General features: G+C 33.5%; 1 protein-coding gene and 1 pseudogene across 1 annotated transcript; both read right to left on the bottom strand.

The window, feature by feature from the left end:
* Nucleotides 1-47,478: 47,478 nt before the first annotated feature.
* Nucleotides 47,479-49,194, bottom strand: LOC107887679 (polygalacturonase-like; annotated as a pseudogene).
* Nucleotides 49,195-63,992: 14,798 nt separating this feature from the next.
* LOC107952356 (polygalacturonase-like) lies at nt 63,993-65,649 on the bottom strand. Its single transcript, XM_041086554.1, has 4 exons — nt 65,467-65,649; nt 65,075-65,354; nt 64,497-64,804; nt 63,993-64,359 (listed from the first exon to the last, which is right to left on the bottom strand). Exons 1-4 carry the CDS (start codon nt 65,617-65,619, stop codon nt 64,099-64,101), a joined length of 1,002 nt encoding a protein of 333 aa, XP_040942488.1. The 5' UTR covers nt 65,620-65,649; the 3' UTR covers nt 63,993-64,098.
* Between the last annotated feature and the right edge of the window lie 6,440 nt (nt 65,650-72,089).

Below are 72,089 nucleotides of genomic sequence, written 5' to 3'. Positions count from 1 at the left end.
TTATTCAATTTATTTACTCTTTAAGAATAGATGAACCGTTTTCATAACTATAGCAACTCACAATATCAACTATTTCATACACTTACACTTATTATACTACTTTGCAAAATATCCCCTTTTTAGGAGTTCTCATGCAATCTTCCTTCACAAAAAGTGTTTATAACACTACCAAGACTCATTTTTTTCCACAAAAACTCAGCAAACAACTCATATAATTTCATGGAAAGACCCTAGACTCTTAATCATTTTGCAAAATAGTCCCCTCTTATGAAAGCTCATGCTTTAGGTGTTCCAAAAATGTAAAAATCTTCAAGAAAAAGCATTAAAATCACTTACTTTCAAGGGAGTTTATTTGCTGAAAGTTCAAAGCTTCAAAACCCTTTTCTTTTCTGGTATTTTCGGTCAAAGAAGAAGGAAGAAAATGAAAAAGTTGAAGCTAAGTCCTTAGGGTACCATTTTATCACCTAATATGACATCACCTTCCCAAATACATTGACCATTTGAAATTTCTTGTCCCATGGTCGGCCAAGCCATATTCAGGGGTCTAATTTCACTTTAAAGGCACCCAATTTTAATACTTTAGCTATTAGGCACATTTGGGTACTAAAATATAACTTTTACCTTTTACGTGATTTAGTCCTTTTTCGAAATTGGACTAGAAATCGATAAAATTAATATAACAAAATTTTCATGCACCTTTATAAACATGTTATATCACATAAAATAATATCAAAATAATTTTCTCCGGCCTCAGAATAGTGGTTCTGAAACCACTGTTCTGACTAGGCCCAAAATCAAGCTGTTACAGAGAGGCTCCGAACGAATGGGTTAGACATGTTCAAAGGCGTTGTTGGAACAAATCCAACGGTGGTTGAGTATTGGATGGAGTCAGTGGAAAGAATTGTGATGGATTTAGACTATACTTTGGAACAAAACTTGAAGAGCACTATGTCTCGCTAAGAGAAGAGGCATATCATCGGTGGTAGTTTGCCGTAAGAAGTATGCAAGTTGACCACATAAATTGAAAATACTTTCAAGAGGCCTTCCAGAAAAAGTTTGTGAGCACCATGTATGCGGAGGTTCGTAGGCTCAAATTTATCGAGCTAAAACAAGGAGACAAGTCCGAGGTAGAATATAAGGCTGAATTCCTGAGGCTTAGTGGATATGCTCAAGCTATGATCACCATGAAGCAGGATAAATGCTTGAGGATCGAAAATGGGATGCATTTTGACCGCAAGATTCAAGCTTCTCCACACTAAAAACGAGTGTTTTAAACCCTAGTGGAGAAAGCCAAAATAGTGGAAGAGATTAAACTAGTGAATCACGAAAAACGACAAAAAAGTAAGGTCCTAGTTAAAAGAGATTTGGGTTCCACTAGTTCAAACTTTCATCCCGTAAAATGATTTAGAGAGGGTAGACCACAGAGAAGGGGCACACTGACTAACTCTAGGGGAAAGGTTACCACTATAAATATTGTGGAAACTGCCACTTGGGAGATTGTTGGAAGAAAATGGGTGCTTATTTGAAATACAGATTAATGGAGCATTTGATGTAAGATTGTTCTTGTTCGAGTAATCAAGCACAAACTTCGACCCAAAATTATGAAGCGGGCTAGCTACCTCTAAAGGGCCTTTGGCAAAATGGGGCTACAAATACAAGAGCAACAGGCATGATTAGAACTTATTTTGCCTTAATTGAAATAGGGATGAGTCTGATGTCTTTACAAGTATTTTTTCCATTAATTCAAACTCATACTTTGCCTTAATTGAAATAGGATCCACCCATTCATATGTTGCATGTAATATGTCTGATAAATTAAGTGTTGTGGTAGAGGAAACCATTATTGATGTAACCATAGTAAGCTCCTTAGGATTGTCAGTTATTATAAATAAAGTCTATTGGAGATGTCCATTAGAGATTTAAGGGGTAGTGTCTCCAGTAGACCTTATGGAGTTACCTTATTGGACGTTTTGTTTTTTATATTGCATGACACGTAAATAGAATTCAAGGATGCCACTATATAGTTAAGTATAAACCCCCAGTTTTTATTAAAAATACATACTATTATAACTTTTCCAGTGCTAAAAGAGATAAGCTTGCTAAAGCTCAGTGAATACACATGTACACAACACAAGAAAACACATTAATAATTCACAAACTATATAACTCACGTATAGACAGATCGCATAAAATAGTTCGCACATAAACAGTTCTACACGTAGGTGGTTTGCATACAATCTGTTCGCATGTCACTAATTCACATATAATCTACCCTGTTTAGTTTAGTGATATATTAGCAGTTCGTGAAATTGAAACATAATTAAATAATATATTCATTGGATAAAGGTTCTGCTAAAACACGCCCTAAGACTCATAGAGTCATTCAACTCGCCATATAATTGTAGCACACTCTCTGAAAAACACCCCCTTATGATCCCCGGTGAATGAAGCATTACTTGGCATTCCCTTATTTCTCTATCAAATCATTGGGGCATAATGCCCTATCACATTCACGATCCTATGGCAAGCCAACTATATCTAATGGTTCCAAAAATTCATAATGCCAACATATCATAGAAATACACATTTACAGATCACGTCATTTTGGGCTTACAATTTTTAATAGAGCTCACAATACCACAACACATCATAGAGTAGCTTGCAAAACAGAAAATTAACCATAAAACAACAGCATAGTAGACTTAGGGTTCGCACACCACATATATATACATTTATATATAATAGATAGAACAAAAATTTTTAATGCAAAGGTAAGTAAATATATATTTTATATTAAAACCCACACATGTATACATATAATACGAAACCCTTTTAATGTAAAGTTATGTACATATATTATTTATAATAACCTTTGCGCATGTATTCATTATATATAACAATTCCCTTTTACATCAATGTATATATACTACATAAATTAAAAGCCACAAACCTATATATAATATATAACAGTACACACAAATTATATTATATAACAAAATTTAGACGCCTATATATATCATATATTTAACCTAACCTTGGAAGTATGTATACATTTTACTCAAGGTTCGCATAGCATGTGAAAACACAGGGACATAGATTCATGCTAAGAGTTCGCACAATGCATATATGAGGTTTGCACAATGCATGGAAGAGGTTCGTAGATGCACATGTTTAATTCACGATAGAAGATAGGTTCGCACGTCTTACTTGCTTTCGATAGAGTGCGACCTCGTTTTCAGATGCAGTATATAGTGTACTCACCTTGTTCACCACAATGTCGATTATATGACCTTTTCCTTCCCTTTGTCTCTACTAGTCAATGCTCCTCTGGTATTTTCAGCTCCAAATGAAAAATACACATAACATATTGTCTAAAACAATTTAATTCATTCTCTATTCAACAATAGCATACTACTTACGTTATCTCTTGCAGATTTTTATTATTCTAATACTTACCCCATTTCCTAACTTTTAACCCTCTTAATGTACATATATTTAGAGATTTAGACAGTTAATTAAACGTTAATCTCACCTAAATCTTTCCTTCAATAATAAGTTACTGTTCATCTTATTCCTCAAGAACAAAACCGTTTTAAACAACATTTCTTAGCTTCGCCAGCTTCAATCCACCATTTTCATGAAGCCAAATCATAAAAAAACAAATATTATATATTTTCTAACTAAACTGTTAATACTTTAGTCAAAAGCATTTCATGCATATTTGGTATGAAAATAGATTGTTTACCTTCGGTCTTGCTATCCTTCGTGACTTTCGAGTGGTCCGCTCAATAAACGAACCAAAGTTTAGGAAGAAAAAATTGGTGTTTTACTTGAGAATTTAAGAAAGAAAATGGTGCTTGGTTGCTTAGAAATGTAATGCGCAATAAAATTTTGAAGGAAAATTAACTACCAAATGCAACAGCTTTTGAAATGAAGAAAGTGTAAAACGAAAGAAAATAATAAAAAAGGAAATTAAAACATGAGAAGAAAATGAGCAGTGACAACTTATATAGGCAAACTCATTTATAAACTTGGTTTATTTATCCTATAGATCCCTCCTAATTCTACCCTTGTTTTAATAAATCCCCCACTAACCATTAGTCCTAATTTACCTATTCACGTGCTCTACTTTGCTATTATTCTATTTAGTCCTAATTACTAACGTGATTTCTATTTACTTTATTTTTAATCTATAATTTAATGTCAATACCATTGGTCTAATTTCTAGGATGTGACAATCTAAGGTTAGGTAAAAATGGGTAGGTATGGTTAGAATTAATACATACCTACAAGGCCGAAAAGTATAAAATAAAGTGCTGTAAAGATGGGGAAAGGTATGGATGCAAACACTGCTCCAAATTTTCCTACACAAAATATCATATATGTTAAGATTAAATCACAATTTGGATCTAATTTAGTAACTTTTTTACATTGGAGTCTGAACATTTTTTTGCCAAAGTCAGGGTTTTGGGCTTAGTAAATTGTTCTCCCATTGAGACTTGGATTAGGTAATCGTTCCCACTTTGGGGCTTTAACGGTTTTTTGTCCAAGTTAGTCCTTGAACTTGACAATTGTTCACACATTGGGGCCTAAACTTAAGGGTTTTTAAGAACTAACTTGAACCAAAAAAATTTCAACCCCCATTGTGAGAACAACTACAAAATTTAAGGTTTAATTTAGATAAAAAAAATCCAAGCCCCAAAGTAGAATCAATTGTCAAATTTAAGGTTAAGGGTTCCACAGTATGATTGTTCAAATATATATATAAAAAGATCGAGCGTATCAATGTTGGACTTATACCAAATATAGAGAAAAACAACATGAAGCCAACAGTTATCTTATCAACTCGGCGACTTCCAACTCAGGTTAATCCTAGGAGTCTGACGTTTTCCCTGAAACATAACTATGATAGCGCCAATGAGGGATTGGTCCTTATTGTAAAGCCAACGAGGCCTTAATTTGGAGTTTCATAATGTTTGAGTTTAATCTAGGAAGGATTTTCTTCGGTTATACGATGGTTTTTGGGTAACTTATTCTCGACTTTTCGTCAAGAAGGGCTTGTTTGATTGATGGTTATGTTAAACTATCGTACCTACTAGATAATGCCACGATTAATATGTAAGCCGAAGGAGGAGTCACTAATTCGTTGCAAGGATAGGTCGTTTAGTATATAGGCTACTAGGTTAAACCATCGTTTTTTGATTCAACCAGTTTGATGTATTCCATAGCCGAACATTTTATAAAACTTTGACAGCTTTTAATATTGACATAATAGTAATTTTTGCTCTCATTGTTTATACATTGTGTCAATTTAATCTTTATTCTAAAAAATTCAACTCCCTAACATTTATATAGTCCAATTTTGTATTTTTACACTTTTTCTTTTATTTATAGCATTCAAGGTTAAATTTAAAACAATAAAAAAAGATAAAATTATTATATTAAATTTTTAGAGTTTTGATTTTAATATATTTTGGATCAAATTTAATTGATAAATTTATTTTTTTAGCTTTTAAGGTGAAAGAGTCATAAAAAAAACAAAACTAAAAAGAATATCAAATTCTACAAGGTGTAAAAGTTAAAGGTTATTTTTAGAATCAAAACTAAATTGATACAATGTATAAATATTGATTATTAAAATTTTTATTATGCCAATTTTATAAATAAAAAATAATAATTAAATAGTATCTGGTTGAGCAGTATTCTAAAAATAATTATATCGTAAGCCTAAATGCATAAAATGTTGTCACATTGCAATATTTTTTTGTTGAAGTGTATTTTTAAAAATAATTAAGTTTATGAAAAATATTATTAATAATATAGAATGTAAAGAAAAAAAAATTTGTTTGCAATATAAATATAATTGTAAGAGTTACAACGTCATCAAAAAAATTTATACCTATGCTATTGATTAAGGGGTTGGGGTAGGTTTTGCTAGGATAGGGGCGGAACATGCAGATGGATTTCGGCAAGCTGTACTAGCTGCAAAATGTCTCGTTAGTTCATATGGGCAGTATCATATAATTCAAACAGCAAATTTAGCCTAACAAGCAAACATGGAGATTAAAAAATCCCAAAATTTAAAATAGACTAAAAAATCTAATTACAACCCTCTAAAAAATTATTTTTAAATTGTCTAAAATTATCTAAGCCCCATTCCAATTCTCTAGGCTGGAAATGTCCCACATTCCCTTCTTGGGATTTTATAAGCTCGGCCCACATACTGTAAAAACAAAGTTTGTGTGATGGATCATTGAACTGCTGCCCTACTCGTTATTCCATGCACTACTTATCGTAAAGGGAGAAGAAAGCAAATAGATGAGCTCAGGAAAGCTCAGTGAATACACATGTACACAACACAAGAAGACAGACATCAATAATTTATGTACTAAACAATACTAAAATTTTGAGTAATAAATAAATTGATAATAAGCTAAGTTTTCTTCTAAAGCTAAACAAATGTTCACAAATATTTGTTTTCAAAACTTCGATAGGTTACTAGGCCATTTTTGTGGCTAATGTAATATTTCAAATTCAAGTCTAATGTCTAGGCTGGGTTGAGGATGTTACATTTGGTGGCATCAGTGCCTAGTTTTTCTAAATTTGCATCGTGAAATTTTGATATATGTTTGCATGCGTGCATTGGAAAGGGGTATGTTGGGAAAAACCACGCCACAAGATTTTTGAAAATTTTATTTTTCTGTAGGAAATTAAATCCAAGATTACTATAAAAAATTTGGATAAATTGTAAACTTTAGATTGTGAACATTTAGAAGGATAAATAATGCTTCAACTTGTGTTTGAAAACTATAGATATACATTAGATTTAAAACTTTCGAAAGATCACTATGAACACCCAATGCTTATGTGGTAAGGGTTGGCCATGTAGGGCTGCACCTATAGAGTTACCCATTGTCCAGGGAGAAAACCCAATACCAGAGAAAGATTATATTGAGAACGAAAATGGTGACAACACGATGACCCAGGTGATGTTGAGGATTTTACAAAGGGTTGTTAGAGCCCAAACTGGATCAGGGAGCTGGGGATCCGCTGCAAAAAGGCTCCGAACGAATGGGTTAGAAATGTTCAAAGGCGTTGCTGGAACAAATCCAATGGTGGTTGAGTATTGGATGGAGTCGGTGGAGAGAATTGTGAAGGATTTAGACTGTACTTCGGAGCAGAAGTTGAAGAGCACTATGTCCTCGGAAAGAGAAGAGGCATATTGTTGGTGGTAATTTTCCGTAAAAGGTATGCAAGTTGACAGCATAAATTGAAAATACTTTCAGGAGGCCTTCCAGAAAAAGTATTTGGGCACTAGGTATGCGGAGGCTCGTAGGCTCAAATTTATAGAGCTAAAACAAGGAGACAAGTCTGTGGTAGAATATGAGGTTGAATTCTTAAGGCTCAGCGGATATGCTCAAGTTATGATCACTGTCGAGACCATTTTTAAATCAAGTTTTGGAAATTGAGAATCGACTTTAAGAAAAACGAAAACGGGAGTCGCCACCAATCTTTTTATGTGTGATTGGATCACCTTATAAAATGTTTTGTTTTAAAATATTAATTTTGGTCTACGAAAGTTGAGAAAGCAGATTTGGGAGTCGGTTACATACGAGGAAGGGTTAGCACCCTTGTAACGCCCAAAAATTGGTACCTAATTGATTATCAAGTGTCTTTAATGTCGGAAATTTGAAAGTTTTAAGATACAAACCTCTTTTAATTAGAATGTCTCAATTTTGAAAATTAAGGCTCACTTATTTCAAACGATTCAAAACTTCACATCTAGTAAGTTAGGACGCAACATTTTAAAACTTTCAAAACTAAGCTCATGTTTCGAAATTTTCTATATCGAAACAACAAAACGACATATTCAGTAAGTTAGGACACTATGTTTTGAAATCTCAAAATAATTGTTTAAGTTTTGAAAACTCAAAATCACTTACAAGGGTGCTTGGCTATTCGAATTCAACGAGAAATGTTGCAACCCAGTAAGTTAGGGCACTACCTTTCTCGAAGTTTCCAAACATCAAGCATTGCCTTTTATTTTTTTTAAAAAAAACCTTGGAATATTATTTTAAATGACGTTTTAGGATGACATATTAATGCATCATGAAGCATAGATGTACAAAATATTCTAACATTTCCATACAAAAATAATATCATTAAGACAAAACTAAATAACATGAACATACGTTTAATGAAAAAAATCATACTAGGGTAAATATAAGATAATAAACAAATAAAAATATGAGTAAACTAAAAGAAAAACATAATACATGCAAAAATTATACAACAATATATATCATAAAATAGCATATAAAAGAAATAATTAAACATAGCATATAAAAAAATGAAACTATGCACAAATATGATAAATGACATACACTAAAAAAATGAATAAATAGAACATTTACAAATTATAAAAATATAATGCAATAGTTCAAAATACATGAAATGATAATATAATATATATACATGCATAGAAAATATATATTTGAAAATAAACTATATAAAAAGGTTAAATATTATAATATATAAAATACATAATCAAATGTATAAAAGATAGGAATAAATATACATATTTGAAAAATGAAGAAATTAAAATAAAAAAAGGGTTGAAAAACTAAGATAGACGAAAAATAAAATAAGAACAAACCATAGAGAGTAAGAACGTAAGAGGGAGAGAAATTTAAGTGAATGCTCTCAAGAATTCTTATTGCTTCCCAAAACTCAAGTGATTTAAAATGAAAGGAGAGGCCTCTATTTATAGTTGAGCCTCCCCAAATCCAACGGTACAGATCAATTACATCAACGGTTGAGATTAAAGGATATCTACAAATTAAATCTCCAAGATTACAAGATCATATCTTCAAGATTGCATATCATATCTAAGATTGCATATCATATATAAGATTGTATCATATCTAAGATTGCATATCCTTAAAGATTATATTTGCATATGAGTCAAGCTCATAGATGGACCTTCAATCTTTTCAAGTAATGGGCCATTTCGATTGGGCCAAATTATATGTTTGTAATTTTGTACTGGACTTGGACTTTATTTTTTTTAAATTATTTCTGGGCCCGGGCAAAATTGAGTGTCTACAGCTGCCCCTCTTTGCTCATTGTTGTGTAACAGAAATAGAGCAAAGACTATAAAAGGGCCAATTTTTCCCGGGCTTGCCGAGTCTTGAGTTCTTGATCCTTGATCTTCTTTAAATGGCCTCTTGATGGCTTTAATCTGCTTCACTGCAACTTAGGAAGGAAATATCTGCTATCTTTGATCTGCTCCCCGTCTAATACAAAGACGCCAAATCTGTTATCTTCGATCTGTTTTCTGACAATACAGAGATGCCAAATCATCTTAGATTTGCTTCATCGTAAGCACGCGAAAACCAAATCAACTATGTCTTCGATTTGCTCCTTGTAAGCACAAGGATACCAAACCATCTTGGATCCGCTTCAGTCTAATCATCTGAAGGTTAGATTTGCTATGTGTCTGCCCTCCGTCGAATATGGAGACGCCAAACTTCGATTTGTCCTCTGACAATACAGAGATGCCAAATCATCTTAGATTTGCTTCATCGTAAGCACGTGAAAGCCAAATCAGCTATGTCTTCGATTTGTTCCTTGTAAGCACAAGGATGCCAAATCACCTTGGATCTGCTTCAGTATAAACATATGAAGGCCAGATCTGCTATGTGTCTGGTCTCCGTCGAATATGGAGACGCCAAACTTCGATTTGTTCTCTGACAATACAGAGATGCCAAATCATCTTAGATTTGCTTCTTCGTAAGCACGTGAAAGCCAAATCAGCTATGTCTTTGATTTGTTCCTTGTAAGCACAATGATGCCAAATCACCTTGGATCTGCTTCAGTATAAACATATGAAGGCCAGATCTGCTATGTTTCTGCTCTCCAACGAATATGGAGACGCCAAACTTTGATTTGTTCTCTGACAATACAGAGATGCCAAAGCATCTTAGATTTGCTTTAGCGTAAACCGTGAAAGCCAAATCAGCTATGTCTTCGATTTGTTCCTTGTAAGCACAAGGATGCCAAATCTACTATCTTCAACTTGTTCCCTATAAACACAGGGATGCCATGCTAAAATCTTCGATCTGCTTCGCTGTAAGCACAGGAATGTCAGATCTGCTATCTTCGATTTGTTCCCTATAAACACAGGGATGCCAAATCTGCTATCTTCAACTTGTTCCCTATAAACACAGGGATGCCATGCTGAAATCTTCGATCTGCTTCGCTGTAAGCACAGGAATGTCAGATCTGCTATCTTCGATTTGTTCCCTATAAACACAGGGATGCCAAATCTACTATCTTTAACTTGTTCCCTATAAACACAGGGATGCCATGCTGAACAACTTGTTCCCTATAAACACAGGGATGCCATGCTGAAATCTTCGATCTGCTTCGCTGTAAGCACAGGAGTGTCAGATCTGCTATCTTTGATTTGTTCCCTATAAACACAGGGATGCCAAATCTGCTATCTTCGATCTACATTGCCCCATAAAAGACATAACCTGTAGAATGCATATGAGTTCATGTCTAATAATTAGGATGCTATGATCGAAGTGAGTCAAATTCTCCTAATGCAAAATGTTATGAATATGACCCCTATTTCGGACGTCATCACTTATTCCCTCATCGAAGTTTTATCTTGATGAATCAACTTAGTCCTATTGTACCATTCTCCAAATGTTGTGACCCACTGGAGATGTTTATGGAATGATCCTTTCTTAAGATCAATATTGCTTAAAACGTCCAACCACCTTTTGGACTGAAGAAGAAATTTCCTCGAGTACATCCGACCCTCAAATATGGAAATTCTTTAAACAATTGTCTTGTTTCAGTTTCTTGTATTATCTAGAAATTTCCAGAGTAATATGTAAAACTTTGTTTGTAAAGATATTTAGTTCATCTATCATTAATTTAATGCAACATACTTTAAGGATAATGGAAGATGAATTTAATCTTGAGAATAATTAGATTTGAATAGATTTGTCAAAAATACAAAGGAAATTAATCTGAAAGCCTATCTTTGAGAAGAAAAAGAATCTAAAGATAGCAAATAGGACAAAAGTTAGATGCCCTAGATATCGCCGCTTGAGCGTTTATATGCCAGCTCCATGAAGACTTTCTTGAATTCAACATGTGTTTAAAAGATCCAAAGTACTTTGTTGATGCCCCGATATGCAACGCGCTTCACTCTTCATTGAATCAGATATAGCAAGATTATCGTGTGCTCTTTAAAATTTGAGCTGCCCTTTCGGGTTTTCAACTCAAAACCCTTTTGGTCTCAAGGCGCCCTTTGCGGGTTTTCACCTTGGCCTCTCCATGTTTCTTTTTTCATTTTTCTCTTTTTTCTTTTTATTTTTTTTTCTCTTTTACTTCTTTTTTTCCTTTTTTTTTTGAAATAGAAGTCCCAAAGTGCCCTTTGCGGGTTTTCACCTTGGCTTCCCTTCTCCTTCAGACAAAGTACTCATTGACCGAGTCCGAATTCACTGGATCAGATAAATTCTGTCTATTCATTTCTTGTCAAAATCAGTGCACCTATAGAGAAAACCCTCTTCGCAACATATGGCCCTTCCCAATTCAGCATCCTTTTGCATGGGAAGGATCTCTTTCAGCACAAGGTTTCCTTTATGAAATTCTTTTGGACGAACCTTCTTTGTCATAAGTCTGTGTCATCCATTCTTGGTACATTTGCTTAGGATGAATACTTTCAAGTTAAGTTTACTAGAGGTATTCAATCAAAGCTTTGAGGAAAAATCTTGATTCATAAACCCATGAGAAAGAGATTAGCCCAGCAGCAGTCCCGGCTGTTATTTGTCAAACCCTACAAAAAGATGGTTCAATAATTCTCAGTAGACAAAAAGGAAGTTGCTGACTTTATCCTTCAACCTGGAAAGCTGAAGTACAGAGATTACTCCCGGAGCATACATCCCTCCATGACTCGATAATGTTTCTGAAACATCCCTAATCTTCATAAATTGCCCTCAACTGTGAAGCTGCCAAATGAGCGTAGCAAATAGGAGCCACAACAAATATGGCTGTGGTGCTCTTTTGATACATATAGGATAGAGAATGAAGAAACTATTGCAGATCGTTAGCCGAAAACCCAGCCTGGTCTAAGAGAACTTGATAGTGGGTTTGCCTCGTGCTTCCAATCATTTCAGCATGGGTACCAAGGTAAAAATCATTATCCTTGGATGGCATACTTTGTTGCCAATGACAGTACCATGTAGCACATTCTCAGGAGATCCCTGAAGTCTCGATAACTTGATCAAATCATTTGTTCATCATTTGACTGAACTGAGACTCGCTATCTCCATGACTTGATCAGGCTTCCTCTTCTCTGAACTTGTATAGAAGTCTAAGAGAGTTTCTCTCATGATCTACTTTGTCAGAAACTGGTTTGAAAAGAGAATCTATCATTTCAACCTTCAGAGACTGTGTATAGTCTGATGCTCTATAGCGGGAAATCGATAACTATTACGTTGATCTATCCAATGCAGCTATCAACAACATATCAGACTCCCTAGGAGATCCATGCGCTGCATTCATTCCAAGGATGATACTTGGGATCCTTGAAGCTGTTTGCCCCAGCATAAACATAGAAAGCAGGTAGTAGCTTTTTATGCCAATTTTTACCAAGTCTCGGTCATCTTCTGTAACTTTTGTTGATTTTTCTTTCTTTCTTTTGGTAACCTTTGATGTATTGTGGCATGGTGCCTACTCTTTGAACAAACTGCAAACCTTTGACATTGTGTAGTTGGATATGATCTTTTTTCTTTTGAAATGGATGACTTTTGACTTTGTAATATTGGCATACGAAGCTATCTCCCCCTCTTAATGGAGTAGTTGACGTCCACAAAGATGAGTCATTGTCAGCTTGAAACTTTTGACGAGCTCAGCCCCATAACATACATGCCCCATAAGTCTTGACTCCTTTAAATTTGGCATTCATTGTACAACCGATGCGATCCCTTTCTATGGTGGACCAACAGTGCCCCAAAACCTCATGTTTATCCTGGCAATTACAAATCCTCCTGCATGCGTCTTTGGACCACATTTTTGAATTCCCATAATAGTCTCAACAAGGTCTTGTTTTGTCTCCTCAGCTAATTCCAATTTCTCAATATTTCCTTCCTCTAAGGCTATATTTCTTACCACCACTTCATTGGGTAAAAACCATTTTCAACAAATTCAGAAACAAGTCACAATTTCTGTCACCTTCAAAGTACTGAGATTCCTCTAAACAAAAATCGCACTCAAAAGGAACTCTGCTTCTGTAGTATCATTGCCCGTGTCATTGATATCTAGGGATCTATGATAGGCACACAAAAGAATATACAAGGAATAAATGAATTCAAGAATGACTATTTACATGAAATGAAAGTTTATAAAGAATGTCAAAGGTCAAAAGAATCAGAATGAAAGAATATTTACTCAGATAAATAATAAAATTATGTTTTATTGAAAATAAAAATGTCTGAACATGAGCCCACTTTTCAAAAGAAATCTCATTAATCCTAGGCTTTAGAGCAACAAGAGTGTTCTGAATATTACTCCGTAAAATTCCTAAAGTTTACAGGAAGTTCTTCTGCAGTCCAGTTGTTTAAAGAACTTCCCGGTTCGTAAGGGCGAATGCCCTCAAGGTTTCTTTGTTCAGTCCCTTCCTCATGTATGACATTGATGGGATGATTTTCATTTCCAAACAGCCCCTTCTCCGGGTAAGCTATCCCTCCTGACACAAAAGTCGGGGATATGTAAGGGAACGTCGTTAATTCCCATTCAACTTCTTTTTCACTCAGCCGTGATCCTCTTCTCTCTCTCTCTCTCTCTCTCTCTTTCTTTCTCTTTTTAATAACTTTAACTAATTAGGGTCTTTTTATAATTTTGAATCCAAATGATGCAATGAAATGCTATGAGATGCAAATGCATGAATGCAAAAGGTATCGATCTCGATTCAATCTCATTTAGAAAACTTTATTTAGAAAAAGAATATCTTTACATATAAATGGATTACAAATACGCTTTCGCCCTAATGCCCAAAGTTTTAAAACAAACTCTTAGCCACGATCTGGTTGTATCTCGTATTGGTGCTCAATATGTCATCCTGTACCGACAATATCTATAAATAATCAGCTGCCTCCTAAGTTTGAGCTAAGACCTCATCTGTGGGGTAATCCGTGCAACTAGGGACACCTCCTCCAATACCTGTGGAGTTGTTCTTATTATTTTGAGATAGATTAGTGAACAGGTAGGTATCCTGTTCTGCAGTGAGTTATCTTAAAATAATATCCTATATCCTCAATGTTTCTTAAGAGCTTTTAGATTTCTACCCACGCAAAGCATCCTGCCTCGGTACCTTCGCAGCATAGGTAATCTCTAAAGGTCTTTGTATGATACGGTCTTCTTTAATCGCTTTCTTTCACGCTTACTTGAGCTATCCAGGCCATTGGGGCTTGCATTTCCATTGTTTTTGATAAGTACAACAGTAAACTCAAGCTTGTTGTTTGGTAGCAGTCCTATAGTAAACGAGCTTTTTACCATCATAGGCAAAATTCTTTCCATCCAACTCATTTTTGTAGGTCTCATGCGCTCTATCAATCACTTTCCTTCCAATACCCTTACCATCCACATGGCAACCGTCTTCATATGAAAGAGAAATGCTATAATGGTAGAAGAGTCCATCAATACTCCCACACTCACTTTGAATCGCTCATCTATCCTCCTGTCAAGCAAATACTGCAAGTCCCCTTAGTTATTGTAGAACAACTGTTTGGCTTCATTACTCCATTGATCCCATATTTCCTTTAACTCCTGGAGATTATTTTGTGCCACACTGATGCAAGTGTAACCCCATATTTTTTATGTGTATCCTTTAGCATTTCCTTTGACCATTTATGGACGTTAACGTTGCCCTCCATTCTATCAAGAATTCCGTTCTCCATAATAAAACTTTCTAACTTAGAAACTGACCATGAATCGATACCTTTTAAATGCAAAATGACATGCACAAAAGAAAGAAAACAGTCAGTATCATATGATATTAATAAACACAAAGATAACCTAAGTATAATTCTATCTATATTGAGCTCTTACGGTTTTTTTATATGTGGTTCGTTTCTAAAGTTTGAGGTACCCGAACTAGCAGATTCCTCGATCCTCACCCATTATAGGCTCATTTGAATCGAGTTTAGTTCAAGGGAATACATTTCCCTATGGCTACACGGAGATGAAAATCTGACGAAACCATAGGTACGGATGTATCTCGAAAGTGATCCACTATCCTGAACGGAGGCAAAAACCTCACGAAGGCGTAGCTTCTCACTCCCACTTAAGGGTGTGACCACAACGGTCATGCAAATGCAATGCGTATCAGAATATAGCAACACATGCAATAATACAAACACATGTAATGCAAAGAGGATTAATTTCTGACATTAAGATAAGAGATAATCAATTACACGGCTTGACTCTCTTATTAGTCCCCAGTGGAGTTGCCAAGCTATCGAGACCATTTTAAATCGAGCTTTGGAAAATGAGAATCGACTTTAAGAAAAACGAAAACAGGAGTCGCCACCAATCTTTTTAGGTGTGATTGGATCCCCTTATAAAATGTTTTGTTTTAAAACATTAATTTTGGTCTACGAAAGTCGAGAAAACAGATTCGGGAGTTGGTTACATACGAGGAAGGGTTAGCACCCTCGTAACGCCCAAAAATTGGTACCTAATTGATTATCAAGTGTCTTTAATGTCAGAAATTTGAAAGTTTTAAGATGCAAAACCTCTTTTAATTAGAATGTCTCAATTTTGAAAATTAAGGCTCACTTATTTCAAACGAGTCAAAACATCACATCCAATAAGTTAGGACGCAACATTTTAAAACTTTCTAAACTAAGCTCGTCTTTCGAAATTTTCTATCTCGAAACAACAAAACGCCATATCCAGTAAGTTAGGACACTATGTTTTGAAATCTCGAAATAATTGTTTAAGTTTTGAAAACTCAAAATCACTTAGAACGGTGCTTGGCTATTCTAATTCAACGAGAAATGTCGCAACCCAGTAAGTTAGGGCACTACCTTTCTCGAAGTTTCCAAACATCAAGCATTGCCTTTTATTTAAAAAAAAAACCTTGGAATATTATTTTAAATGATGTTTTAGGATGACATATTAATGCATCATGAAGTATAGATGTACAAAATATTCTAACATTTCCATACAAACATAAATAATATCATTAAGACAAAACTAAATAACATGAACATACGTTTAATGAAAAAAATCATACTAGGGTAAATATAAGATAATAAACAAATAAAAATATGAGTAAACTAAAAGAAAAACATAATACATGCAAAAATTATACAACAATATAAATCATAAAATAACATATAAAAGAAATAATTAAACTTAGCATATAAAAAAATGAAACTATGCACAAATAAGATAAATGACATACACTAAAAAAATGAATAAATAGAACATTTACAAATTATAAAATATAATGCAATAGTTCAAAATACATGAAATGATAATATAATATATATACCTGCATAGAAAATATATATTTGAAAATAAACTATATAAAAAGGTTAAATATTATAATATATAAAATACATAATCAAATGTATAAAAGATAGGAATAAATATACATATTTGAAAAATGAAGAAATAAAAATAAAAAAAGGGTTGAAAAACTAAGATAGATGAAAAATAAAATAAGAACAAACCACAGAGAGTAAGAACGCAAGAGGGAGAGAAATTTGAGTGAATGCTCTCAAGAATTCTTATTGCTTCCCAAAACTCAAGTGATTTACAATAAAGGGAGAGGCCTCTATTTATAGTTGAGCTTCCCCAAATCCAACGGTACAGATCAATTACATCAACGGTTGAGATTAAAGGATATCTACAAATTAAATCTCCAAGATTACAAGATCATATCTTCAAGATTGCATATCATATCTAAGATTGCATATCATATCTAAGATTGTATCATATCTAAGATTGCATATCCTTAAAGATTATATTTCCATATGAGTCAAGCTCATAGATGGACCTTCAATCTTTTCAAGTAATGGGCCATTTCGATTGGGCCAAATTATATGTTTGTAATTTTGTACTGGACTTAGACTTTGTTTTTTTTTTGAAATTATTTCTGGGCCCGGGCAAAATTGAGTGTCTATAATCACCATGAAGAAGGATAAATGCTTGAGGATCGAAAATGGGATGTGTTTTGACCTTATGATTCAAGTTGCTCCACACTAAAAATGAGTGTTTTAGACCCTACTGGAGAAAGTCAAAATAGTGGAAGAGATTAAACTAGTGAATCACGAACAATGAGAGAAAAGTAAGGTTCTGGTTAAAAGAGATTTGGGTTCCACTAGTTCAAACTTTCATCCTGTAAAACAATTTAGAGAGGGTAGACCGCAAACAAGGGGCATAATAACTAACTCTAGGGGCAAGGTTTACCACTATAAATATTGTGGAAACTACCACTTGGGAGATTCTCGGAAGAATATGGGTGCTTGTTTGAAATGTGGATTAATGGAGCATTTGATGAAAGATTGTTCTCGCTCGAGAAATCAAGCACAAACTTCGACCCAAAATCAGGGAGTGGGCTAGCTACCTCTAAAGGGCTGTTGGCAAAATAAGGCTGCAAATAATGTAGCAACAGGCACGATTAGAACCGAGGCTAGGCAACCAACCCTTGTTTAACATCGTTAGAGGTCGTGAGGAAAGGGTTGTGTCTGATGTCATTACAAGTATTTTTTCCATTAATTCAATATCATGTATGTTGCATGTAATATTTCTGATAAATTAGGTGTTGTGGTAGCGGAAACCATTATTGATGTAACCATAGCAAGCTCCTTAGGATAGTCAGTTGTTATAAATAAAGTCTATAGGAGATGTCCATTAGAGGTTTAAGGGGTAGTGCCTCTAGTAGACCTTATGGTATTACCATTTCAGGAGTTTGATTTAATTATAGGTATGGATTGGTTATTAGAACACCAGTTCCCTTCTAGGTTGTTGCAACCTATCAAAATACCTTAGTGGAAGTGGGAGCGAATAACGATGTAATTTGTTAGTGCGTTACCCTTAACACCCACTAAGAAAGATCTAATTTTGGTAATAGTAGACTGTCTGACTAAGTCAACACACTTCTTTCCTGTCTGTAAAGATTACTCATTGAAAAAACTGGTTAAGTTCTATATTTTTGAGATAGTGTAGTTGCATAGGGTGCCCATATCGGATATCTTTGATCAAGATGGAATTGTTAGTTGAATACAATTATTCTATGTGTTATTATTTAATATGTTTTAACAACTGTTTGCTCTGATTTTCTTATGAAGTGACTCACACTAAGCGTCATTGCTCAATCCCCCATTTATTTCCATCCTTATAGATGACCCACCAAGTTAAAACGTGGACGCGACATCCAGAGGGTCTCGGCCCAATTTTATTTATTGAATTATTTAGGCTTATTATTCAATTTATTTAATTTTACAAAATTTGAATATATTTTATTTTGAACTATGGCATGGAATTTAGGGTTTAGGTTTTGTTTTTTGTATTGCATGACACGTAAATAGAATTTAAGGATGCCACTATACAGTTAATTATAAACCCTCGATTTTTATTAAAAATACATACTATTATCACTTTTCCACTACTAAAAGAGAAGAGCTTGCGAAAGCTCAGTGAATACACACGTACATACATACTATTATCACTTTTCCACTACTAAAAGAGAAGAGCTTGCGAAAGCTCAGTGAATACACACGTACACAACACAAGAAAACACATCAATAATTCAAACTAAATAACTCACTTATAGACAAATCGCATAAAACAGTTTGCACATAAATAGTTCTGCACGTAGGTGGTTTGCATACAATCAGTTGGCATGTCACTAATTCACATATAATCAACCCCATTTAGTTTAGTGATATATTATCAGTTTCTGAAAATGAAACATAATTAAATAAAATACTCATTGGATAAACGGTTCTCCTAAAACACACCCTAAGACTCATAGAGTCACTCAAATCGCCATATAAGTGTAGCACGAATGCTCACACTCTTCAAAAAACACACCGTTACGATCTCCGGTGAATGAAGCATTACTTGACATTCCCTTATTTCTCCATCAAATCATTAGGCCATAATGTGCTATTACATTACATAGGTGAGCACTCACAATCCTATGGCAAGCCAACTATATCTAATGGTTCCAAAAATTCACAATGCCAACATATTGTAGTAATCCACATTTACAGATCACGTCATTTTATGCTCATAATTTTTAATAGAGCTTACAGTACCACAACACGTCATAGAATAGCTTGCAAAATAAAAATTAGGCATAAAACAACAGCATAGTAGATTTAGGGTTCACACACAGCATATATATACATTTATATATAATAGATAGAACAAAAATTTTTAATGCAAAGGTATGTAAATATATTTTTTATATTAAAACCCACGCATGCATACATATAATACAAAACCCTTTTAATGCAAAGTTATGTACATATATTATTTATAATAACCTTTGCGCATGCATTCATTTTATATAACAATTCCCTATTACATCAATGTATATATACTACATAAATTAAAAGCCACAAACCTATATATAATATATAACAGTACACACAAATTATATTATATACAAAAATTTAGAGGCCTATATATATATTATATATTTAACCAAAACTTGGACGCATGTATACATTTTACTCAAGGTTCGCATAGCATGTAAAAACACACGGGCATAGATTCAAGCTAACAGTTCACACAATGCATAGATGAGGTTTGCACAATGCATGGAAGAGGTTTGGACATGCACATGTTCAATTCACGATAGAAGATAGGGTTCGCATGTCTTACTTGCTTTCAGTAGAGTGCATCCTCGCTTTCAGATGCACTATATAGTGTACTCACCTTGTTCACCGCAATGTCGATTATGTGACCTTTTCCTTCCCTTTGTCTCTACTAGTCGATGCTCCTCCGGTATTTTCAACTTCGAATGAAAAAAATACACATCACATATTGTCTAAAACAATTTAATTCATTCTCTATTCAAAAAACATCCCACTACTTACGTTATCTCTTGCAGATTTTTATTGTTCTAATACTTACCCCATTTTCTAACTTTTAACCCTCCTAACGTACATATATTTGTAGATCTAGACAGTTACTTAAACGTTAATCTCACCTAAATCTTTCTTTTAAGAATCAGTCACCGTTCAACGTCTTCCTCAAGAACAGATCCATTTTAAACAACATTTCTTAGCTTTGCCAGCTTCAATCCACTATTTTCATGAAGCCAAATCATAAAAAAACAAATATTATTTATATTTTCTAACTAAACCATTGATACTTTAGTCAAAAGCATTTCATGCATATTTGATATGAAAATATATTGTTTACCATCGTTCTTGCTATCCTTCATGACTTTCGAGTGGTCCGCTCAATAACCGAACCAAAGTTTAAGAAGAAAAAATTCATGTATTATTTGAGAATTTAAAAAAGAAAATGGTGCTTGGTTGCTTAGAAATGTAATGCGCAATAAAATTTTGAAGGAAAATTAACTACCAAATGCACCAGCTTTTGAAATGAAGAAAGAGTAAAAAGAAAGAAAATAATAAAAAAGGAAATTAATACAGGAGAAGAAAATGAGCAGTGACAACTTATATAGGAAAATTAATTTATAAAGTTGGTTTATTTATCCTATAGATCCCTCCTAATTCTACCCTTGTTTTAATAAATCCCCCACTAACCATTAGTCCTAATTTAGCTATTTAAGTTCTCTACTTTGCTATTATTCCTATTTAGTTCTAATTACTAACGTGATTTCTATTTACTCTATTTTTAATCTATAATTTAATGTCAATACCATCGATCCGGTTTCTAGGATGTGACAATCTAAGGTTGGGATAAAAATGGGTAGGTATGGTTAGAATTAATACATACCTATAAGGCCGAAAAGTATAAAATAAAGTGCTGTAAAGATGGGGAAAGGTATGGATGCAAACACTGCTCCAAATTTTCCTACACAAAATATCATATATGTTAAGATTAAATCACAATTTGGATCTAATTTAGTAACTTTTTTACATTGGAGTCTGAACTTTTTTTTTGCCAAAGTTAGGTTTTAAGCTTAGTAAATTGTTCTGACATTGAGACTTGAACAAGGTAATTGTTCCCACTTTGGGGCTTGAACTTTTTTATGTCCAAGTTAGTCCTTAAACTTGACAATGGTTCCCACATTGGGGCCTAAACTCTAGGGTTTTTAAGGACTAACTTGAACCAAAAAATTTTCAAACCCTATTGTGAGAACAACTACAAAATTCAAGTTTTAATTTAGATAAAAAAATCCAAGCCTCAAAGTAGAATCAATTGTCAAATTTAAGGTTTAGTGTTTCACAATATGAGAAAATTTGTTAAGTTCAGTAATCAAAAAGTAATCTAACCCTTTATATTACCTAAATTTTAATTTATTTTCAACATATATTCATGTATGAATATAAGTATGATTGTTCAATTATATATATAAAAAGATCGAGCGTATCAATGTTGGACTCATACCGAATATAGAGAAAAACAACATGAAGCCACCAGTTACCTTATGAACTCGGTGACTTCCAACTCGTGTTAATCCTAGGAGTCTGACGTTTTCCCTGAAACATAACTATGATAGCGCCAATGAAGGATTGGTCCTTATTGTAAGGCCAACGAGGCCTTATGTTGGAGTTTCATAATGTTTGAGTTTAATCTAGGGAGGATTTTCTTCGATTATACGATGGTTTTTGGGTAACTTGTTCTCGATTTTTCGTCGAGAAGGGATTGTTTGTTTGGTAGTTATGTTAAACTATCGTACTTGCTAGCTAATGCCACGGTTAATACATAAGCCGAAGGAGGAGTCACTAATTCGTTGCAATGATAGGTCGTTTAGTATATAGGCTATTGTGTTAAACCATCGTTTTTTGATTCAACCAGTTTGATGGATTCCATAGCCAAACATTTTATAAAACTTTGACAGCTTTTAATATTGACATAACAGTAATTTTAGCTCTCATTTTTTATACATTGTGTCCATTTAATCTTTATTCTAAAAAATTCAACTCCCTAACATTTATATAGTGGAATTTTGTATTTTTAGAGTTTTGCTTTTATTTGTAAGATTCAAGGTTAAATTTAAAACAATAAAAAAAGATAAAATTATCATATTAAATTTTTAGGTTTTTAATTTTAATATATTTTCGATCAAATTTAATTGATAAATTTATTTTTTTCGCTTTTAAGGTGAAAGAGTCATAAAAAAACAAAACTAAAAAGAAAATCAAATTATACAAGGTGTAAAAGTTAAAGGTTATTTTTAGAATCAAAACTAAATTGATACAATGTATAAATATTGATTATTAAAATTTTTATTATGCCAATTTTATAAATAAAAAATAAAAAAATTATATAAATAAAAAAACAAAATAATTAAATAGTTTCTGGTTCAGCAGTATTCTAAAAATAATTATATCGTAAGCCTAAATGCATAAAATTGGTGGAAAAAACCTATTACGACTAAAAGGCATAGTATAAAATTCTTCAATCCTATTATCTCCTCTAAATGATCAAAACTTAAGCCCCATGGCATCCCTCTATCTTTCTTCGATTTCTCAACTTTTATCGTGTTGTCTAAAATCACCGCCACCGTCAATCCCACCATTATCGGCAGTGAGAACACAGTGTTCACGAATACATTAAACTAAAAAAAAAATTCACTTTGTTTTACCCTCTTTTATCATTGAAGATTATGGGATTGGAGTATTTTTTAAAAAAAAATTAAAAACACTTACTCAGGCTACATCGGTGTGAGCGAGGCCATGATGGGATGGGTTCCAATATTGGTTGAAGAATTGAGGGATGGAATTCCCTAAGAAGAGTGATAATCCTGTTATGATAAGGTTTCATGTGTAATTCATGTTTCTGAATTGCAGACATGATAATCTAACGAAACCTGCAATCAACAAAGCAACAATATTTTCATTAAGGTTACTAAGATTAGATAAACCAATATTTAGTCCTAAATGAAATAATTTTTTTTCATCTTGGTCCATATTTGTCTTTGACAAAATTGGGAAATTTTGTCATGAACTTGGATTCGGATGATGTAACACTTTTAATTTACGAAGCCATCAGCTAAAATTTTAAAATCTAAAAAATGTAGGAAATATATTAAAATATTAATTAAAAAATTAGGTGATGGCATAGTAGAATTTAATAATATCATTTTAGGGTACTTTAATGGAATCTAAATTTAAGGATTAAATTGAGAAAAGTTATCAAGTTCTTAAACTAATATGACATTTTATGCTAAAAAAAATTTTATATCAAGCTCGAATTTGGATTAGTCGAGTAAAGATCTATGTGACACCCCAAACTCGGTCGGCATGATCTGACCTGGATTTCGAGCGACACATTAGCCACCGAGTGCTTCTCTAAAAAACTACCACAAATCACACCAACCATCCATACTCACCATACATATACAAAAGATTTCATACAAGCATTTACTCCTAGGAGCATGCTTTTCTAAATTAAACTATAAGTTATATAATAACCGGAATAAGGCGTACCTGGATTTCAGTAAGCTGTAGTAGCTGCAAAATGTCTCGTTAGTTTATATGGGCAGTATCATATAATTCAAACAGCAAATTCAGCCAAACAAGCAAACATGGAGATTAAAAAATCCCAAAATTTAAGATAGACCAAAAAATCCAATTACAGCCCTCTAAAAAATTATTTTTAAATTGTCTAAAATTATCTAAGCCCCATTCAGTTTCTCTAGGCTAGAAATGTCCCACATTCCCTTCTTGGGATTTTATAAGCTCGGCTCACATACTGTAAAAACAAAGTTTGTGTGATGGATCATTGAACTGCTACCCTGCTCGTTATCACATACACTACTTATTGTGAAGGGAGAAGAAAGCAAAGAGATGAGCTTAGGAAAGCTTAGTGAATACACATATACACAACACAAGAAGACAGACATCAATAATTTATGTACTAAACAATACTAAAATTTTGAGTAATAAATAAATTGATAATAAACTAAGTTTTCTTCTAAAGCTAAACAAATGTTCAAAAATATTTGTTTTCAAAACTTCGATAGCTTACTCGGCCATTTTGGTGGCTAATGTAATCTTTCGAATTCAAGTTTAACATTTAGGTCGGGTTGGGGACGTTACATTTGGTGGCATCAGTGCCTAGTTTTTCTAAATTTGCATTGTGAAATTTTGATATATGTTTGCATGCGTGCATCGAAAAGGGGTATTTTGGGAAAAACCATGCCACAAGATTTTTGAAAATATTATTTTTCTGTAGGAAATTAAATCCAAAATTACTGTAAAAAATTTAGATAAATTGTAAACTTTATATTGTGAACATTTAGGAGGATAAATAATGCTTCAACTTTTGTTTAAAAACTATAGATATACTTTAGATTTAAAACTTTCAAAAGATCACTATAAACACCCAATGCTTACGTGGTAGGGGTTGGTCACGTAGGGTTGCACCTATAGAGTTACCCATTGTCCAAGGAGAAAACCCAATACTAGAGGAGGATTATGTTGAGAACGAAAATGGGGACGACACGATGACCCGGGTGATGTTGAGGATTTTACAAAGAGTTGCTGAACCCAAAATGGATCGGGGAGCCTGGGATCCATTGCAGAGAGGCTCCGAACGAATGGTTTAGAAATGTTCAAAGGCGTTGCTGGAACAAATCCATCGATGGCTGAGTACTGGATAGAGTCGGTGGAGAGAATTGTGAAGGGTTTAGACTGTACTTCGGAGTAGAAGTTGAAGAGCACTATGTCCTCGCTAAGAGAAGAGGCATATTATTGGTGGTAGGTTGCCATAAGAGGTATGCAAGTTGATTGCATAAATTGAAAATACTTTCAAGAGGCCTTCCAGAAAAAGTATTTGGCCACTAGGTATGCGGAGGCTCGTAGGCTTAAATTTATTGAGCTAAAACAAGGAGACAAGTCCGTGGCAGAATATGAGGTTGAATTCCTGAGGCTCAGCGGATATGCTCAAGCTATGATCACCATGAAGAAGGATAAATGCTTGAGGATCGAAATGGGATGCATTTCAACCTCAAGATTCAAGTTGCTCCACACTAAAAATGAGTGTTTTAGACCCTACTGGAGAAAGCCAAAATAGTGGAAGAGATTAAACTAGTGAATCAAGAACAACGAGAGGAAAATAAGGTCTTGGTTAAAAGAGATTTGGGTTCCACTAGTTCAAACTTTCATCCTATAAAATGATTTAGAGAGGGTAGACCGCAGACAAGGGCGCAATAACTAACTCTAGGGGTAAGGTTTACCATTGTAAATATTGTGGAAACTACCACTTGGGAGATTGTCGGAAGAAAACGTGTGCTTGTTTGAAATGCGGATTAATGGAGCATTTGATTAAAGATTGTTCTCGCTCGAGTAATCAGGCACAAACTTTGACCCAAAATCAGGAAGTGGGCTAGCTATGTAATAGCTTAAAATAAGGTCTAGTTGGAACAGTGGTTACGACACCACAAATCTGAGGTAGAAATATTTATTTTATGATTATTTTAGAGTCCATGATATGTTTGAGTGATTGTGTGCAAATTTTGTTAAGTAATTTTATCGATAAAATGCCCAATTTTATTATTGGGATTAAATTGCATTAATTGCAAAATATGAGTTCTAAAATATAAGTACTTGTTTGAAATGGGGGTTTAAACTAGAAGTCTTTAAATGGAAAATAGATCGTCATATTTTGGTATGGACAAAATTAGACATGGTAGGGTAAAATTGAAGGTTTAGTAAAAAGGGGCATTTTGGTCATTTGGGTATTTTAAGGCATAAAAGACAAAATTTAAAACCCAAAAATCTACTCATTCTCTTCCCCATGCTGTCGAAATTTTCAAGAAGCCATGGTTAGGGTTTCAAGTTTTTCAAAGCTCAATTGTAAGTGCATTTGAGCCCCATTTTTAATGTTCATCGTATTTTTGAAATTCTGGTAACTTGGTTTAGCTATATCTACCATTATTTTGAGTTAGAGTTTGATTTTAAAAATTGACCCTTGTTGAATAATTGTGTACTTCGATGAATTATGATAGATTATGCATGTCTATGATTAGAGAAATGAATTTTATTAGATGATTTTTTATGAAATCGTATAAAAAGGGTTAAATTGTAAAAGTTATAAATTGGTCATAAGTGTGTGAATTAGTGAGAATTTGAAGTTTCCATAGAAGAGAAAAATTTTCAGCATGTCATGAAACATAAAAAAATTTAATAAAAATTATTTTACGAGTTTAGGGGTAAAAGTGTAATTTTTGAAAAGTTAGGGGGCAAAATTATAAATTTTCCAAAATTTGATATGTGAATTGAATTGATTAGTGTGTTTATAAAAGGTGTTAAATGAGTGCTATTTGACATGTTAGATCAAGAAAACATGAAATTTGGACTAAGATCAGGAAAGAACGAAGTTGTGGGCTAAGTCAGGAAAATTAGTCGTTTCGGGATTCGAGGTAAAGTTGGTGTGAGAATAATAATGTAATAACATTGTAATTTATATTTGAAAGTTAAATTAGTGAATTAATTGAATTGTGTTGAATTAAATGTTTAATATGCCAAGTTTATAAATCGATTTAAAAATATGTCTATGGTACAAGAAAGTGCATTGAAATATTGTATTTAAATGTGATTTCTCTGATTATGCATATTATAAAAAAATTGTGAATTAGTGTTGTTACGAGACAAGTGATTAAGTGAATGTTGAATAAGTGTTAATGAGTGAAACCGAAACAAATCCCGATTGAACCTTAGGAATCTATAGGCTACATCTCAGTGGTAGCTTCGGCTACAATACATGGTAGCTTCGGCTACAATATAGTGGTAGATTCAGCTACATCTCAGTGGTAGCTTCGACTACAATACAGTGGTAGCTTCGGCTACATCTCAGTGGTAGCTTCGGCTACAATACAGTGGTAGCTTCGGCTACAATACAGTGGTAGCTTGGGCTACGTTACAGTGATAGCTTTGGCTATATTACAGTGTGGCACTTTGTGCCTTATTTCATGTATCCTTCAGCATTCCATAGGGTTCAACGGGTATTGAATTGATATAATGAAAAGTGATTAAATGTGAAAAGGTTTTAATCATGTGATAATAATGTGCAAGTGAGCATTGTGTTTGAGGCATTTATATGTGTAAGTGTGAATATGAATCTTGTGAATAAGTGCAAATATATATGTGTAAACTATGATCAATAAGCTCGTTTTATGATTGTACTTTGGTAAGGTTGATAAGAGGTAAGTGTTACCATTAATGCAACTACAGAGAAAGCATGAAATAGTGAATTTTAAAAGTAAAGCAGATTTGGACAGTACCAGTCATGTAAGTTTGAAAAATCACCAAAAATGGTAGGAATTGAATTAATAATTTAATGAGATGTGAAATTAAAGGTAATTGAGTCTATTTTCATAGAAAGAAAATGGTGTGAGCAAATGGATTATACTTTATGAGATATTTAAATTCTTGTGAGATTGGTTTAGAATGATTACGTGATCCCCTGTTCTGACTTAGAAAAACCATTATAAATCGTATAAAAATAATTATGGTGCATGGTTTATATTCCTAGAATCATTATTGAGTCTATTTTATATTGGAAGAAATGAGAACATTATTTGAATTCTTTATAATGAAATATCTTGTTTTTGTGAAGAGATGTCAGAACCGTCAAACAGTGAAATAGGAGAAATTTTAATGAATAAACTGTATTAATTGTCTAAGCCAAAAATTCTGAAAATTTTATGGCAAGAAGGTATATGAGTCTGATTTTAGAGAAACTTTATAGAACTTAATTTCGAGTTCTGTAGCTTATGAAATAATTAAATTAGTGACCACACAGCCTGCCCACACGGGCGTGACCCATGTCACACGGGTGTACGACCCCTGTTTTAGTGAAAAATGTATAAGTGTTCGAAAAGTTCTGGTTTGGTTCCGAACCAACTTCAATGATTGTTTTGGGTCTCATAAAGCCTATAATAGGGACATATAGGGTACTCATGAAAGGTTTTAATATATAATTGAAATGTATGCATCGGAAAAGTGTATAAAAGTGTAGTAATGCCTCATACCCTGATTTGGCGGTGGCTAGAGGTAAGGGTTGTTACCAGCTACCTCTACAGGGCTGTTGGCAAAATAGGGCTGCAAATAATTTAGCAACAGGCACGATTAGAACTGAGGCTAGGCAACCAACCCTTGTTTAACATTGTTAGAGGTCGTGAGGAAAAGGATGTGTCTAATGTCATCACAAGTATTTTTTCCATTAATTCAATCTTATACTTTGCCTTAATTGAAATAGGATCCACCCATTCGTATGTTGCATGTAATATGCCTGATAAATTAGGTGTTTTGGTAGAGGAAACCATTATTGATGTAACCATAGCAAGCTCCTTAGGATAGTCAGTTGTTATAAATAAAGTCTATAAGAGATGTCCATTAGAGGTTTAAGAGATAGTGCCTCTAGTAGACCTTATGGAGTTACCATTTCGGGAGTTTGATTTAATTATAGGTATGGATTGGTTATCAGAACACCAGTTCCCTTCTGGGTTGTTGCAGCCTATCAAAATACCTTAGTGGAAGTGGGAGCGAATAACGATGGACTTTGTTAGTGGGTTACCCTTAACGCCCACTAAGAAAAATCTAATTTGGGTAATAGTAGATTGGCTAACTAAATCAACACACTTCTTTCCTATGTGTAAAGATTACTCATTTAAAAAACTGGTGAAGTTCTATATTTCCGAGATAGTGCAGTTGCATAGGGTGCCCATATCGGATATCTCTGATCAAGATGGAATTGTTAGTTGAATATGATTATTCTATGTGTTATTATTTAATATGTTTTAATGACTATTTGCTCTAATTTTCTTATGAAGTGACTCACACTAAGCGTCATAGCTCAATCCCCTATTTATTTCCATCCTTATAGATGACCCACCAAGTTAAAACGTGGACGCGACATCTAGAGGTTCTCAGCCCAGTTTTATTTATTGAATTATTTAGGCTTATTATTCAATTTATTTAATTATTCAAAGTTTGAATATATTTTATTTTGAACTATGGCATGGAACTTAGGGTTTAGGTTTTGTTTTTTTGTATTGCATGACAAGTAAATAGAATTTAAGGATGACACTATACAGTTAATTATAAACCCTCGATTTTTATTAAAAATACATACTATTATCACTTTTCCACTGCTAAAAGAGACGAGCTTACGAAAGCTCAGTGAATACACAAGTACACAACACAAGAAAACACATCAATAATTCACAAACTAAATAACTCACTTATAGACAAATGGCATAAAACAGTTCGCACATAAATAGTTCTACGCGTAGGTGGTTTGCATACAATCAGTTGGCATGTCACTAATTCACATATAATCAACCCTGTTTAGTTTAGTCAAGTATTATCAGTTCGTGAAAATGAAACATAATTAAATAATATACTCATTGGTTAAACGGTTCTCCTAAAACACACCCTAAGACTCATAGAGTCACTCAAATCGCCATATAAGTGTAGTACGAATGCTGACACTCTTCGAACAACACACCCTTACGATCCTCGGTGAATGAAACATTACTCGACATTCCCTTATTTCTCCATCAAATCATTAGGCCATAATGCCCTATCACATTAAATAGGTGAGCACTCACGATCCTATGGCAAGCTAACTATATCTAATGGTTCCATAAATTCACAATGCCAACATATCCTAGTAATACAAATTTACAGATCACGTCATTTTAGGCTCACAATTTTTAATAGAGCTCATAGTACAACAACACATCATAGAATAGCTTGCAAAATAGAAAATCAGGCATAAAACAACAGCATAGTAGATTTAGGGTTCGCACACTGCATATATATACATTTATATATAATAGATAGAACAAAATTTTTTAATGCAAAGGTATGTAAATATATTTTTTATATTATAACCCACGCATGCATACATATAATACAAAACCCTTTTAATGCAAAGTTATGTACATATATTATCTATAATAACGTTTGTGCATGCATTCATTATATATAACAATTCCCTTTTACATCAATGTATGTAAACTACATAAATTAAAAGCCACAAACCTATATATAATATATAACAGTACACACAAATTATATTATATAACAAAATTTAGAGGCCTATATATATATCATATACTTAACCTAACCCTGGACGCATGTATACATTTTACTCTAGGTTCGCATAGCATGTAAAAACACACGGACATATATTCATGCTAAGAGTTCGCACAACGCATAGATGAGGTTTGCACAATGCATGGAAGAGGTTCGAACATGCACATGTTCAATTCACGATAGAAGATAGGGTTCGCATGTCTTACTTGCTTCCAGTAGAGTGCGCCCTTGTTTTCAGATGCAGTATATAGTGTACTCACCTTGTTCACCACAATGTCGATTATGTGACCTTTTCCTTCCCTTTGTCTCTACAAGTCGATGCTCCTCCAGTATTTTTAGCTTCGAATGAAAAAATACACATCACATATTGTCAAAAACAATTTAATTCATTCTCTATTCAACAACAGCCCACTACTTACGTTATATCTTGCAGATTTTTATTATTATAATACTTACCCCATTTTCTAACTTTTAACCCTCCTAACGTACATATATTTGTAGATCTAGATAGTTACTTAAACATTAATCTCACCTAAATCTTTCTTTTAATAATCAGTCACCGTTCAACGTCTTCCTTAAGAACAAAACCATTTTAAACAACATTTCTTAGCTTCGCCAGCTTCAATCCACCATTTTTATGAAGCCAAATCATAAAAAAAACAAAGATTATTTATATTTTCTAACTAAACCGTTGATACTTTAGTCAAAAGCATTTCATGCATATTTGATATGAAAATATATTATTTACCTTCGTTCTTGCTATCCTTCATGACTTTCGAGTGGTTCGCTCAATAACCGAACCTGAGCTTAAGAAGAAAAAGTTGGTGTATTACTTGAGAATTTAAAAAAGAAAACGGTGCTTGGTCGCTTAGAAATGTAATGCGCAATAAAATTTTGAAGGAAAATTAACTACCAAATGCAACAACTTTTGAAATGAAGAAAGTGTAAAAAGAAAGAAAATAATAAAAAAGGGAACTAAAACATGAGAAGAAAATGAGCATTGACAACTTGTATAGGCAAATTAATTTATAAACTTGGTTTATTTATCTTATAGATCCCTTCTAATTCTACCCTTGTTTTAATAAATCCCCCACTAACCATTAGTCCTAATTTACCTATTTAAGTTCTCTAATTCCTATTTAGTCCTAATTACTGACGTGATTTCTATTTACTCTATTTTTAATCTATAATTTAATGTCAACACCATCGATCCAGTTTCTAGGATGTGACAATCTAAGGTTGGGATAAAAATGGGTAGGTATGGCTAGAATTAATACATACCTACAAGGCCGAAAAGTATAAAATAAAGTGCTGCAAAGATGGGGAAAGGTATGGATGCAAACACTGCTCCAAATTTTCCTACACAAAATATCATATATGTTAAGATTAAATCACTATTTGGATCTAATTTAGTAACTTTTTTACATTGGAGTTTGAACTATTTTTTTTTGCCGAAGTTAGGTTTTGAGCTTAGTAAATTGTTCTCTCATTGAGACTTGAACAAGGTAAACATTCCCACTTTGGGGTTTGAATTTTTTTATGTCCAAGTTAGTCCTTAAACTTGACAATTGTTCCCACATTAGGGCCTAAACTCTAGGGTTTTTAAGGACTAACTTGAACCAAAAAAATTTCAAACCCTATTGTGAGAACAACTACAAAATTCAAGGTTTAATTTAGATAAAAAAAATCCAAGCCTCAAAGTAGAATCAATTGTCAAATTTAAGGTTTAGGGTTCCACAATATGAGAAAATTAGTCAAGTTCAGTAATCAAAAAGTAATCTAACCCTTTATATTACCTAAATTTTAATTTATTTTCAACATATATTCATGTATGAATATAAGTATGATTGTTCAAATATATATAAAAAGATCGAGCGTATCAATGTTGGACTTATATCGAATATAGAGAAAAACAACATGAAGCCACCAGTTCTCTTATGAACTCGGTGACTTCCAACTCGGGTTAATCCTAGGAGTCTGACGTTTTCCCTGAATCATAACTATGATAACGCCAATGAAGGATTGGTCCTTATTGTAAGGCCAACGAGGCTTTAAGTTGGAGTTTCATAATGTTTGAGTTTAATCTAGAGAGGATTTTCTTCGATTATACGATGGTTTTTGGGTAACTTGTTCTCAGTTTTTCCTCGAGAAAGGCTTGTTTGATTGATAGTTATGTTAAACTATTGTACCTTCCAGCTAATGCCACGGTTAATACGTAGGCCGAAAGAGGAGTCACTAATTCGTTGCAATGATGGGTCGTTTAGTATATAGGCTATTGTGTTAAACCATCGTTTTTTGATTCAACCAGTTTGATGGATTCCATAGCCAAACATTTTATAAAACTTTGACAGCTTTTAATATTGACATAATAGTAATTTTAGCTCTCATTGTTTATACATTGTGTCCATGTAATCTTTATTCTAAAAAATTCAACTCCCTAACATTTATATAGTGCAGTTTTGTATTTTTAGTGTTTTGCTTTTATTTGTAAGATTCAAGGTTAAATTTAAAACAATAAAAAAAGATAAAATTATTATATTAAATTTTTAGGTTTTTAATTTTAATATATTTTCGATCAAATTTAATTGATAAATTTATTTTTTTAGCTTTTAAGGTGAAAGAGTCATAAAAAAACAAAACTAAAAAGAAAATCAAATTATACAAGGTGTAAAAGTTAAAGGTTATTTTTAGAATCAAAACTAAATTGATATTGTCGAAACCATTTTCAAATCGAGTCTTGGAAAATGGGAATCGATTTTAAAAAACGAAAACGGGAGTCGCCACCAATCTTTTTAGGTGTGATTGGATCACCTTTAAAACATTTGTTTTAAAATCGTTGGTTTTGGTCTGCGAAATCAAAAGAATGGGTTCGGGAGTCGATTACGTACGAGGAAGGGTTAGCACCCTCGTAACGCCCAAAAATTGGTACCTAATTGATTATCAAAATGTCTCTAATGTCAGAAATTAAAAATTTTAAGATGCAATCCTCTTTTAAACATTTTTGATTTTTGAAAATTGGAGTTCACTAGTATCAAAATATTGATACTGAATTAGCCTTTTGGAAATCCCTATCTCGGAACAACAAAACGCCACATCCAGTAAGTTAGGACATATTGCTTTGAAATTCCAAGACAATCGCTTACATTTTGAAAACCTTTAAAAACTTAGAAGGGTACTTGATTATTCGAACTCGACGAGAAGAGTCGCAACCCGATAAGTTAGGGCACTACTTTCTTGTAGTTTCCAAACATCAAGCATTGCCTTTTTGTATTTTTGAAGACTTTGATGCCCCCTCTTTTTAAAGTGATGTGTGGGGAATTATATTGCATTATAAATTATACATAATAACATATTATTGTAATGCATACATTTAAACAAAGTAATGGTAACAATATAAAGATCGTGCATTAGATATATACATATAACATAATACATATAAAGCAAATAATAACAATATATAAAGATATATATAGCATGTATCGAGAATGAATAAACTAATATACAAACCTACAAAATGATAATTAAATGATGCATGAAAAAAACAATAACCAAATAATGTATGATGTACAAATAGATGAAATGCATGTTCACAAAATATAACATATAATAATAATAAAAATAACATTTAACACATACTTGATATATATAATATAAAAATATCTTAAAGAACTAAAAAAAAATGATTGATTACTAACAAAATAGATACATAATTAAAGATAAGATATTTCATAACAATTTTATAATAGTGTTTAATATATAATATATAATATAATAACAAGAATATTTACAAAAGAATAATAATTATATGGTAATTTATTGGTTTAAGAGTATATAAGAGAATTCATAATATAACAATATTAATTTAAAATGAAATAGTATATAATAAATAAATAAATAAATAATGAAATGTGTATATAATATGAGTTTAAAATATGTTTTAATAATAATAATTTACAAATAATATATATAATATAAACATAAATAATGTAATAGATAATCTATAATATATATAACATATATATAAAAAAAGTAATATAGAAAAAATGAGAATATATAAATGTTATATAATAAAATATATTTTAAATTTATAGGAAATAAGAAGTATAATAAATACAACGTAAAATAATGAAAGTAATATGGAAAACAATATATATAAATAATTAGTAAATATAAAATATAGTAATAATATAAAAAATGATGTAAAATAATAATAATTTGAGAAAAATAATATATAATAAATAATAATAATAATATATATAATAATATTTATAATAAAATAATTTTATAATATATAATATAAAATAAGGTTAAAATAATATAAATAACAATATATGAAAAATATATATATTAAATAAATAAGAATAAATTTAAGACTAATTTTAAAGTCCAACAAAATTATAGGGCGAATTTAAAAGGAATAAAACTGTATTCAGGCCCTGTTTAAAACGCGCGCAAAATTAGAGGGACTCACTGGGCAAATTGCCCTATTCATATTTGAGGCAGCGTTTAAACCTTGGACTCAAAGCAGCTACTGTAGGGACTACATCAAAATTGAGGCAAAACAATAGGGCCAAATCATAAATAAAACATAACATAATTATAATCTTTAAAAAAAGTGAAAGGACTGATTGAGCAATTAACCCCATTTCAAAAAACGCGTGGGTCCTCCCCGGTTAATCAGGTCAACGCGCGGATCCTGTCATTCTAAAACGACACCGTTTTGGGTAGGCTATATAAGCCAAACTTTGCACCTAAGAACCATTTTAACATCCGGTTTTACAAAAAAAAAAACAAAAAAAAACAAAATCCTCTGAAAGAGGATCCGAGGGCCGATCCTGGAGCTGCTGAGCCGCCGTCCAGGGGTCTCCTCATGCGCTCACGTGCTGCCACGCACGGTGGTCGGAGGGCCCAAAAGCCTTCACCCTTTTCAGCGAAAATCAGGTAATCCCTTTTTCCCTTTTTTACCGCTTGTAATATATGTTAAAATATTCACCTTTATACTCGATTGGCTACTGGTACTGTCAGTTGGTAATACAATGCTCTGTTGAATTTGTATGTTTATTTTCTTTCTGAAAAATCCCCCCATTTTACAATGTTTAGATTCGGGCTTTTGTAGCCACTGTTGCTTTTACATTCTTGGTATGAAAATCTGTCTTATTTCTTGCCTTGTTTTGCTGTCTTTGTTTCCTTTTGTTTGTAGGTAATCCACGAGAATCTCGCTCAATCACTGGAGTCTGCACGTTGATGGAGCCAACGCTAGATTTTGGCGTGTCTTGCTCGTTGATTGTGGCATGACGTATGCTTTGTGGCGACGATTGAGATGGCCACGCCGTTTGAAGTGCCCGAAGCCTCTAGAAACTCCTTGCAACGTGAGGAGAGGGCTAGGGTTTCTAACCCTAGCCGAATTTTTGGGCCTCTGAGAGTTTGGATCAATTGGGCCATTTTAATTCTGGGCTAGGTAGTTTAATTGAGTCTTGGTCTATAATGTAACGGGTTGGGTTGTAACAGTGGGCCTGCTGGTTTAAGTTGGGCTAGTCTAGGTATTGATCTGGCTATTGGGTTGTAACCAGGTATGATTTAAGGCTAATTGGGTAGTTACCGGGTAAATGGTTGGATTTGTATTTGGACTCTTGTAAATTGGGCTTTATGGATTGTTAAACAATTATTATTTGATCTGTTTGATTTGTTTAAGCCCGATCAAATTTGGGCTATTACAGCTGCCCCTCTTTGCTTATTGCTGTGTAACAGGAATCAAGCAAAGACTCATAGAAAGACCAAATTTGACCGGCCCTATCATGGTATTCAATTTTCTTTATGACTGCCATGTTGATATCTTTGACAGAGATGCCGAATCTGCTTCTTCGATCTGTAGGGATGTTAAATCATCTTGAATCTGTTTGAGAACATTTGAGAATCATATCTGCAAGGTCCTCGACTTGTTCCTTGTAAGAACAAGGATGCCTAAACCATCTTGAGTCTGTTTGAGAGTCATGTCTGCAAGGTCCTCGATTTGTTCCTTGTAAGCACAAGGATGCCAAACCATCTTGAGTCTGTTTGAGAAAATTTGAGAGTCATATCTGCAATGTCCTCGATTTGTTCCTTGTAAGCACAAGGATGCCTAAAACATCTTGAGTCTGTTTGAGAACATTTGAGAGTCATGTCTGCAAGGTCCTCGATTTGTTCCTTGTAAGCACAAGGATGCCAAACCATCTTGAGTCTATTTGAGAACATTTGAGAGTCATATCTGCAATGTCCTCGATTTGTTCCTTGTAAGCACAAGGATGCCAAACCATCTTGAGTCTGTTTGAGAATATTTGAGAGTCATATCTGCAATGTCCTCAATTTGTTCCTTGTAAGCACAAGGATGCCAAACCATCTTGGATCTGCTTCAGTATAAACATCTGAAGGTTAGATCTGCTATCTTTGAGAACGTCTGAGAGTCAAATCTGCTATGTCCTCAATTTGTTCCTTGTAAACACAAGAATGCCAAATCATCTTGGATCTGCTTCAGTATAAACATCTGAAGGTTAGATCTGCTATATTTGAGAACATCTGAGAGTCAAATCTGCTATGTCCTCGATTTGTTTCTTGTAAACACAAGAATACCAAATCATCTTGGATCTGCTTCAGTGTAAACATCTGAAGGTTAGATCTTCTATATTTGAGAACGTCTGAGAGTCAAATCTGCTATGTCCTTGATTTGTTCCTTGTAAACACAAGAATGCCAAATCATCTTGGATCTGCTTCAGTATAAACATCTGAAGGTTAGATCTGCTATCTTTGAGAACGTCTGAGAGTCAAATCTGCTATGTCCTCGATTTGTTCCTTGTAAACACAAGAATGCCAAATCATCTTGGATCTGATTCAGTATAAACATCTGAAGGTTAGATCTACTATCTTCAATCTGTTCCCTATAAACACAGGGATGCCAAATCTGCTATCTTCAACGTGTTCCCTATAAACATAGGGATGCCATGCTGAAATCTTCAATCTGCTTCGCAGAGAGCACAGGAATGTCAGATCTACTATCTTCGATCTGTTCCCTATAAACATAGGGATGTCAAATCTTGTTTCTTTGATCTACATTGTCCCATAAAAGACATAACCTGTAGAATGCGTATGAGTTCATGCCTATGATCGAAGTGAGTCAAATTCTCCTAATTAGACATGTTATAATTCCAAATGTTATGAATATGACCCTTATTTTGGGCGTCATCACTCATTCCCTCATCGAAGTTTTAACTTTATACTTCTTGATGTATCAATCATACTCTGCTTGTATGCTTTGAATCAACTTAGTCCTATTGTGCCATTCTCCAAATGTTGTGACCCGCTGGAGATGTTTATGAAATGATCCTTTCTTAAGATCAATTTAAAATGTCCAACCACCTTTTAGACTGAAGAAGAAATTTCCCCGAGTACATCCGACCCTCAAATATGGAAATTCTTTAAACAATTGTCTTGTTTCAGTTTCTTGTATTATCTAGAAATTTCCAGAGTAATATGCAAAACTTCATTTGTAAAGATATTTAGTTCATCAATCATTATTTCTATGCAACACACTTTATGAATAATGGGACGAATAAATTGATCTTGAGGATAATGATTTATCAAAAAGACAACTGAGGTTAATCTAGGAATCTATCTTTGAGAAGAAAGAGAATCCAAAGATAGTAAACAGGACAAAAAATCAGATGCCCCAGATATCACCGCTTGAGCGTCTATACACCAGCTCCATGAAGACTTTCTTGAGTTCAACATGTGTTTAAAAGATCCAAAGTAATTCGTTGATGCCTCGATATGTAACATACTTCACTTCTCGTCGAATCCGGTATAGCAAGGTCACTGCATGACTTTCCAAATTTGAGCTGCCCTTTCGGGTTTTCAACTCAAAACCCCTTTGGTCTCAAGGCGCCCTTTGCAGGTTTTCACCTTGGCCTCTCCATTTTTTTTCTTTTTTCTCTTTATTTTTTTCTCTTTTTCTTTTCTTTTTTTTCTCTTTTTTTTTTGAAATAGAAGTCCCAAAGTGCCCTTTGCAGGTTTTCACCTTGGCTTCCCTTCTCCTTCAGACAAAGTACTCTTTGACTGAGTCCGAATTCACTGGATCAGATAAATTCTTCCTATCCATTTCTTGTCAAAATCAATGCACCTCTAGAGAAAGCCCTCTTCATAACATATGGCCCATCCCAATTCGTCATCCTTTTGCAAGGTTTCCTTTATGAGATTCTTTTGGACGAACCTTCTTTGTCATAAGTCTGTGTCATCCATTCTTGGTACATTTGCTTAGGATGAATACTTTCAAGTTAAGTTTACTAGAGGTATTCAATTCTTGACTCCATCAAAGCTTGGAGGAAAAATCTTGATTCATAAACCTATGAGAAAGGGATTACCCCAGCAGCCGTCCTGGCTGTTGTTTGTCAAACCCTACAAAAAGATGGTTCAATGATTCTCAGCAGACAAGAATGAAGTTGCTGACTTTATCCTTCAACCTGGAAAGCTGAGGTACAGAGATTACTCCTGGAGCATATATCCCACCAAGACTCGATGATGTTTCTGAAGCATCCTTAATCTTCATAAATTGCCCCCAACTGTGAAGCTGCCAAATGAGCGTAGCAAATAGGAGGCACAACAAATATGGCTGTAGTGCTCCTTTGATACATGTAGGATAGAGAATGAACAAACTCTTGCAGATCATCAGCCGAAAACCCAGCCTGGTCTAAGAGAACATGATAGTGGGTCTGCCTCGTGATTCCAATCATTCCAGCATGGGTACCAAGGTAAAAATCATTGTTCTTTGGATGGCATACTTTGTTGTCAATGATAGTACCATGTAGGACATTGTAAAGAGATCCCTGCTGAAAAAAAACTTGGTATGATGGTTTCTCGTACAATAATAACCACAATCTTTAGGGTTCCACTTCTCGCCAAGGAACTTGCAAGCCTCAATAACTTGAGCAAAACTTGATTGAATTAAGACTCGCTAACCCTCTCCCTGAAAATAATGATTTGATCAGGTTTCTTCTTCTCTGAACTTGTATAGAAGTCTAAGAGAGCTTCCTTCATGATACCGTCATCAACTTTGTCAGAAACTGGTTTTGAAGAAAGAATCTATCATTTTAAGCTTCAGAGACTGTGTACGGCCTGATGCCCCATAGCTGAAAATCAATGGCCACCGCCTGGAGCTAACCATCGCAGCTATTGACGGCACATCAGACTACTCAGGAAAGCCAAACAATTCACCCATGGTTGGAACCTTTGAAACAACTGGAATTGAAGGTGTTTGCCCCAGCGTAAGCATAGAGAGTAGGCGGTAGTTTCTTATGCTAATTTTTACAAGTCTTGGTCATCTTTTGTAATTTGTTTTTTTCTTCTTTTTATTTTCTTTTGGCAACCTTTGTTGTACTGTGGTATGGCGCATTATCTTAGAAAAGATTGCAAACTTTTGGCATTGTGCAGTTATATATAATCTTTTTTATTTTTATTTTTTTGAAATAGATGACTTTTGACTTTGTAATATTGGCATATGAAGCTATCTCCCCCTCTTAATGGAGTAGTTGACGTCTACAAAGATGAGTCATTGTCAGCTTGAAACTTTTGATGAGCTCGGGCCCATAACATATATGCCCCATAAGTCTTTACTCCTTTAAATTTGGCATTCATTGTACAACTGATGCGATCCCTTTCCATGGTGGATCAACAGTGCCCCAAAACCTCATGCTTATCCTGGCAATTGCAAATCCTCCTGCATGCGTCTTTGGACCATATTTTTGAATTCCCATAATAGTCTCAACAAGGTCTTGTTTTGTCTCCTCAGCTAATTCCAATTTCGCAATCTTTCCTTCCTCTAAGGCTATATTTCTTACCACCACTTCATGGGGTAAAAACCATTTTCAACAAATTCAGAAACAAGTCACAATGTCTATCACCTTCAAAGTACTGAGATTCCACTAAACACATATCGCACTCAAAATGAACTCTGAATCTGTAGTATCGTTGCCCGTGTCATTGATATCTAGGGATCTATGATAGGCACACAAAAGAATATAAAAGGAATAAACGAATTCAAAAATGACTATTTACATGAAATGAAAATTTATAAAGAATGTCAAAGGTCAAAAGAATCAGAATGAAAGAATATTTACTCGGATAAATAATAAAAGTATGTTTTATTGAAAATAAAAATGTCTGAACATGAGCCCACTTCTCAAAAGAAATCTCATTACTCGTAGGCTTTAGAGTAACAATAGTGTTCTGAATATTACTCCGTAAAATTCCTAAAGATTACAGGAAGTTCTTCTGCAGTCCAATTGTTTAAAGAACTTCCCGGTTCGTAAGGCCGAATGCCCTCAAGGTTTCTTTGTTCAGTCCCTTCCTCATGTATGACATTGATGGGATTATTTTTATTTCCAAACACCCCCTTCTCTAGGTAAGCTATCCCTCTTGACACAAAAGTCAGGGATATGTAAGGGAACGTCTCTTTTTCACTTAGCCGTGACCCTCTTCTCTCTCTCTCTCTCTTTTTCTTTCTTTTTTTTAATAACTTTAACTAATTATGGTCTTTTTATAATTTAAATGCATATAATGCGATGTGATGTAATACAAATGCATGAATGGAAAAGGTATCGATCTCGACTTAATTTCATTTAGAAAACTTTATTTAGAAAAAGAATATCTTTACATATGAATGGATTACAAATACGCCTTCGTCCTATGGCCCAAAGTTTTAACTCAACAAAGCTAACTCTTGACAATGATTTGACTGTGCTCAATGTATCAGCTTGTACCTTCATGGTCCGTAAATGATCTACTACCATCCCAAATTTGAGCTATGGCTTCACTCATAAGATAATCTCTACATCTATGGACACCCCTTCTGTGAAGTTGTTTTGATTATCTTGAAAGAAAGATTGGCAAACAAGTGGGCATTCCTGCTTAACATGCTACCTTAAAATGATATCCAACACCGTTATGGTTTCTTGAGAGCTTTCAGATTCCTGTCCACACAAAGCATTTTGAAATGCTTAGAAGGGTATCTTCTCAGTATAGTTAATCTCTACTTTAGAGGTCTTTTAAATGATATGGACTTCTTTAATCTCATTCTTTTGCGTCCATTTTGATAGATCATCAGGGCTTGCATTTCCATTATCTCTGATAAGTGCAACATAGTGAACTCATGCTTGTTGTTTGGTCCTATAATAAATAAGCCTTTTACCATTATAGGCACAATTCTTTCCATCCAACTCACCTTTGTAGGTCCATGCATTCTGTCAATCACTTTTCTTCCAACACTCTTACGATCGACCATCTTCCTATGAAAAAGAAATGTTGTAATGGTGGAAATGTCCATCAATACTCTTCTTGTTCACCTTAAAATGATTGGTGAGTACATTACATTTTGCCCTGCAGCACGCCTTACCATAGAGTGTTGAACAATCTTCTTCGTATCCAATTCTGCTTTGATTGGAAACAACATTAAGACGCACTAGTGGCAGAAGAGGCAGGAATTCCAAGACTGCCCATTTTCCCTCCTGTTCTTTCCATTTTAGCTCACTCCCTTTCCCTATGACATTCATCAACTTCCTCACAAAAGTTGGAATACAGTTAGCCCTTGAGTAAACTTTATCAACTTGAATCATAGGACAGTGCCACAAAATTGAATATTCCTCCACCACGGGTACCATATAGGCTTTTCCAAACGTAAAGCAACTGTATACAAAATTGATGCCCCCTCTTTTTAAAGTGATGTGTGGGGAATTTTATTGCATTATAAATTATACATAATAACATATTATTGTAATGCATACATTTAAACAAAGTAATGATAACAATATAAAGATCGTGCATTAGATATATACATATAACATAATACATATAAAGCAAATAATAACAATATATAAAGATATATATAGCATGTATCGAGAATGAATAAACTAATATACAAACCTACAAAATGATAATTAAATGATGCATGAAAAAAACAATAACCAAATAATGTATGATGTACAAATAGATGAAATGCATGTTCACAAAATATAACATATAATAATAAAAATAACATTTAACACATACTTGATATATATAATATAAAAATATCTTAAAGAACTAAAAAAATGATTGATTACTAACAAAATAGATACATAATTAAAGATAAGATATTTCATAACAATTTTATAATAATGTTTAATTATAATAACAAGAATATTTACAAAAGAATAATAATTATATGGTAATTTATTGGTTTAAGAGTATATAAGAGAATTCATAATATAACAATATTAATTTAAAATGAAATAGTATAGAATAAATAAATAAATAAATAAATAATGAAATGTGTATATAATATGAGTTTAAAATATGTTTTAATAATAATAATTTACAAATAATATATATAATATAAACATAAATAATGTAATAGATAATCTATAATATACATAACATATATATAAAAAAAAGTAATATAGAAAAAATGAGAATATATAAATGTTATATAATAAAATATATTTTAAATTTATAGGAAATAAGAAGTATAATAAATACAACGTAAAATAATGAAAGTAATATGGAAAACAATATATATAAATAATTAGTAAATATAAAATATAGTAATAATATAAAAAATGATGTAAAATAATAATAATTTGAGAAAAATAATATATAATAAATAATAATTGTAATGCCCCAATTTTCGGGAATCCTGTGAATGTTGGCATAGGTTTAATTATGTTAGTGGGCCTCTAGAAAGCCCAAGCTTAAGATAGAACCCGGCAATTTTAGTTAATTTATGTTCCATAAGAAAAAGGGGGTGAAATTATGAAATAGGACCTATGTGAAAATGTTTGAAAATGCTATAGGCTAAATTGAAGTGGCCAAATAAATAGGAGTGCAAAATAGGAGGATTTGCATGACAAACCTCCCATTTTACATGAAATGGCCAGCCATCATGTTGTTGTAGACAAAATGTACACTTGATATCCATAATTTATGGTACAAATTGATACAAATTGATAATAGGTTAGGTAAATGTTTCATGATAATAGGTTAGGTAAATGTTCCATGATAATAGGTTAGGTAAATGTTCCATGATAATGGGTTGGGTAGATGTTTCATGATAATGGGTTAGGTAAATGTTTCATGATAAGAATTTCATGTCTTTTGTATTAAAGAATTTCATGATAAGAATTTTTAGTTGTGTTGTGAGCATTTAGTCATGAATTAAAATGAAGGAAATGGTTGTTGTTTCATGTTCTTTTGATGAAAAATGGAAGATAGGTGAAGTTGAGCCAAACAAATGAGCATGCATGTGCCTTAGATGTTAAAGGGAAAAATCAGCTAACATGTTGTTCTTTAAAATGATGAAATGGAGATTATACTTAAGTAAAATCATAGATATGTGATGATTGATTGGTGATATACATGTTTAAATAACAAGCATGCAAGTTAGGTGTGAAAGAGTGATTTGGTAATAAATCTGCTTGGGATAGCAGCAGTAACGTGACTTTGGAAAATCACCATAAATTGTGAGAGATGAGTTAGAAGCTGAATAAATTATGTAATTAAATCTTAATGAGTCTAGTTTCAAATGAAATAAACTAGAACATATTTTGAATTCTGTACAATGAGAAATTTGATTCGTAATGAAGAGTGGTCAGATTAGTCAAACAGTGAAACATGGAAAACTTTAAGAAAAATCTGGTATTGATTGGCCATACCAAAAATTCTGAAAATTTTATGAATAAAAGATATATGAGTCTATTTTCAGGGAAAATTAACGGCACTTGATTTGGAGTTTCGTAGCTCCAGTTATAAATAATTTAGTGACTGTTGCTCAGGAAGACAGCTTGCAGTGAAATTATGATTATGTGGTAAACATTGACAAAAATTTATTAATGAGTAGCTTATTGATTTCTTATAAGCTTACTATGATCTGTAGGTGTGGTTGACCGAATATTGTAAGGGGTTAATACGTAGTTTGTATTTGAATAGTTAGACTAACGTGTTAGTAATCCAATTGTAGGCGGTTCGTGTGTGGATTTCGTCAGCATATCGTCGCAAACAGGTGTGTAACTGACACCCTCTCATAGACTAGATTGGCAAAAGCCGAAAAGCCGAAATGCCGAAAAGTCGGTATTTTGGAAATTTGCGAGTGTGCGAATGCTCGTAAGATAGTTGTGTTTGTATATTTGGTAATCTAAAGTAATAAACTGCAGTACGCACGATTTCGTACATTTTGATAATTTGGGCTTAATGGGCCAAAGATCGGGTTCATGGGCCAACGGTCCCAATTCGGTAAGTATGCGCGGTAAGTGTTCTGATAGTACGTAAATAGTTAGGATATGCATGAAAACCCTAAAAGTAGCTAAATTACTATAATACCCCTATGTATGGAAAATTACTGTTATACCCCTAGGTGCAAAATTACCGTTATACCCCTAGGGTTAATTTTGACTGAAAAGCATGACGATCTGATTCTGTATGATGTATGCCATGATTATATATCTGTTGCATGGGGACATGGGTTATATTATGGAGGAAGCGTTCTGGTGGCTATGCCACAAATATCTGATCTGGTGGCTCTGCCACAAATATCTGATCTGGTGGCTCTGCCACATATATCTGTTCTGGTGGCTCTGCCACGATTATCTGTATCTGGTGACTCTGTCACATTATCTGTTCTGGCAGCCATGCTGCAAATTCTGTGGTGTGTAGCGGTTGGGTGGGTCGAGTTGTCTCCCCACACGGTGTAAGGTTGGTACGGGGGTGTATACGGTTGGATATGGTTGGGTTTCTGCATAAACATGTAATATCTGTTCTGTTCTGTTATGGGCCTATGGGCTTTATTTTGAATTCTGTTCTGGGCTAAGGCCAACTTATTCTATTTTTGTGGTTTGAGCTGATATAGGCTATGATTGGGTTAATTTACACACTGAGTTTCCCCAAACTCACCCCTTTTATTTTCATCCACGCAGGAAATCCCCAACCATAGTGGGCTTGGAGCTGTGAAGGAATTCGGAGTGGCCACCCGTTCTGAAAGTTTGATTTTCTTCTGGTGAACTGGACATCCTTTTAATTACGTTTGAGGTTTAGGGCTTTTAAATGTAATAAGGCCGCTTATTTATTTTTTATGGTTTTTAATATGTATTACTAAGATAGGTAATACTTATTTTAACTGTTGAAATTGGATAGCTTTAGGGCACGTTTTCAAAAACAACTGTTGATTTCAAAATAACACGACAACAAGCAAAGCTTCCGCAATGAAAGTATTTTCCAAAATTAATCACTTTTCCTAAAAATGACTTAATCAAATCGGTGTCCTAGAAATATCCATGATGTTAAGGTGTGGCAATGGCGGTATGCATGTCTAGGATTGGATCCGAAGGGAGCTTGGTACTTAAGCAATCCGATGGACTCACCTCCTCTTTTCTGATTTCCTACCTGGTGCACAGCTTCCATTCACTTTAACCCTTAATGAATTAATCTTTTGAACATCAAGTACGATTTTCTGGACTTAGAATGGAATTTTTTTTTACGTTTTTGATGTGGCATGCCGGATCCGGCCATAACTTCTGGGCCGGGTTTGGGGTGCTACAATAATAATATATATAATAATATTTATAATAAAATAATTTTATAATATATAATATAAAATAAGGTTAAAATAATATAAATAACAATATATGAAAAATATATATATTAAATAAATAAGAATAAATTTAAGACTAATTTTAAAGTCCAGCAAAATTATAGGGCGAATTTAAAAGGAATAAAACTGAATTCAGGCCCTGTTTAAAACGCGCGCAAAATTAGAGGGACTCACTGGGAAAATTGCCCTATTCATATTTGAGGCAGCGTTTAAACCTTGGACTCAGAGCAGCTACTGTAGGGACTACATCAAAATTGAGGCAAAACAATAGGGCCAAATCATAAATAAAACATAACATAATTATAATCTTTAAAAAAAGTGAAAGGACTGATTGAGCAATTAACCCCATTTCAAAAAACGCGCGGATCCTCCTTGGTTAATCGGGTCAACGCGCGGATCCTGTCATTCTAAAACGACACCGTTTTGGGTAGGCTATATAAGCCAAACTTTGCACCTAAGAACCATTTTAACATCCGGTTTTACAAAAAAAAAACAAAATCCTCTGAAAGAGGATTCGAGGACCAATCCCGGAGCTGTTGAGCCTCCGTCCAGGGGTCTCCTCACGCGCTCACGTGCTACCACGCACGGTGGTCGGAGGGCCCAAAAGCCTTCACCCTTTTCAGCGAAAATCAGGTAATCCCTTTTTCCCTTTTTTACCACTTGTAATATATGTTAAAATATTCACCTTTATACTCAATTGGCTACTGGTACTGTCAGTTGGCAATACAATGCTCTGTTGAATTTGCATGTATATTTTCTTTCTGAAAAATCCCCCCATTTTACAATGTTTAGATTCGGGCTTTTGTAGCCACTGTTGCTTTTACATTCTTGGTATGAAAATCTGTCTCGTTTCTTGCCTTGTTTTGCTATCTTTGTTTCCTTTTGTTTGTAGGTAATCCACGAGAATCTCGCTCAATCACTGGAGTCTGCACGTTGATGGAGCCAACGCTGGATTTTGGCGTGTCTTGCTCGTTGATTGTGGCATGACGTATGCTTTGTGGCGACGATTGAGATGGCCACGCCGTTTGAAGTGCCCGAAGCCTCTAGAAACTCCTTGCGGCGTGAGGAGAGGGCTAGGGTTTCTAACCCTAGTCGAATTTTTGGGCCTCTGAGAGTTTGGATCAATTGGGCCATTTTAATTCTGGGCTAGGTAGTTTAATTGAGTCTTAGTCTATAATGTAACGGGTTGGGTTGTAACAGTGGGCCTGCTGGTTTAAGTTGGGCTAGTCTAGGTATTGATCTGGCTATTGGGTTGTAACCAGGTATGATTTAAGGCTGATTGGGTAGTTACCGGGTAAATGGTTGGATTTGTATTTGGACTCTTGTAAATTGGGCTTTATGGATTGTTAAACAATTATTATTTGATCTGTTTGATTTGTTTAAGCCCGGTCAAATTTGGGATATTACAAATATAATGTATATATATTGATTATTAAAATTTTTATTATGCCAAATTTATAAATAAAAATTAACAAATTTATATAAATAAGAAAAACAAAATAATTAAATTGTATCTGGTTCAACAGTATTCTAAAAATAATTATATCGTAAGCCTTAATGCATAAAATGTTGTCACATTGCAATATTTTTTGTTGAAGTGTATTTTTAAAAATAATTAAGTTTATGAAAAATATTCTTAATAACATAGAATATAAAAAAAATTGTTTGCAAAATTAATATAATTATAAGAGTTACAACGTCATCAAAAAAATTTATACCTATGCTATTGATTAAGCGGTCGAGGTAGGTTTTGCTGGGATAGGGGCAGAACATGCAGCTGGATTTTGTTTGCCACTAACTTTAGGCTTCACATTCGAACATTGTGATACTGCAGGTCCAGTCGGTCCACTGTGCGTAATTTCAATGTCTACAAGTTCCACATTTTCACAAGGCAAAGTAGCACTACAAATAATCTTGACAGCTTCTGGACGCGCAGAAGTGTCGTGAATGTTTTTGAAACTAATGTTGCTTAGTTTAACTTTTGATTCTTCCTGCATCAACAAAATAATGATTCAATAACTCGTTAACTCTTTTTGCTCTCTTACGATTTTGGTAAATATGTACATACATTTATTTTGCATTTGTTCCATGGGCAATATTTCTGATCAATTATAATAGGAGAACTGACATTGGTCACGGTAATATCCTCAAAGTGAATGTTCGAACAAGTGCCAGGTTCAGCACCTGGCCAAGTTTTGATTCTAACACCATTTGAAGTATTAGTCATGGTGCAATTTTTTACTGTAACTCCCTCAACTGGTTCTTTATTTTTAAACAATCCGAGACTGCCAATACTGATACCATGTCCTGGTCCACAAGTTACTCCATTGATAACCAAATTTTTGGAACCATCCCCAATTGAAACACAATCATCGCCAGTTTTTATCTCCGAGTTAAGAACATTGACCCCATCTGATCTCCCAATGTGAATCCCATCTGTGTTTGGGCTTTCGTCAGGTGCAGATATGGTGAAATGTTCGAAAGTAATGTTTTTGCATCCTAGAACATTAGCCTGGAACTGCTTGCTGTCTTTGGTAGTTATATCTTGTATCATTGCGTTGGTTAAAAAATCAAACCTTAGGTTCTGTTTAATTCAACAATTGAACAAAAAATAATTATTACTTAATTCTATTTATAAAAGCAAAAGTCATAACTTCTCAATAAGAAAATAACTTACAATAGGAAGTGAACCACAATAATCATGACCTTTGCAACCTTCCCTTTTATAAGCAGTGGTTCCCTGGCCGTTAAAAACTCCTCCGCCAAACAATTTGAAATTTTCAATTCTATTGAAAGCAATCCATTTAGGCTCCTTGAAAGCACTAGGGTCTGCCGGAGCCTTCACAGTTCCTTGAACTTGAAGCTCAATAGGAGCCTTGCAAGGACCGTCTAAGGTAGTTGTGCTTAAAAAATATATCCCTTTAGGAATCACAATTTTTTACGGAGATGTTGAGGCACATACTTCTTTCCAAGCATCCAACAATGGCTAAAACCAAATAGAAAAATAAAAAAGATACATATAAAGATAAGAGATTTGGAAAATAGTTATGCATACTTTTATCTGCTGACTATAAAGTTATATGATATTTTGCTTACCTTACTCAAATCTGTTTTCTCGTCTGCCTTTGCACCAAACTTTGCAACAACATCAATAACGCCACCACCTCCTCCTCCTTGACCTTCAACGGATGATATGGACAAAAGTACTAGTATTAACATGGATGAAACAAAATTAAATTGAATAGCCATACTTTATTTTTATTCACTACAAAGAGAGAATGATTTCTGTTTTTTGTTTTGTTTCAAACCATCTTATGTAGATAGAGTAAGGCCAAATTACAACCAACTAAACATTTTCTATTTTAATTAGCGTGGGTAAATAATATGACCAAGTTTTGCTTACTATAATTAGCACTTCTTTTTCTTTTTGGAAGCAATTAACTCGTTAATTTGCCAACAAACTTGATATGGTAAAATAATTAACTAACACGTGACTTAATATAACTATTTAAGGTTTCTATATATAAATGAAAATGATGAATAAAATTGTCGACTTAGCTCGATTGGCATTGACCTTGTTGCACATGCAGGAGACCGTGGGTTCGAGCATGTTGAAGGGCATTAATGATCTCCTATATTAAGGGTTGGGGAGGAGTTATGAGTAGTTCTAGGCAATGTATAAAAAAATGATGAGTAAAATTATCCATTACTAATTTCTTTTCTATATTATATTAATAATTTATTATATGGTTAGATATAGATAATTAAATATGTATGTTTAATAGTATTGAAAATTATAGTATTTTATTAATTTTAAATATTTTTAAAAATAAAAATTTATTAATAATATAATAATATTAACCTTGACTTAAGTTAATTTTTATATAAAAATAAGTCACTCATAAAGGTTAAGTCATTCTAGAGGGAAAGAAAAAGGGCCAAACTATTTTCCATGAGATAAACACAGGAAAATGTAGAAAATATTTTTCAGAAACCATTTTCAATGAAACAAACAGAACCTGCCTTGACTGAGTTGGTATCACAATCCAAGGGGAACCAACTCTGGTCGGTAGATTACTTGAATTCAAAGTCTCATTGCAATTTCATATAATTATTCCATGTATCAGCAATGGTATACAAGTGTAGTTATAATGCTACTAAGTATCTTTAATAAACATAATATACAAGTATGCTTTTATTTTATTTCAATTTAACAGTAAGGATTTTTTTTAAATAATATCCATTCAACAAAAAAAATTACAAGTAAGGATCAAATCTCGGTTAAAGGTACAAAATAAGATGTAAATACAAAATGAATTACAAAAGAAAATCATACTTTGTTTGAATCAAGTGGAAAACTCTATCATATGTTGGTGTTTAGCCATTAGGGCTGTGAAGGTTAGACCTTGATGTGTGTAGTTTTGTCATGCCTTCACTGCTGTTATAATGGGCACACCTCAAGCACCCAATAAATACGAAAAGGTCAAGCAAAAATAGGCAAACTAAAGCTGCTCGAGAGCTCTCAAAAATGGGAAATGAAACCCTTAGAAGAGGAGCCAAGCAATGCAATATTATGTTGGAAAAGAGAAGGCTCATTCGCATCTCATTGGAGTCCACAGGCCGATACTGTGCCGGCTAATACAAAATTCAATGAGATGGAAGATAAAGGGGGAGGGGAGGGTTGATTTTCAGCCATATAATCGTCAACAACCACTCTGCCAGCTGAAAGATTAAGGCCTTACTTTAATAGCAATGTTGACAACTTTAAAAGCTCATATTTAAATTACTCTTGCCACTAATACAAAAATGTTTATAAAAAAGTAATAATTTAAACAATATAAATTAATAAATAATTCATAAATTATTTTAAAAAATTACACGAATTGTCGTCTCCTACTACCCATATTTATCAAAGGAAAAACGGGTAAAACATAAGCAATTACCAAGCCTAATTTTGGGAAATTTAGGTTGGTGGAAAAAACCTATTATGACTGAAAGGCATAGTATAAAATTCTTCAATCCTATTATCTCCTCTAAACGATCAAAACTTAAGCCCCATAGCATCCCTCTATCTTTCTTCGATTTCTCCACTTTTATCGTGTTGCCTAAGATCACCGCCACCGTCAATCCCACCATTATCGGTAGTGAGAACACGGTGTTCATGAATACATTAAACTGAAAAAAACATTCACTTTGTTTTACCCTCTTTTATCATTGAAGATTATAGGATTGGGTTTTTTTTTTCAAAAAAAAAACACTTACTCAGGCTACATCGCTGTGAGCAAGGCCATGATGGGATGGGTTCCAATATTGGTTGAAGAATTGAGGGATGGAAATCCCTGAGAAGAGTGATAATCCTGTTATGATAAAGTTCTCGTGTAATTTGTGTTTCTGAATTGCAGACATGATTTACTAATATTAGATAAACCAATATTTAGTCTTAAATGAAATAATTTTTTTTCATCTTGGTCCATATTTGTCTTTGACAAAATTGGGAAATTTGTTCATGAACTTGGATTCGGATGATGTAACACTTTTAATTTATGAAGGCATCACCTAAAATTTTAAAATCTAAAAAATGTAAGAAATATACTAAAATATTAATTAAAAAATCAGGAGATGGCATAGTAGAATTTAATAATATCATTTTAGTGTACTTTAATGGAATCTAAATTTAAGGATTAAATTGAGAAAAGTTATCAAGTTCTTAAACTAATATGACCTTTTATGCTAAAAAAAATTTATAACGAGCTCGAATTTGGATTAGTCGAGTAAAGATCTATATGACACCCCAAACTCGATCGGGACGGTCCGACCTAGATTTCGAGCGACACATTAGCCACTTGGATTAGTCGAGTAAAGATCTATATGTACTAAACAATACTAAAATTTTGAGTAATAAATAAATTGATTGTAATAGCCCAAATTTACCCGGGCCCATGCAATGATTTAAACAAAATTTGTAAATTAAATTAAATAAATGTCCTTATTAAAATGTCCAAATTACAAATAAACAGGCCTAAAGGGCCCGATAGCCCATACTTGGTTACATTAAAAAACCCTTAGCCTGATAGCCCAAACCCGTTTACATTGGTAGCCCAACAGATGACCCAAAACCAATAGCCCCAAATACCCAAACTAGACCCAAACTAGCAAGGCCCAGTGCCTAAATCGAATCTGGAAACCCTAGGGTTTCCAGAAGCTTCGCGCTGCAAACACCCAATAGTTGCGCCTCTTCGTCTCGCGCAGTTCCAGTGGCCCTCCATTAGCGCAGTGACTCTGGCTCCGTATCGTCCCATAATCGGTGCATTCACCTCCAGATTTCTCGCTGTCACCTGCAAAAGGAGAAAGAAAAACATAGCAAACGTGGCAAGAATCGAGCAGAAAATATACAGATTTGTAAATAGAGGCTATAAAAAGCCAAATGAATTCACTATAATAGGACCCCTTTTTTTATATACATACGAAAATAGATACAAAAAAAAAGATATGCATATACAGTGAAGAATGAAATAAAGGCATTTTTTTAAAAAGGTGATTCAGTTGTCTATTCGTTTCTGTTTTTTTTTTTTTGCTTATGAATTATTTTTTCTTGAAAGAGGTTGTTACTATTTAAAGAAAGAAGGTTACCTGTGTTTCGCCTGGAAGGACGAAGGTTTTTAACCTTTCGACCACTGCGTATGATGGCGCGTGTGGCGTGTGGACATGTGCTGCCCAGTAGTCGGAGACTGGAGCCCAGACTGCCCTCTCCTCTCCCATTTCAGAGAGTTTCAAAGTTTTTTTTAAAACAGTTTCTAAAATGAGTTTTGGGCCAAAAATGACTTAAATAGCATAATAGAAACGGTGTCATTTTTACTTAATCTGATAAGTACCAAAACGACGCCGTTTAAGCCCAAGATCTGCATGTTGACCCGAAACCCGGATAAGATCCGCGTGTTTTTGGTAAATGGGCTAATTGCCCAATTGGTCCTTCCGCATTTTTAATCTTTACAATTTCATTTTTTTATTTTGAATTTACCCCAATCTTTTTACGATTAATTCAATCTAATCCTAATGGCTATTGAAGCCTATTCTGGGAATGACGTCGTTTTATGGGATTAGGGCTAATTGCCCAATGAGTCCCTTTGAATTTAACGCACATTTCAATTAGGCCCAAAATTTTCCATTTATTTGTAATTAACCCTAATTTTTTTAATTAATTTTAATTTTAATCTCCTTTTTTATATAAATTCAATTTTTTTTAAATACTATATATTTTTATAAACATTAGTTATATATAAAAAATGTATATATAGTATTTATCTTTGTATATTATTTATTATATTATTATATATTATTATATATTATATTACATACATTTTACTATATATATATTATTTTATATATTATCTATCATATTATTTATATTATTATATATTTTGTTTATAAATTTTATTATATGTTATATATTTTACCAAATATTTCTCCTTACATTACTTTTATTTTATTATGAAATATACATTATTTTATTACTCATTAATTACATATGTTTTTTAAATTTTTATTATTAAATATGTGTAATATTGATATTTAGCACATTATTTTTAATATATTAAGCTATTATATCCTATAATATGATTTATATATATTAATCATTTTTTTAAAAAGGGTTCTCCTTTATCATTCTTATATTATTCTAAATATTTTTAAAATATCTTTATTTTTATTTTATTTGATTTATATTTTATATGTTTATGATTTGCTCATTTATTTTTGTTTTTTATTTTTTTAGTATTGTTTAGTAGGTTAAATATGTATAGATTATTTGTTATTTTATGTTATTGTTTTTATATATTCACATGAGGATTAATTATTTATGTTGATTTAAGTTACATCTGCATGAAATATTATTATATATGTTATGCAATTTTTATTGTTGTATTCATTATGCTCTACGTTGTATTTTACATGTAACGATGATGTATGTATATTTATGTTATCTATGATCATGTATGCATAAAATAACGTATATTGTGTAATTTATGCCATTATTCATCATCTTTTATTATATTTGCATGGAATATTAAAGTAGGTATCATGTAGGATAATTTATTTAATATTGATCCTTTGTAATATGTTAAATGCATCATCACTTTAAAAACTTTATATTTCATTCGATCCAAAAAGAATTTAAAAATAAGGCAATGTTTTTTGGCAGGTAGGAATTCGAGAAGTAGTGCCCTAATATGCTGGGTTGCGATTTCCAGTTTGTCTAAATGCCTAAAATATCCTTCTAAATAAATTTTGAAAATCACGAGATGATTTTAGTTATGAAAGTTTAAGAATATCGTGCCCAATCATGCTGGATGTGATATTTATATTCGTTTGAAGAGAAGGAATCTTGATTCTTTTTAACTCAAATTATTATGGTTTTAAAAGAGATCTTATTTTTGAATTCTTTCAAACTTTTGACATTAAAGCAAAATTATTCAATTTGGTACCAATTTTGGGCGTTGCAAGGGTGCTAACCCTTCCTCCTACATAACCGACTCTCAAACCTATTTTCTCACAATTTCGAAGACCAAAATATTTTATAAGGTGATCCAATCACACCTAGAAAGGTTGGTGGCGACTCCCCTGTTTTCAAAACACCTCCCTTTTAAAAGAGGTTTATACATTGATAATAAACTAAGTTTTCTTCTAAAGCTAAACCATTGTTCAAAAATATTTGTTTTCAAAACTTCGATAGCTTACTAGGCCATTTTGGTGGCTAATGTAATCTTTTGAATTCAAGTCTCACGTCTAGGCTGGGTTGGGGACGTTACATTTGGTGGCAACAGTGCTTAGTTTTTCTAAATTTGCATTGTGAAATTTTGATATATGTTTGCATGCGTGCATCGAAAGGGGTATTTTGGGAAAAACCACGCCATAAGATTTTTGAAAATTTTATTTTTCTGTAGGAAATTCAATCCAAGATTGCTGTAAAAAATTTAGATAAATTGAAAACTTTAGATTGTGAACATTTAGGAGGATAAATAATGCTTCAACTTTTGTTTGAAAACTATAGATATACTTTAGATTTAAAACTTTCGAAAGATCACTATGAACACCCAAGGCCGATGTGGTAGGGGTTGGCCACGTAGGGCTGCACCTATAGAGTTACCCATTGTCCAGGGATAAAACCCATACCAGAGGAGGATTATGTTGAGAACGAAAATGGTGACGACACGATGACCTAGGTGATGTTGAGGATTTTACAAAGGGTTGCTGGAGCCCAAACTGGATCGGGGAGCCGGGGATCCGTTGCAGAGAGTCTCCGAACGAATGGGTTAGAAATGTTCAAAAGTGTTGCTGGAAAAAATCCAACGGTGGCTGAGTATTGGATGGAGTCGGTGGAGAGAATTGTGAAGGATTTAGACTGTACTTCGGAGCAGAAGTTGAAGAGCACTATGTCCTTGCTAAGAGAAGAGGCATATCATTGGTGGTACTTTGCCATAAGAGGTATGCAAGTTGACCGCATAAATTGAAAATACTTTCAAGAGGCCTTCCGGAAAAAGTATTCGGGCACTAGGTATCCGGAGGCTCATAGGCTCAAATTTGTCGACCTAAAACAAGGAGACAAGTTCGTAGCAGAATATGAGGTTGAATTTGTAGCACCCCAAACCCGGCCCAGACGTTATGGTCGGATCCGACATGCCACATCGAAGCGTTCAAAACATTTTATATTGTTGATCCAGAAAAACCTACTTAGTGTTTTAAAAGATAATTTCATTATAGGTTAAAGTGAATGGAAGCTGTGCACCAGGTAGGAAACCGGAAAAGAGGAGGTGAGTCTATCGGACTACTTAAGTACCAAGCTCCCTTCGGATCCAATCCTAGACATGCACACCGCCATTTCCACACCTTAACGTCATGTATATTTCTAGGAAAGCGATTTGAATGAGTCATTTTTAGGAAAAGTGATTAATTTTGGAAAATACTTTCATTGCAGAAGCTTTGCTTGTTGTCGTGTTATTTTGAAATCAATTCTTTTTTTTTTTTTTGAAAACGCGCCCTAAAGCTATACAATTTCAACAGTTAAAATAAGTAATACCTATCTTAGTAATACATATTAAAACTATCAAAAATAATTAAGCGGCCTTATTACATTTAAAAACCCAAAACTTCAAACGTAAATAAAAGGATGTCCAGTTCACCAGAAGAAAACCAAACTTTCAGAATGGGTGGCCACTCCGAATTCCCTCACAGCTCCAAGCCCACTATGGTTGGGGATTTCCTGCGTGGATGAAAATAAAAGGGGTGAGTTTGGGGAAACTCAGTGTGTAAGGAAAACCCATTCAAATCCCAAGTCAGCTCAAGCCTATTGGGCCTAAGCCCATTCAGGTAACAGTGGTACTAGACCAGAGCCCTTTTCAGATTACAATAAACTGGGCCTTAGCCCCTTATTCAGATAACAGTATGGCCCATAGGCCCATTTCAAAATACATGCAACATCAATAACATATGCAAGCCCATTTGGGGAGACTTCTCAACCCACCAACCACTACACTCCACCGTACCAGCCATACACTCCATGTGGGGATAGCTCAACCCACCCAGCCCAACACTCTACAGTTGCAGCATTGCTGCTCAGTTAACAGTAAATTGAGGCAAAGCCTCCAGTACGTGGACTAGCCACTTTTAGTACTTCCTCCGTCAATATCCCAATCCCATGCATCAGATAATAACAACATGGCATGCAGTAAATAACAACAGTCAAACATGCATTTAGGTCAATTTAACCCTAGGGGTATTTCGGTAATTTATCTACTAGGGTAAAACTGTAAATTTTCCACTTTTAAAGGTATTTCAGTAATTTATCTATTTTAGGGTTTTTCATGCATATTCTTACTTTTCACGTACTAACAGAATCACGTACCGAGGGTTCTTACCGAATTGGGCCCGTTGGCCCATCATTCCAATTTTAGCCCATTAAGCCCAAAAATATCGAGGGCACAGAAATCATGCACTTTGCAGTCCAAACATTGCAGCTTACCAAAAACATTAATCGATTTACCTCACGAGCATTCGCACACTCGTAAATCTACAAAATACCGGTTTTTGGCATTTCTGATTTTCGACTTTTGCCGATCTAGACTAAGAAAGAGGGTGTTAGTTACACACCTGTTTGCGACGATATGCTGACGAAATCCACACACGAACCGCCTACAATTGGATTACTAACACGTTAATCTAACTATTCAAATACAAACTACGTATTAACCCCTTACAATATTCGGCCAACCACACCTACAGATCATAGTAAGCTTATAAGAAAACAATAAGCAACTCATTAACAAATTTTTGTCAATGTTTACCACATAATCATAATTTCACTGCAAGCTGTCTTCCTGAGCAATAGTCACTAAATCATTTATAACTGGAGCTAGGAAACTCCAAATCAAGTTCCGTTAATTTTCCTTGAAAATAGACTCATATATCTTCTATCCATAAAATTTTCAGAACTTTTGGTTTAGCCAATAAATACCATATTTTTCTCAAAGTTTCCCATGTTTCACTGTTTGACTAATCTGACCACTCTTCATTACGAATAAAATTTCTCATTGTACAGAATTCAAAATATGTTATCGTTTATTCCATTTGAAACTAAACTCATTAAGCTTTAATTACATAATTTATGCAGCTTCTAACTCATCTCCCACAATTTATGGTGATTTTCCAAAGTCACGTTACTGCTGCTGTCCCAAGCAGATTTATTACCAAATCACTCTTTCACACCTAACTTGCATGCTTGTTATTTAAACATGTATATCACCAATCAATCATCACATATTTATGATTTTACTTAAGTATAATCTCCATTTCATCATTTTAAAGCACAACATGTTAGCTGATTTTTCCTTTTAACATCTAAGGCACATGCATGCTCATTTGTTTAGCTCAACTTCACCTATCTTCCATTTTTCATCAAAAGAACATGAAACAACAACGATTTCCTTCATTTTAATTCATGACTAAATGCTCACAACACAACTAAAAACCAAAATATACTGCAAGAGTTAAGGTAGAATCAAGAAGAACTCATGAACCTCAAAATAGAAGTAAGGTACCAAGAACTTACCTTCAATTTTCCTCCTCCTAGTGACCGAATACTCAAGAGTTTTCTCCTCTCCTTTCTCTTCTTTAACTTTCAGCTATGATGAACAAAGATGGACAAAACTTTGTTCTTTTCACCCCTTTTTCTTTTAATGAAATTTCATATTTCATCCATTTAATTCTTTAATACAAAAGACATGAAATTCCCATCATGGAGCATTTACCTAACCCATTATCATGAAACATTTACCTAACCCATTATCATGGAACATTTACCTAACTCATTATCAATTTGTATCAATTTGTACCATAAATTATGGATATCAAGTGCACATTTTGTCTAGAACAACATGATGGTTGGCCACTTCATGTAAAATGGGAGGTTTGTCATGCAAATCCTCCTATTTTGCACTCCTATTTATTTGGCCACTTCAATTTAGCCTATAGCATTTTCAAACATTTTCACATAGGTCCTATTTCATAATTTCACTCACAAATGACAAAATCAAAGCATGAAATTTTGCCAACATTCACAGAATTCCCGAAAATTGGGGCCTTACAAAATTCCTGAGGCTCAGCAGATATGCTCAAGCTATGATCACCAAGAAGTAGGATAAATGCTTGAGGATCGAAAATGGGATGCGTTTCGACCTCAAGATTCAAGTTGCTCCACACTAAAAATGAGTGTTTTAGACCCTACTGGAGAAAGCCAAAATAGTTGAAGAGATTAAACTAGTGAATCATGAACAACGAGAGAAAAGTAAGGTCCTGGTTAAAAGAGATTTTGGTTCCACTAGTTCAAACTTTCATCCTGTAAAACGATTTAGAGAGGGTAGACCGCAGACAAGGGGCGCAATAACTAACTCTAGGGGTAAGGTTTACCATTGTAAATATTGTAGAAACTACCACTTGGGAGATTGTCGGAAGAAAATGGGTGCTTGTTTGAAATGCGAATTAATGGAGCATTTGATGAAAGATTGTTCTCGCTCGAGTAATCAAGCACAAACTTCGACCCAAAATCAGGGAGTGGGCTAGCTACCTCTCAAGGGCTGTTGGCAAAACAGGGCTACAAATAATGTAGCAACAGGCACGATTAGAACCGAGGCTAGGCAACCAACCCTTGTTTAACATCATTAGAGGTCGTGAGGAAAGGGATGTGTTTGATGCCATCACAAGTATTTTTCCATTAATTCGATCTCAAACTTTACCTTAATTGAAATAGGATCTACCCATTCGTATGTTGCATGTAATATGCCTGATAAATTAGGTGTTGTGGTAGAGGAAACCAATATTGATGTAACCATAGCAAGCTCCTTAGGATAGTCAGTTGTTATAAATAAAGTCTATAAGAGATGTCCATTAGAGGTTTAAGAGGTAGTGCCTCTAGTAGACCTTATAGAGTTACCATTTCGGGAGTTTGATTTAATTATAGGTATGGATTGGTTATCAAAACACCAGTTCCCTTCTGGGTTGTTGCAACCTATCAAAATACCTTAGTTGAAGTGGGAGCGAATAACGATGGACTTTGTTAGTGGGTTACCCTTAACTCCCACTAAGAAAGATCTAATTTGGGTAATAGTAGATCGGCTAACTAAGTCAACACACTTCTTTCCTGTGTGTAAAGATTACTCATTGAAAAAACTGGTGAAGTTCTATATTTCCGAGATAGTGCGGTTGCATAGGGTGCCCATATCAGATATCTCTGATCAAGATGGAATTGTTAGTTGAATATGATTATTCTATGTGTTATTATTTAATATGTTTTAATGACTATTTGCTCTGATTTTCTTATGAAGTGACTCACACTAAGCGTCATAGCTCAATCCTGCTTTTATTTCCATCCTTATAGATGACCCACCAAGTTAAAACGTGGACGCGACATCCAGAGGGTCTCGGCTCAGTTTTATTTATTGAATTATTTAGGCAAATTATTCAATTTATTTAATTATTCAAAGTTTGAATATATTTTATTTTCAACTATGGCATGGAATTTAGGGTTTAGGTTTTGTTTTTTGTATTGCATGACACGTAAATAGAATTTAAGGATGCCAGTACACAGTTAATTATAAACCCCCCAATTTTTATTAAAAATACATACTATTATCACTTTTCCACTGCTAAAAGAGACGAGCTTGTGAAAGCTCAATGAATACACAAGTACACAACACAAGAAAACACATCAATAATTCACAAACTAGATAACTCACTTATAGGCAAATCACATAAAACAATTCGCACATAAATAGTTCTACACGTAGGTGGTTTGCATACAATCGGTTGGCATGTCACTAATTCACATATAATCAACCCCGTTTAGTTTAGTGATATATTATCAGTTTGTGAAATGAAACATAATTAAATAATATACTCATTGGATAAACAGTTCTCCTAAAACACACCCTAAGACTCATAGAGTCACTCAAATCGCCATATAAGTGTAGCACAAATGCTCACACTCTTCGAAAACCACACCCTTACGATCCCCGGCGAATGAAGCATTACTCGATATTCACTTATTTCTCCATCAAATCATTAGGGCATAATGCCCTATCATATTTCATAGGTGAACACACACGATCCTATGGCAAGCCAACTATATCTAATGGTTGCAAAAATTCACAATGCCAACATATCGTAGTAATACACATTTACAGATCACATTATTTTAGGCTCACAATTTTTAATAGAGCTCACAGTACCACAACACATCATAGAATAGCTTGCAAAATAGAAAATTAGGCATAAAACAACTGCATAGTAGATTTAGGGTTCACACACGGCATATATATACATTTATATATAATAGATAGAACAAAAATTTTTAATGCAAAGGTATGTAAATATATTTTTTATATTATAACCCACGCATGCATACATATAATACAAAACCCTTTTAATGCAAAGTTATGTACATATATTATTTATAATAACATTTGCGCATGCATTCATTATATAAAACAATTCCCTTTTACATCAAAGTATATATACTACATAAATTAAAAGCCACAAACCTACATATAATATATAACAATACACCCAAATTATATTATATAACAAAATTTAGAGGCCTATATATATATATCATATATTTAAACTAATCTTGGACACATGTATACATTTTACTCAAGGTTCGTATGGCATGTAAAAACACACAGACATAGATTCATGCTAAGAGTTCGCACAACGCATAGATGAGGTTTGCATAATGCATGGAAGAGGTTCGCACATGCACATATTCAATTCACGACAGAAGATAGGGTTCGCATATCTTACTTGCTTCCAGTAGAGTGCGCCCTCGTTTTCAGATGCAGTATATAGTGTACTCACCTTGTTCACCACAATGTCGATTATGTGACCTTTTCTTTCCCTTTGTCTCTACGAGTCGATGCTCCTCCGGTATTTTCAGCTTCAAATGAAAAAATACACGTCACATATTGTCTAAAACAATTTAATTCATTTTGTATTCAACAACAGCCCATTACTTACGTTATCTATTGCAGATTTTTATTATTCTAATACTTACCCCATTTTCTAACCTTTAACCCTCCTAATGTACATATATTTGTAGATCTAGACAGTTACTTAAATGTTAATCTCACTTAAATCTTTCTTTTAAGAATCAGTCACCATTCAACGTCTTCCTCAAGAACAAAACCATTTTAAACAACATTTCTTAGCTTCGCTAGCTTCAATCCACCATTTTCATGAAGCCAAATCGTAAAAAAACAAAGATTATTTATATTTTCTAACTAAACCGTTGATACTTTAGTCAAAAGCATTTTATACATATTTGATATGAAATTATATTGTTTACCTTTGTTCTTGCTATCCTTCATGACTTTCGAGTGGTCCGCTCAATAATGGAACCAAAGTTTAAGAAGAAAAAGTTGGTGTATTACTTGAGAATTTAAAAAAGAAAATGGTGCTTGGGGTCTTAGAAATGTAATGCGCAATAAAATTTTAAAGGAAAATTAACTACCAAATGCAACAGCTTTTGAAATGAAGAAAGTGTAAAAAGAAAGAAAATAATAAAAAAGGAAATTAAAACATAAGAAGAAAATGAGCAGTGACAACTTATATAGGCAAATTAATTTATAAACTTGGTTTATTTATCCTATAGATCCCTCCTAATTCTACTTTTGTTTTAATAAATCCCCCACTAACAATTAGTCCTAATTTACCTATTTAAGTTCTCTACTTTGCTATTATTCCTATTTAGTCCTAATTACTAACGTGATTTCTATTTACTCTATTTTTAATCTATAATTTAATGTCAATACCATTGATCCAGTTTCTAGGATGTGACAATCTAAGGTTGGGGTAAAAATAGGTAGGTATGGTTAGAATTAACACATACCTACAAGGCCGAAAAGTATAAAATAAAGTGCTGCAAAGATTGGGAAAGGTATGGATGCAAACACTGCTCTAAATTTTCCTACACAAAAGATCATATATGTTAAGATTAAATCACTATTTGGATCTAATTTAGTAACTTTTTTACATTGGAGTCTGAACTTTTTTTTGCTAAAGTTAGGTTTTGAGCTTATTGTTCTCACATTGAGACTTGAACAAGGTAATCGTTCCCACTTTGGGGCTTGAACTTTTTTATTCCAAGTTAGTCCTTAAACTTGACAATTGTTCCCACATTGGGGCCTAAACTCTAGGGTTTTTAAGGACTAACTTGAACCAAAAAAATTTCAAACCCCATTGTGAGAACAACTACAAAATTCAAGGTTTAATTTAGATAAATAAATCCAAGCCTCAAAGTAGAATCAATTGTCAAATTTAAGGTTTAGGGTTCCACAATATGAGAAAATTTGTCAAGTTCAGTAATCAAAAAGTAATCTAACCCTTTATATTACCTCAATTTTAATTTTTTTTCAACATATACTCATGTATGAATATAAGTATGATTGTTCAAATATATATATAAAAAGATCGAGCGTATCAATGTTGGACTTATACCGAATAAAGAGAAAAACAACATGAAGCGACCAGTTATCTTATGAACTCGGTGACTTCCAACTCGGGTTAATCCTAAGAGTCTAACGTTTTCCCTGAAACATAACTATGATAGCGCCAATGAAGGATTGGTCCTTATTTTAAGGCCAACGAGGCCTTAAGTTGGAGTTCCATAATGTTTGAGTTTAATCTAGGGAGGATTTTCTTCGATTATACGATGGTTTTTGGGTAACTTGTTCTCGATTTTTCCTCGAGAAGGGCTTGTTTGATTGATAGTTAGTTAAACTATTGTACCTGCTAGCTAATGCCACGGTTAATACGTAAGCTGAAGGAGGAGTCACTAGTTCATTGCAATGATGGGTCGTTTAGTATATAGGCTATTGTATTAAACCATCGTTTTTTGATTCAACCAGTTTGATGGATTCCATAGCCAAACATTTTATAAAACTTTGACAGCTTTTAATATTGACATAATAGTAATTTTAGCTCTCATTGTTTATACATTGTGTCCATTTAATCTTTCTTCTAAAAAGTTCAACTCCCTAACATTTATATAGTGCAATTTTGTATTTTTAGAGTTTTGCTTTTATTTGTAAGATTCAAGATTAAATTTAAAACAATAAAAAAGATAAAATTATTATATTAATTGTTTAGGTTTTTAATTTTAATATATTTTCGATCAAATTTAATTGATAAATTTATTTTTTTAGCTTTTAAGGTGAAAGAGTCATAAAAAACAAAACTAAAAAGAAAATCAAATTATACAAGGTGTAAAAGTTAAAGGTTATTTTTAGAATCAAAACTAACTTGATACAATCTATAAATATTGATTATTAAAATTTTTATTATGCCAATTTTATAAATAAAAAATAACAAATTTATATAAATAAAAAACAAAATAATTAAATAGTATCTGGTTCAGCAGTATTCTAAAAATAATTATATCGTAAGCCTAAAGGCATAAAATGTTGTCACATTGCAATATTTTTTGTTGAAGTGTATTTTTAAAAATAATTAAGTTTATGAAAAATATTCTTAATAACATAGAATATAAAAAAAAACAAAATTTGTTTGACAAAATAAATATAATTATAAGAGTTACAGCGTCATCAAAAAATTTTATACCTATGCTATTGATTAAGCGGTCGGGGTAGGTTTTGCTGGGATAGGGGCAAAACATACAGCTGGATTTTGTTTGCCACTAACTTTAGGCTTCACATTCAAACATTGTGATACTGCAGGTCCAGTCGGTCCACTGTGCGTAATTTCAATGTCTGCAAGTTCCACATTTTCACAAGGCAAAGTAGCACTACAAATAATCTTGATAGCTTCTGGACGCGCAGAAGTGCCGTGAATGTTTTTGAAACTAATGTTGCTTAGTTTAACTTTTGATTCTTCCTGCATCAGCAAAATAATGATTCAATGACCCGTTAACTCTTTTTGCTCTCTTACGATTTTGGTAAATATGTACATACATTTATTTTGCATTTGTTCCATGGGCAATATTTCTAATCAATTATGATAGGAGAACTGACATTGGTCACGGTAATATCCTCAAAGTGAATGTTCGAACAAGTGCCAGGTTCAGCACCTGGCCAAGTTTTGATTCTAACGCCATTGGAAGTATTAGTCATGGTGCAATTTTTTACTGTAACTCCATCAACTGGTTCTTCATTTTTAAACAATCCGAGACTGCTAATACTGATACCATGTCCTGGTCCACAAGTTACACCATTGATAACCAAATTTTTAGAACCATCCCCAATTGAAACACAATCATCGCCAGTTTTTATCTCCGAGTTAAGGACATTGACCCCATCTGATCTCCCAATGTGAATCCCATCTGTGTTTGGGCTTTCGTCAGGTGCAGATACGGTGAAATGTTCGAAAGTAATGTTTTTGCATCCTAGAACATTAGCCTAGAACTGCTTGCTGTCTTTGGTAGTTATATCTTGTATCATTGCGTTGGTTAAAAAATCAAACCTTAGGTTCTGTTTAATTCCAAAATTAAACAAAAAATAATTATTACTTAATTCTATTTATAAAAACAAAAGTCATAACCTCTCAATAAGAAAATAACTTATAATAGGAAGTGAACCACAATAATCATGACCTTTGCAACCTTCCCTTTTATAAGCAGTGGTTCCTTGGCCGTCGAAAACTCCTCCGCCAGACAATTTGAAATTTTCAATTCTATTGAAAGCAATCCATTTAGGCTCCTTGAAAGCACCAGGGTCTGCCGGAGCCTTCACAGTGCCTTGAACTTGAAGCTCAATAGGAGCCTTGCAAGGACCATCTAAGGTAGCTGTACTTAAAAAATATATCCCTTTAGGAATCACAATTTTTGACGGAGATGTCGAGGCACAAGCTTCTTTCCAAGCATCTAACAATGGCTAAAACCAAATAAAAAAAATAAAAAAAGATACATATAAAGATAAGAGATTTGGAAAATAGTTATGCATACTTTTATCTGCTGACTATAAAGTTATATGATATTTTGCTTACCTTACTCAAATCTGTTTTCTCGTCTGCCTTTGCACCAAACTTTGCAACAACATCAATAACACCACCACCTCCTCCTCCTGAACCTTCAACGGATGATATGGACAGAAGTACTAGTATTAACATGGATGAAAGAAAATTAAATTGAATAGCCATACTTTATTTTTATTCACTACAAAGAGAGAATGATTTCTGTCTTTTGTTTTGTTTCAACCCATCTTATATAGATAGAGTAAGGCCAAATTACAACCAACTAAACATCTTCTATTTTAATTAGCGTGGGTAAATAATATGACCAAGTGTTGCTTACTATAATTAGCACTTCTTTTTCTTTTTGGAAGCAATTAACTCGTTAATTTTCCAACAAACTTGATATAGTAAAAATAATTAACTAACACGTGACTTAATATAACTATTTAAGGTTTCTATATATAAATGAAAATGATGAATATAATTGTCGACTTAGCTCGATTGGCATCGACCTTGTTGCACATGCAGGAGACCGTGGGTTCGAGCATGTTGAAGGGCATTAATGATCTCCTATATTAAGGGTTGGGGAGGAGTTATGAGTAGTTCTAGGCAATGTATAAAAAAACGATGAGTAAAATTATCCATTACTAATTTCTTTTCTATATTATATTAATAATTTATTATATGGTTAGATATAGATAATTAAATATGTATGTTTAATAGTATTGAAAATTATAGTATTTTATTAATTTTAAATATTTTTAAAAATAAAAATTTACTAATATTATAATAATATTAAGCTTGACTTAAGTTAATTTTTATATAAAAATAAAATCACCCATAAAGGTTAAGTCATTCTAGAGGAAAAGAAAAAGGGCTTATTTTTCGTTGACTTGTAAGTTATTTTCCATTGACCAAACTGTTTTCCATGAGACAAACACAGGAAAATGTAGAAAATATTTTTCGGAAACCATTTTTAATGAAACAAACAGAACCTGCCTTGACTGAGTTGGTATCACAAGCCAAGGGGAACCAACTCTGGTCGGTAGATTACTTGAATTCAAAGTCTCATTGGAATTTCATATAATTATTCCGTATACCAGCAATGGTATACAAGTGTAGTTATAATGCTACTAAGTATTTTTAATAAACATAATATGCAAGTGTGCTATTATTTTATTTCAATTTAATGGTCAGGTTTTTTTAAAAAAAAATAATATCCATTCAACGAAAAAAAATTACAAGTGAGGATCAAATCTCGTATAAATGTACAAAATAAGATGTAAATACAAAATGAGTTACAAAAGAAAATCATACTTTGTTTGAATCAAGTTGAAAACTCTATCATATGTTGGTGTTTAGCCATTAGGGCTGTGAAGGTTAGACCTTGATGTGTATAGTTTTGTCATGCCTTCACTGCTGTTAGAATGGGCACACCTCAAGCACCCAATAAATGCAAAAATCTCGAGAAAAAATAGGCAAACTAAAGCTGCTCGAGAGCTCTCAAAAATGGGAAATCGTAGCCTTAGCAGAGGAGCCAAGCAATGCAATATTATGTTGGAAAAGAGAAGGCTCATTCGCATCTCATTGGTGTCCACAGGCCGATACTATGCCGGCTAATACAAAATTCAATGTGATGGAAGATAAAGGGGGAAGGGAGGGTTGATTTTCAGCCATATAATCGTCAACAACCACTCTGCCAGCCGAAAGATTAAGGCCTTACTTTAATAGCAATGTTGACAACTTTAAAAGCTCATTTTTAAATTACACTTGCCACTAATACAAAAATATTTCTAAAATAAAATAATTTAAATAATATAAATTCATAAATAATTCATAAATAATTTTAAAAAATTACACGAATTGTCGTCTCCTACTACCCATATTTATCAAAGGAAAAACGGTTAAAACATATGCAATTACCAAGTCTAATTTTGGGAAATTTTTGTTGGTGGAAAAAACCTATTACGACTAAAAGGCATAGTATAAAATTCATCAATCCTATTATCTCTTCTAAATGATCAAAACTTAAGCCCCATGGCATCCCTCTATCTTTCTTCGATTTCTCCACTTTTATCATGTTGTCTAAGATCACTGCCACTGTCAATCCCACCATTATCGGCAGTGAGAACACGGTGTTCATGAATACATTAAACTGAAAAAAAATTCACTTTTTTTACCCTCTTTTATCATTGAAGATTATGGGATTGGAGTTTTTTTAAAAATAAAAAATAAAAACACTTACTGAAGCTACATTAGTGTGAGCGAGGCCATGATGGGATGGGTTCCAATATTGGCTGAAGAATTGAGGGATGGAAATCCCTAAGAAGAGTGATAATCCTGTTATGATAAGGTTTCTCGTGTAATTCATGCTTCTGAATTGCAGACATGATAACCTAACAGAACCTGCAATCAACAAAGCAACAATATTTTCATTAAGGTTACTAAGATTAGATAAACCAATTTTTAGTCCTAAATGAAATAAATTTCTTTTCATCTTGGCCTATATTTGTCTTTGACTAAATTGGGAAATTTTGTCATGAACTTGGATTCTGATGATGTAACACTTTTAATTTATGAAGCCATCACCTAAAATTTTAAAATCTTAAAAATGTAAGAAATATATTAAAATATTAATTAAAAAAATCAAGTGATGGCATTGTAGAATTTAATAATATCATTTTAGTGTACTTTAATGGAATCTAAATTTAAGAATTAAATTGAAAAAAGTTATCAAGTTCTTAAACTAATATGACCTTTTATGCTAAAAAAATTTATATCGAGCTTTAATTTGGATTAGTCGAGTAAAGATCTATTTGACACCCCAAACTCGACTGGGATGGTCCGACCTGGATTTCGAGGGACAAATTAGCCACAGAGGTGATTCTCTGAAAAACTACCACAAATCACACCGACCATCCATACTCACCATACATATACAAAAGATTTCATACAAGCATTTACTCTTAAGAGCATGCTTTTCTAAATTAAACTATAAGTCATATAATAAGCAGAATAAGGCGTACCTGGATTTCGGCAAGCTGTACTAGCTGCAAAATGTCTCGTTGGTTCATATGGGCAGTATCATATAATTCAAACAGCAAATTCAGCCAAACAAGCAAACATGGAGATTAAAAAAATCCCAAAATTTAAAATAGACCAAAAAATCCAATTAAAACCCTCTAAAAAATTATTTTTAAATTTTCTAAAACTGTCTAAGCCCCATTCCAATTCTCTAGGCTGGAAATGTCCTACATTCCCTTCTTGGGATTTTATAAGTACGGCGTACATACTGTAAAAACAAAGTTTGTGTGATGGATCATTGAACTGCTACCCTGCTTGTTATCCCATGCACTACTTATCATGAAGGGAGAAGAAAGCAAAGAGATGAGCTCAGGAAAGCTCAGTGAATACACATGTACACAACACAGGAAGAAAAACATCAATAATTTATGTACTAAGCAATACTAAAATTTTGAGTAATAAATAAATTGATAATAAACTAAGTTTTCTTCTAAAGTTAAACAAATGTTCAAAAATATATGTTTTCAAAACTTCGATAGCTTAATAGGCCAATTTGGTGGCTAATGTAATCTTTCAAATTCAAGTCTAACATATAGGTTGGGTTGGGGACGTTACATTTGGTGGTAGCAGTGCCTAGTTTTTCGAAATTTGCATCGTGAAATTTTGATATATGTTTGCATGCGTGCATCGAAAAGGGGTATTTTGGGAAAAACCACGCCACAAGATTTTTGAAAATTTTATTTTTCTGTAGGAAATTAAATCCAAGATTACTGTAAAAAATTTAGATAAATTGTAAACTTTAGATTGTGAACATTTTAGAGGATAAATAATGCTTCAACTTTTGCTTGAAAACTATAGATATACTTTAGATTTAAAACTTTCGAAAGATCACTATGAACACCCAAGGCTGACGTGGTAGGGGTTGGCCACGTAGGGCTGCACCTATAGAGTTACCCATTGTCTATGGAGAAAACCCAATACAAGAGGAGGATTATGTTGAGAACGAAAATGGTGATGACACGATGACCCAGGTGATGTTGAGGATTTTACAAAGGGTTGCTGGAGCCCAAACTGGATCGGGGAGCCGGGGATCCGTTGCAGAGAGGCTTCGAACGAATGGGTTAGAAATGTTCAAAGGCGTTGCTGGAACAAATCCAACGGTGGCTGAGTATTGAATGGAGTCGATGGAGAGAATTGTGAAGGATTTAGACTGTACTTCAAAGCAGAAGTGGAAGAGCACTATGTCCTCGCTAAGAGAAGAGGCATATCATTGGTGGTATTTTTTCCATAAGAGGTATGCAAGTTGACCGCATAAACTGAAAATACTTTCAAGAGGCCTTCTAGAAAAAGTATTTGGGCACTAGGTATGCGGAGGCTCGTAGGCTCAAATTTATCGAGCTAAAACAAGGAGACAAGTTCGTGGTAGAATATGAGGTTGAATTCCTGAGGCTCAGCGAATATGCTCAAGCTATGATCACCATAAAGTAGGATAAATGCTTGAGGATCGAAAAAGGGATGTGTTTCGACCTCAAGATTCAAGTTGCTCCACATTAAAAATGAGTGTTTTAGACCCTACTGGAGAAAGCCAAAATAGTGGAAGAGATTAAACTAGTGAATCACGAACAACGAGTGGAAAGTAAGGTCCTAGTTAAAAGAGATTTTGGTTCCACTAGTTCAAACTTTCATCCTGTAAAATGACTTAGAGAGGGTAGACCACAGACAAGGGGTACAATAACTAACTCTAGGGGTAAGGTTTACCACTGTAAATATTGTGGAAACTACCACTTGGGAGATTGTCGGAAGAAAATGGGTGCTTGTTTGAAATGCGGATTGTCGAAACCATTTTTTAAAGGGATGTTTGAAAAATCGGGATCGACTTTTGAAAAACGAAAACGGGAGTCGCCACCAACCTACGTTTTGGTCTACAAAAATTAAGAAAACAGGTTCGGGAGTCGGTTACATACGAGGAAGGATTAGCACCCTCGCAAGACCCAAAATTGGTACCAAATTGAATAGTTTTCTGTCTTAATGTCAAAAATTTGAAAGGATTTAAAAATAGGATCCCTTTTTTAAAACCGGAATTATTTAAGTTGAATAATCGAGATTCCTTAGCTCCGAAAGAATACAAACATCACATCCAGCATGATAGGACACGATATTCTTAAACTCTCATAACTGAAATCATCTCGTGATTTACAAAATCTATTTAGAAGGATACTTTAGGCATTTAGACAAATGGGAAATCGCAACCCAGCATGTTAGGGCACTATTTCCCGAATTCCTAAATACGAAAGACATTGCCTCATTTTAGAAAACCTTTTGGATAAAATATGACAATTAAATGAAATATATTTTTTTAAAAATAATGATTTGAGTAAAATTTAAAAAATAATTTACTAAGAGTAATACTAAAGAAAAATTATTAAAAAATGAAAGAGTTTGATATGATACTAAAATTATTAAAAAATTAAAATATATAAAAAAAATCAGGGAAACATGGATTAAATCAAAATAAAAAGGGTTGAAAAATGAAAATGAATAAAGAATAAAATAAGAACAAACCATAGAAAATAAGAACGTAAGAGGGAGAGAAATTTGAGTGAAAACTCTCAAAAATTTTTATTGTTTCCCAAAACTCCAGTGTGTGTACAATGAAGGGAGAGGCCTCTATTTGTAGTTGAACCTCCTCAAAACCAACGTTACAGATCAATTACATCAACAGTTAAGATTAAAAGGTATCTACAAATTAAATCTCTAAGATTACAAAATCATATCTTCTAAGATTGCATATCATATCTAAGATTGCAATCATATCTAAGATTGTATCATATCTAAGCTTGCATATCATATCTAAGATTACATATCATTGAAGATTATGTTTCCATATGAGTCAAACTTGTAGATGGATTTTAAATCTTTTCAAGTAATGGGTCATTCCGATCGGGCCAATTTATATTTGTAATTCTGGACTGAACTTGGACTTCGTTTTTTTTGGGGTTTATTATTTTTGTTTTTGGACTTATTTCTGGGCCCGGGCAAAATTGAGTGTCTACAGCTGCCCCTCTTTGCTCATTGCTGTGTAACAGGAATAGAGCAAAGACTATAAAAGGACCAATTTTGCCCGGGCTGGCCGAGTCTTGAGTTCTTGATCCTTGATCTTCTTTAAATGGCCTCTTGACGGCTTCAATCTGCTTCACTGCAACTCAGGAAGGCGATATCAGCAATCTTTGATCTGCTCCCCGTCTAATACAGAGACGCCAAATTTGTTATCTTTGATCTGCTCCCCGTCTAATACAGAGATGCCAAATCTGCTTCTTCAATCTGCTCCCCGTCTAATACAGAGATGCCAAATCTGTTATCTCTGATTTGCTCCCCGTCTAATACAGAGATGCCAAATCTGTCATCTTGGATTTGCTTCGATGTAAACACATGAAGGTCAGATCTGCTATGTTTTCGTTCTGCTCCCCGTCTAATACAGAGATGCCAAATCATCTTGGATCTGCTTCAATGAAGGTCCAATCTGTTATGTCTTCGATCTGCTCTCCGTCTAATACAGAGATGCCAAATTATCTTGGATCTGCTTCAATGAAGGTTAGATCTGCTGTGTCTTCGATCTGCTCCCCGTCTAATAC

The sequence above is a fragment of the Gossypium hirsutum genome, chromosome A02 (genome assembly GCF_007990345.1).
Source record: "Gossypium hirsutum isolate 1008001.06 chromosome A02, Gossypium_hirsutum_v2.1, whole genome shotgun sequence".
Classification (NCBI taxonomy): Eukaryota; Viridiplantae; Streptophyta; class Magnoliopsida; order Malvales; family Malvaceae; genus Gossypium; species Gossypium hirsutum.
This window is presented reverse-complemented; position numbering and strand designations above follow the sequence as displayed.

Bases quoted from the DNA above. Each gene is read 5' to 3' on its own strand.
- LOC107952356 (XM_041086554.1), bottom strand. From the start codon at position 65,619: ATGGCTATTCAATTTAATTTTCTTTCATCCATGTTAATACTAGTACTT. The intron at 65,355-65,466 runs GTAAGCAAAATA...ATTTGGTTTTAG, and splicing joins AGAAAACAGATTTGAGTAAG to CCATTGTTAGATGCTTGGAA. The intron at 64,805-65,074 runs GTCATGATTATT...GCCCAAACACAG, and splicing joins TAAAAGGGAAGGTTGCAAAG to ATGGGATTCACATTGGGAGA.